Source organism: Rousettus aegyptiacus, unplaced genomic scaffold (genome assembly GCF_014176215.1).
Source record: "Rousettus aegyptiacus isolate mRouAeg1 unplaced genomic scaffold, mRouAeg1.p scaffold_m13_p_9, whole genome shotgun sequence".
NCBI classification, from domain to species: Eukaryota; Metazoa; Chordata; class Mammalia; order Chiroptera; family Pteropodidae; genus Rousettus; species Rousettus aegyptiacus.
Genome location: NW_023416312.1, coordinates 105,652,671 through 105,721,826, shown reverse-complemented (window position 1 = coordinate 105,721,826; position 69,156 = coordinate 105,652,671). Strand labels below are relative to the sequence as shown.

Sequence of the window (69,156 nt, the reverse complement as noted above, 5' to 3'; positions counted from 1 at the left end):
AAATTGCCCAACTGTTTTCCAGAGTGGATATACTATTTTGTATCCCCACCATGTATGATTTTATTTAAATGTCCTTCTCAAAATTGCAAAGCTACATAGATCGAGAACAGATTACTGGATATCAGGGTACAAGAATGGAGTGGGAGGAAGCAGGTAAAAATAGGAAAAAAAAGTATATAGGAGTTCCTTTTTGAACAAGTATGTATCTTGTGTGTGGTGCTGATAGCATGAACCTGTACATGAGATAACATGCCTAGACTGGTGCTTTGATTGTAGGTCCATGTGGAAGCGACATGAAAAATTGAGACTAAAAGGGAGAGTCTGGTGTTAGGAATTACTGGTTCCAATTCTTCATTGCCATATAGTGCCATTATCTATCTTAACTTTGGAACTGGCCATATAACTCACTTCAGCCAAAGCAATGTAGGTAGATGTGACTCGAGCATAAACTCGAAAAGTACTTATGCAGGTTTTGCCTGAATTTTCGTGATTTAGTCACTACCATTATATAACATACTTTGGGTATCTCAGTGGCCTGAGGACAGCACCTTTGATCATAACGGCATTAGAAGCTTAAGGCCTTCTGTCACCGCAGTGGAATGTGGTCTGAAGTTCCCCGGGTCCAGGCCTTCTCTACTCTCCGCTCCAGACCCTCTCTGCGAATCCTGCTCTCCTTATCAGATTTTACTCCTTCACTCCAAACTGCTTCCCTTGACTCTGAAATTGACACTGCCTCTTTTGAGCCCACTGACCATGGACCCCCACCCCTAGGCCCCCATCCCCATTTGCTCCTCTCTCGGCTCTCCTCACAGGAAACTCCCCCACACCTCCTCCCCTCAGCCCTTCGGCTCACAACTCCCACACTCCCTCCTCCTCTAACCCCTCAGCCCCCAACGAGTCCTGCTCAGATGTCTCAGAACTCTCCTTCTCTCCCCGCCCCCACCCAATACACACTCTAGACTCACCCCCAGGAGCCTGATGCTGTTTCCCCTCCAAGGGAAGTTGCGCGAGCCGAAGGTATAGTCCGAGTGCATGTCCCTTTCTCTCTGGCCGATCCTTCTCAAATTGACAGAAGTGGAGATGATCCTTCTCCACTGCCCCCACCACTTATGCCAAGGAATTTAAATACCCTGCTCGATCCTGTGATCTTACCTGGCATGAGCTGTACATGGCCCTTCCTCTACTCTTTTCCCTGCAGTAAGAGGGAGAATCTGGCTAGCTGCTCAGGGTCAGGCTGACATCCTCCACCAGCAAGGTAATCAACAGCCAGTGGGGGCAGTAGCCATCCCCATACTATGGGGGTACGGATTGGGCCCTCCTGGACCTAACAAGACTCTCTCTCCTTAATTACAGGGATAACATTTCTTATAATAACATTTTCCTCTTTATCTGAAATTGCTCTTATTACATATTTTCAGGAGAATCTTCACTGTATTTATATTCAGTTGGATTCCTACAGTGATAGCTATTAAATGACTTTTTCCAGATCTTACATTACTACTCTGACAATGGCCTCTCTCTCTCTGATTCTTTCTCTGCCTCTGTATCTCTCTGTCTCCCTTCCCTCCCTCCTCCCCACTCTATCTTTCTCCCCTTTTTTATCCCTCACAACTTCAGCTTAATTTCCCAGTAGGTGATGAGACATTTTATCTTGGTTAGATGAAGGCTGAGGCTGGATCCCTCCCTGTGCTGAACTTGGACTGCTAATAGCTACCCACCCTTTGCATGGAAGCATATGTAATGGGACACACAAATTTAAATATATATTTTCTGTGACTAAATAACAGCAATCCATATCTTACAAGCATAAATCCTAAAAACAAGTATTTCTTTGTTTTTCAGTCTGCTAAACTATCAAAGTTACTTTCATCTAAATGGGAGATCTATATAATAGCTTTAAATAGCATTCATAAGCTTTTTTCTTCTACCAAGGCAGGGACTTTGTTTCCTTTATAGAGTTTATAAAAATATCTTTATTCTAAACAGTTCCTTAAAAATGGCTTTTTCTTCTTTTAAAACCAATATTCCTGACCCCTGTCTTGATTTTTAAGTTTTAACTCACAGGTTGTACTAGAGGGAACATTTAATGTTTTTCCCTGGGGAGGTGGGGGAGGGGCGGGATTCTGGAACTGCAAAATCATTCCCCAGTTTGGTTAAATGGTAAAAACATAGGAACTACTTCAATATGGCACAGAGAGTGGGAGAGTGAGCTCATGAATATAGGATCTGATGCACCCACCCCACTACCTAGAAGCTGCGGAACAAATGCATTGGACTAGTCAAAAATAAATAAATAACTTACAAGTCCTCTTAAAAAAATGAGAACACTATAATGAATTCCAGTTGTAGACAATGATGGCGAGTTGTAGAAGAAAACCGAAGAGCCAAAGGTGTTTTTAGTTATGTTCACAATATATTGAAAACCAAGTTATGGGATAAAATATATTTGGCATGATTATATTATTGTCTTAAACACTTATGGGTGAATAGTGAAAGCTTACGAAGGTATAGAAAACAATAAACAAATAGTTTTTAATCAATATTTTAATGTGATTGATTTCATTTCAAATGCAATTGTAAAGTGAATAAAAGAAAAATGTTCAAATCATTTTAATTTCACAAGAGTTAAAAAATATTTTGAGCAATTTAAAACGCTGGGAAGAGATACATGCACTCTTCTAAACTAATGGTTCATATAAAGTAAAAGGGAAAAACATTTGGCAACAAACCAAGAAAAGATATTTGACAAGCCCATATCTATCATCCTACAATTAACAATAGTAAGGAAAAGAAAATAATGAAATATAACAAGACATTCAGGTACAAGAATGTTCATCATAGAATTCATGTTACATGTAAAAAGACAGAAGCATTTTAAACATAGCCCAAGGAAGCTTGGTTGTAGAAATTATATCGATCATCCCTGTGATGGAATATGAGAACATAATGTAAAAAATATATTTGACTTAGAAGTATAGTCCCAGGGAAGTGTTATAAGTAAAAATACCCCCAATGAAACAATGCATAGTTTGTTATATATATAAAAGTATGTAGATTTCTATTTGTTAAAAATGTATTTTGTCAAGTAGTGGTATCAGGACTTTGACCTTCTTTGTTACACGAACAATTTCTTAAAAATATCTTTATAATCATGTACAATTGTATAAAAGTTGTATAATAATTAACACAAAAAAGATTCTGCTTCTCAGGTATATTGGCAATGTTCGGTCTTTTAGCAATGTTCATTCGGGATATACTCTTGAATGTAAGCAAGGTCTGCCCACTACGATATTCTTCACAGTTCGGCTTTGGACAAGAAAAAGAAAAGGCTCAAAACCTCGGAAACCACGCGGATGTTTAACCGCGAGGAAGCAGCAAGAACAAACGCCGTGCTATGTGTCCCTAAGTACGGGCAGGGATGCGCATCCGGCCCGTCTGTCCACCGTCCATCCACCGGAACGCTCGGCAGCCACAGAAACGAACGTAGAAGAAAATTCAATGGCATGAAGGGAGGTTCGAGAACACCTAACTAACTGCACCTCGATGTCTACGTGGAGCACGTACTTATATGTGAAAAAAGCAGGTATCGAAACCGGAGATGCATGAAAATCCACGCACATATCACATGAAAAAACACCGGCGGGCGCGGATGAAAACCGTTTCCTTCCGTGAACTCGTCTCGCTCTGGGAGTGCTGTTTTCCCTGCAACGAAGCGCGCTTGCTCTTCTGGCCACGGGGAGAAGGGCAGGGAGCAGGCCCAGGGGAAGACGGTGGTGACCGGTGCGGGAACCCAGCAGAACGACCGGGGGCGGCGAGATGCCCCTCGCGGCCCGTCGAGCTGGCCGGCACGCGCGCGCGCCCGGTGCGGCGACGCGGAGACCGCGCGGGGAAACGCGTGGCCTCTCCCCGCGAGCCGCGCTGGCGGGCGGGGCGCGGCTTGGCACGGCACTCGGGCAGGGGCCAGGTGGCAGCAGGCAGGAAAGTCCTCAGGAGGTCCGCGGGCCGGTCCTGCAGGGAGGGCCACGGTCACGGCGAGCGTCCGGACGCCGGCGACGGCTGGGCTGGCCCGGGGCGGACGGAGTCGCCAGAGCGCGCAGCAGCCCGGCCGGGCGGCGACGTGGGGGACGCCGCCGGCCCCCCGCCCCGAGAGTCCGGCCGCGCGGGGCGCGCTTGCGGAGCCCGACGGGCGACGCGGAAAGCAGCTCGGCGGCCGACTCCCGCCCGGCGTTGGCGTCCGCAGGGGCCGTGGCGCAGCAGCGCGCGGGGACGGCGCGGGGGCGGGGGGCGGGCCGGGAGACGCGGCGCGGCAGGAGGGCGACGTGGAGGTCCCCGCGCGGCGGGGTCGCGCGCGGCACGTGCTCTGCGGTGTCCCCTCAGCGGACGTCCTTCTGCTCCGTGCGGCGTGTGCCGTGAGAGCGCGTCGCCCGCGCGCTGCTGGGAGCGCGCCCCCGGGGCACGGGCGGCCTCCGCGCGGCCCAGCAGGTGGCAGCGGTCGGCGCGGCTCTCCGGGACCGTCCGCGGCGGGTGTGCGGGGGGCCGCGGCGCGGGGCCCGGAGCAGGGAGCCGGGGCGGCCGAGGGGGCCGGGGGCGCGGACGGACAGGGACCGGGGCGCCGCGCTCCGCGCCCAGCCCGCCGCCGCTGCGCGAGGGGCGCAGAGCCAGGGCGCCGTGCGTCCGGTGCGAGCCGCGCTGCCGTGGCCCTGCCGGCCGGCCGGCTCGCGCCGGGGCCCGGCTCATCGCAAGGTGGCCCCGTCGTCGCCGTTGTCCTGCAAGCCCTTGCCGTCGGCGCCCGAGGACTGCCTGGCCCAGGCGCCCCTCTCGGCCTCGCGCTCCTTGTGCGACTTGAACCTGCCCACGAAGATCTTGCGGTAGTTGAGGAACATGCCGTTCATCGCGTCGATGGCGCGCTCGGCCGACTCCTGCTTCTGGAAGTGCACGAAGCCGTAGCCCTTGGGCCCCTTCTCGTCGCAGGCCACCTTGCACGACAGGATGTTGCCGAACGCCGAGAAGATGTTGTACAGCGCCTTGTTGTCGATGCTCTTGCCCAGGTTCTTGATGAAGACGTTGCCCACGCCGCTCCTGCGCAGCGACGGGTCCCTCTGCGACCACATGATGCGCACGGGCCGGCCCTTGATGACGTCGAAGTTCAGGGTCTCCAGGGCGCGCTTGGCGTCCGTCGGGTGCTGGTAGTTGACGTACGCGTAGCCCAAGGAGCGGCGCGTGATCTTGTCTCTGCAGATGCGGATGGACAGGATGGGCCCCGCCGGGCTGAACTTCTCGTACAGCATGGACTCGGTCACCTCCGGGTGCAGGTCGCCCACGTACAGCGAGGCCATGGGGAAGTCGGGGGAGCCCTGGGCGGCCCAGCGCGCGCCCGCCGCCCGCTCCGCCGAGGGGGGCGCCGCAGCCTCTGCGACGGCGGCGGCCGCCTCGGCCCCCGCGGCCTCCTCCGTCCCCGCCGCGGCCGCCGCGTCCGCGTCCGCGTCCGAGTCCGCAGCCGCCGCCGCCTCCGCCAGGCTGGCCTCCGCCACTGCCTCCCGCGCCGAGGCCGCGGCCTCGCGCTCAGCCTCCACCTCGCCCTCCGCCTCCGCCTCCGCCACGGAGGCCTCCGCCACCGCCTCCGCCACGGTGGCCGCCGCAGCCTCCGCCGCCGCAGCCTCCGCCGCTGCCGCCGCCGCCACTGTCGCCGCTGTCGCCGCTGTCGCCACGGTCGCCGCGCCGCCGGGCCGCTGCCGCGACCGCCCTTCCCGCGAGCCGGGGGCGCGAGAGCAGGCGCGGGCCGGGGCCGCGGGCGGCCGCCTGCCGGGGGGCGCGGGGGGCGCGGGGGGCGCGCGGGGCGCGCGGGGCCGGCCGCCGCGGCGAGTCCGAGTCACCTGGGATGGCGCGCGCGGCCCGGAGCGCGCCTGTGCGAGTCGCCGCAGCCTGCAGCTCGCCGCCGCCGCCGCCGCCGCGCTCACTCGTGGGCCGGCGTGCGGGGCGCGGGCGCGGGCGGCCGGGGGCGCGGGTGGCGGGGCGCGGGGCGCTGCTGGCGCCTGCGGTCCGGGCAGCTGGGAAGGCTTCTGGCTCTTTGGTTCCCCCTGTGGCGGCCGCGGGGCGGCGGGCGGGGCGGGGGCGGGGGCGGGGAGGGGGCGGGCGCGGCCGGCTGCGGGCGGGGGGGGCGCGGGGGGGGCCGCGAGTGCGACCGCGGCCTCGGGGTGGCCGGGCGCTCGCCGAGGCGGCGGTGCTGCGGGGGGAGGGGCGCCGCGCACGGAGCCATGTGGCTCGCGCTGGGCAAGTTGCGCTTCCCCCGCGCGCGGCACAGGACACCCGAGTGATGGGGTCGACGCGGTGGCAGGTGACGGCGGGGGCCCTGGCAGTGAGCCTGGGCGCTCGCCGGGCCCAGCGAAGCCGAGCGGCACGTCTGCCTCATGTTCGCGGGTCTCCCCCACACCAATGCGCATTTGCTCTGTCCTCCATCAGGACCACCAAGGAAACAACTCTTGTGAGTGAGAGCTGGAGCGAGGGGTGCACGCTCTTCCTGCAGCCTGGTGACCCATTTTCTCAAAGATTTCCTCCTCCTTTTCCAGCTCTTTCCTTCCTCTGCAACACTTGCAAAGGACCGAGTACAGAACATAAGAACATATACTAGTTTATTCATCGTGCCATGCCACAAGTATTTATGGATCTTCGGACAGTTCCTGCCGATACAGGTGTCTGGTTTTGAGGTTTCGAGGTTTTCCTTGGCAGCAGTCTGAGCTGGAAGCTCAGCCTGTGCTCCAGACTATGTAGAACTAGGGACCTGGGATTCTCCAGCCCTCCATCTCCTCCCACTCGCGGAGCCTCAATACATGCAGCCTGGAAGTGAAGGAGTCAAGGACGGCAGTCATTAATACTGTGCTCAATGATACTGTGAGGAAAGGACAACCAAGGGCTGGGGATGTGGCCTGCACCAGCGCCAGACACTTGTTCTTGACTCTCCTCTCAAGCTGTTGAGGTTCCCAACATGAACCAAGAAATGCACATGCTCAAAGCAAAAAAACAAAAAAACAAACAAAAAAAAACAAACAAAAAAAAACAAAAACAAAAACAAACCAAAAAAACCCTGAAATATCTCTATAATGTGGTGCCTTTTCTCAGTTCACCAACTAATATTTATGGAAGACTTATCAAGTACTTGGCAAGCTAAGTACTGGGAGCTAAGGGACAGGAAATGTGACAAGTGCGCAGTGAGTCTTACTGCGTTGGAGCTGTGGGGAGCGGTAATTAAAGGTGAGCAGTGTGTGTTGTGGGACCAGAGAGGCCACGCAGTACCAAATACTGAGGGAACAGACAAATAAGCAACCACTGGAGTAGACTGTAACAGAGACTACAGTCCCCTTTCCTCCACTAAGGAAGACCCAACAAATAACTGTTTCTGGTAGAAATCAGGCGAGGCTACACAGAAGACGAAACCTCCAAGGTGAGCTCTGAAAGATGACTAAGTTCACAATGGTGAGGCAGAAGGGAAGGCGTTCCAGACGGAGGGATCAGTGTCTGTCCCAGGCCCATGGCATGCCTGCGGAAGCATGATCACTTCTGTGCATGCCTAAGAATCTGAAGCGGACAGACCTCTTGGTCTCCAACAGCATATGGTAGAAGATGGGAATGGAGGATATGGGGCTCTGAAAAACAAGGCAAGGTGCTTGGACTCTATACCCAAGCCAGTGGGCAGCACTCAGCAGTTCAAGAAGGGAATCGGTATGATTAGATCTTTAGAAAAACTAGAAATTGAACATCAATATGGAAAGCAGCTAAGAGAATAGAGCTTAAAAGTTCTCATCACAGGGAGGAAATGTGTAACTATATGAAGCGATGAGTGTTAACTGATTCTGGTAGTCGCTTCACAATATATACATGTATTATATCATTGTGTTGTACACCTTAACATCATACAGTGTTATGTGTGAATTACATCTCCATATAAGTGGGAGAACCCATCAATACACGTATGAATGCACAGGTGCGCCCAACTGACAGAGAGCTGATAAAATAAGAAGTCAGATGTGATCAGTTTCTCGTGAAGAGTCAGAACAGCCCTTTCCCCAGTCCCTCCTGTCCTTCCGTAAATAAGGGTTTTACACTTACCAGGAGCCAGGCAAAGAACTGTGGGCTGTGGGGCCGGACATAAAAAATGATCAAAATGTAGTGCCTTCCCTGAGGACATCTCAGGCCGCTAAAACTCAGGCTACCCGTACAAATAACAGAAATGCCAGTGGAAGACTAGAGATACTTCGTGATTGAACTACAGCGGCTATGGGGTTTCATCTGCCTGGCACATATCCTCCTTCTCCTCACTCTCACCCATGTACCTTCTTTGGGTAAATAAAGCTGTTTTCTGTGATGGCAACACTGGCTGGACCTGGGCAGTTGCGCATGATAGAACAATCCCGAACCTGTGGAACTGACTAAGTCACTGTGGGGTGTGAGGCAGTAAGAGCTTTTCCACTGCTGGCTGGAAAGCATTCTAAGATGGCTGAGAAGCAGACACACAGACAGGTACCGCACAGGCTTACACGCTCCAGCTCTCTGCTCCTAAGCAGGCCTAGTGCCAGCAACAGGAAAGGACACAGACTCAGAAAAAGGCTGCTTGCCGTACAGCTGGAGCCTGAACGAAGCGATCACTGTCACTATTGTTAAGAGTATCTCCTGGGGGTCTAAGTTGCTTGTAGGCAGGGAGCAGATGAGCTGTGCCTCAGGTGGCCCAGGAGGGACCCAAAGAGCCAGAGGCTAGGAAGTAAGCTATGACTGCTGGGGGTTAGGGGATGTGGGGATAAGGATAAGAACTTCTCGGCCAGGTGTTAGGAGACAAATGACAAGGGGACCAATTAAAGGACAAAGACGCACATCTTTCTGTGGCTTTTACTTACAGCCCACAGAGACAACAGAAATCAGTGAAGCAGCAGGAGAAAGAGGTGCGGGGAAGCCATGCTGTGGCCAGCAGATTCCCCAACCTGTCAAACATTAAGACAATTCCCGAAGGCACGCCCCTGCCTCTCCAGCAACAGGAACAAAGCTAGCAAAGTGACAAAGAAAGCAGCTGGCGAGTGCTCTCCAATTCCTCACTGCGGCCTCCATGTTCTCCCTCCCACTTCTTTCGTGACTTCCTGGTCAGTTTCTGACATCTACAATCAAACCTGTTCTGACTATTAGGCACTGTGACAGGGGCAAAATTGAAGAGCCCTGTGGAGTGTCAGAAAAGGGAGGGAGAGAGGTCCCTTTCTTGCGAGAGGAAGTGTTATTCATTTCATTCGAGCAATGATTCTACAAGTAGTTATGGAGGGCCTACTATGTACCTACCAGGCATTCTTCCAGGCAGAGCGTCCCTGCGCTCAGGGAGCTTATTTTCTGGTGGGGAAGACAGACAATAAACGTCAGAAAATATAGAAGCACTTAAAGGTTTCTACAAATGCCCTCAGAGAAATAAACCAGATGATTTGGTACATATTACCTAGGACCCAAGAGAAGGGGCAAACTGCAATGACAGCCTATCTGAGGACAGTGGCCAGTTCTGCTCGGAAGCAGGGAAAGACCTGCCCAGCAGGGAGAACTGCAGTACCCTGGGCCTTCTGGTAGAAAAGAGGGGCAGAAAGCATGCCAGTGCGGCAGGAGCCCCATAAAAGACTGGATGGGAGGAGCAGATGAAGGTGCAGTGGTGGGAAGGAGCCATAATGAAGAGCCTGATTCCTACGATCTAATTATATTCAATAATTTCTCTCTGGCTGCTGTCTGTGGAACATATTGCAAGTGGGCGGGACACAAAGGAAAATAGACCAATTTGGACCCTCTTGCAATAGTCCAGTTGAGAGTTGGCGGTGGCTTTGCCCAGACTGGCAGTATGAATTCGGGGAATAATGCATGGGTTTAAATGATATTTTGGAAAGATACATCACTTGCTGATGGATTGCAGGCAGTCAGTGAACAAACTTGATAAATGAATGATTACTACGAGAGTATTTTCTTGCAAGTCTTGATCATGGAAGTGTTATATATGGTCATAGACAATATGGGGAGTGGATGTGGTAGATGTGGAGAAGGGAGAAAGACAGTTAGGGGGTGAGGGTCAAAAGCTCCTTTTCGTACATGTTAAGTATCCGAAGTCTAGCTGTCATCATGTAGGCTGCAGTAACAGAATTATCAAGCAACAGGACACAATATTTAAAGCCTTAAGAGTAGGCAAGATCCCCCAGAGAGAATATAGTCAGAAGAAGGTGCAGGGCTATTCCCCAAGACCAACAGCATTTAGAAGGTGAGTTGAAAACGACAAGGCAGCAGAGGAGACTGAAGACTGGGCAGTGCATGGAGCGGCCCCAAACCTGACTTCTCTCCAAGGCCTGGCATGGTCCAGCCTCAGTGTCCTCACCCAGCCCTGCGCTCAGCGCCCCTGGCTGCACATGCACGGGAGTCGGCTCAAAATGGGACAACAAAGACTTTGTGCGTGAGCGTTGAGACTTCTCTTTCTGTTCCTTTCTCAGCGGAGCCAGCGCTCCTCCATTTCAATATGTCCCACCTCCTTCCTATTAGGAGGGAAAATAGGACTAGGGATGCCATTCAGAGAGCAGGGGAAAAGAGTAGAAAAGAATGGAAGAAGATGGGGGTGAGGGTACTGATGGGGAGAGGGACAGATCAACTGTATGCGAAAATGAATCAAAACACTGAAAAAGGGGATCTACATAAAGGAGCCTCTTTCCATGAGTTTCTCATTCACATAGTTCTAGGAAGGATACTCAGGGGGATAGAGAATGAACGCATAACAGTATTTTGCAGTAGGGTCATTGTCAATTCACACTGTCCATCTGAATTTCCCTGAAAGAAAATAATTATGGTATATAGGCCAACAAAAAAGCAGCCTTAGGTTTCTATTTAGGAAGAATTGCCAAGCGTTTGGATGTGCCTCTGTTATTTAACAAATTCCAATGGTAATGACATTGTCTTAAATAGATACAACACATTTAGCAAATGGTCCTTTGGAGATACGCGAGGGCGGGAGGCATAGAGAGAATAGAAATTGGGCTTATAGATGTAAGAGCCCAGGACGTCAGGACATATGCACCACCATGTTTATCACAGAAGGATTCATATTGGTCAAACCAGGACACAAAGCAAGCACTCACTGAAGACATTGTGGTGCAGCCGGCCCATGGATTATTATGCAACCGTTAACAAGGATGAGTTATGTCTATATGGACTGACTTAGGCAGATCTCCAAAATATACTATTATTAAGTGAGAACAGCAGATTGCACAAAAGGGAACAGTATATGGCCCCCCTTTTGTGGGGGAGAAAATAGATGAGGTTGTGATCCCATATTTGTCGGTGTGTTTGACATCTCTATCTAGATGTTTCAGGCATTTATCCTTAAATGACAAAATTAGAACCCCCGAGCTTCTTTAGCCTCCCACCTTCTTCTGTCCCTAACTTTGCTCCTCCCAATGAAGTCTTCGTCTTCTCAATGAATAGCATTACCATCTGCCCTGGTATTCAAGTAAAATCGAGAGGTACCCTTATTTCCTCCCTCTCCCACCCCCACATCTTCCTCTGGCCACCATCTCACCTTCAACCTTCAGTAATTCCTAAACCCTCTACCTCCCAAACGCCACTTGAATCTCTCCAACTACCCTGGAGTCCACCATTATCTCTCGTGGGTTCCTTCAGAGCCTCTTAACTGGTTGCCCACTTCCACCAAACTTCTTTCTCCAGCCAGTAGCCAAACTGATCTTTCTGGAAAATGAATGGTGCCTTTTGCTTCTCTTACACAAAACCCCAGAAAGGGTCCCCATTTCAATTCGAATAAAGTGCAAACTCCTCAACATGGCTTAAATTAAATGAGCTGAATGACCTGGCCCTTGCCAATCTTACCATTCTTACTTTTCCATAGCCTGGTCATTGTGGAAATTCTTACAACACTCTGACTACTCAAGGATCCAAGCTCAGTTCTTCCTGAGTTCTTCCATCTACCTGAAACCATCTTACTTCATCCTTTCAAAATCACAAACAGATTTTTAGACATACAGAAAATTACAGCAAGTCACAGACCACGCGGCCAAGTATCCATCACTCAGAATGAACAACAAAAAAAGAACATGGGCCCTGTTTTTATTTCGTCCCACTCCGTACTGCACACACCTAGGTCGCTTCTGGGTATAATTAAAGTCAGTAAAAAGGCAAGTCCTTGATTTCTCTCTCTCTAATTTCTTTTTTTTCCTCTCTGTCTCTTTTCCCTCACCTCTTCCCTGAGGTTGAGAATTTCTTTCATCTTTTGCTCTTCGATTGTCAGAAGCAGACAAGGTCCACAAAAGGGAACATAATTGGTAATATTTGTGCTGAGGGTGTTTGTGAGAAAAGAAGATATATCTATACTCCCAGCAATTCTTGCATATTTTCTAAATTCCTGAGCCTAGATTCCTCAAAGGAGATAGGCCTTTGAGTCATACGGACACGTAGACAGAATTCCAGAGCAGAACACTGAACCACTCTGAGCCTCAATATGTGCTTTGAGTTTGAATTTCAGAAACCCTATTAAGGTTCTTAGGGATTTTCCTCATAACAATACTTTTGCCCCAACCCTGAATTACTACGGTAGCAACCTGACCCTGCCAGCCCATTTCCTGTTCTAAAGAGTTAGTTCCTGACGGCACCGTCCCCTATCCCAGGACTCTCCTTGTTGACTTGGCAGTCCAAAAACCTGCTCAAATGATTAAGTTGGTTTCCTTATAGTTTGGCAGCCAATCAATGTTCTCCTTATGTTCCCCTTCGTTGTATGGAATATCTGTAGCTGTGTAGGAATGCAGACGCACAAGCCTGTATAAAACTGCCTGCCATGTTACATCAGGGCTCAGCCTTTGGGTAAGAATCCTCTGAGCTGGTGCCAGCATCAACAAACTCTGCTTTCTGCTTATGGCCTCGATGTCCCGTCTCTCCGTTTGAGAATCCGCGACACTGCCTCAGCTGATGGTTTTTACACAGCATTTCAGATATGTTTCTTTGTCGGAACAAACTCTCCTCCCAACTTAAATTTTTAACGAACACGCTTCTTCTTTTTCACAATCTTAGGCAAATTATAGATGTGGTCTTGTAAAAATATCCCTCTAAATACACCGCAGGCTGTGACTTATCAGCTACGCTCTCTTTGGTCAAGTTACTTTACCTTTTATTGTTTGTTTCTTTAGCTTCGGAGTCCTCATCTGTACAAGGGATATTTGTAAGGATGAAAATAACTGAGAATATATAGTAAATGTTCTTCACAGTGCCTGACATGCTGTCAATGTGAACACAAGAGACTCCTTATTAATGTCATTTCCCTCTGTCCCAAGGATATTCTTGTCCAGTTGGTTTATGAAGGCCCAGTGTCTTTTCTTTCTGGTGCTGAAGAAAGTCTGGTGTTTTTCTCTCTAACCAGGAGCAAAGTGCCAGTTCACTTTCGGTAGGGTCAAGGAATCTGAGCCTCTGGGTTGCATCCCAGTTTATGCCTGAATTTTACTCTACGTAACTGCCTGATTCTTTAGTCTGAACTCACTTAGCCCCCACCCTCATTCACCTTTCCTTTAGTTCTCCTGACCCTGGAACCTTTTCATGATCCATTTATTTATTTCCCCCGAGGTCCTAGGATCTTGCAGGCCAACACATGAAAACATGCTATTTTCTGTACTCAAGAAAACCACCCAGACTTAATAATAAGTACTATCTCAACAAAACGGGATATTGAGCAGGGAGCGAATTTTCCCTCAACTGATATTCATCCCTTCAAGCATGCTTTTGGGGACCATTTTAGAGATAAAGTTCTGTAAGGCAATACACTCCTTTGATTTCTTTGCTGTGGGATACTGGAACACTACTGCCATCAACATTCACAATTGTTTTGTGACACATTCCTGGGTTATCCAGGTGTGAGTGGCTAGCCTTTGCTACCATGAGCAGTTTAAGTTTTTCACTGTGCATAATAGATGTAAATTGAAATCTCCTTCCATATGCTAAAGCCATGGATTAACCTGGGGGACTCCTCGATCTTTTCTTTTCTCCTTTAAGAAAAAAAATGTATTCTATAACTGTAAAAGATCACTGTCAGAACTTAAAATATGAGACAAAAATAACCTTTTTGAGAATAAAAATATTTTACTGTAATTGAAAAATAAATTATTTTTTTAAAAAGAAGGGAAAGAAAACTAAATTCCTTTCTTGTCTTCGGCCCCCTCAAAGATGGCCCTGCCTTTCTCTGAAAAGAAACATACACATCATATTTTAAAAATCATTCTCTAAAAAATTTTTCTTACTAAAAGGAATTCATGCACATGGTAAATAAAATAGTTCTGACCAGAAAATACCAAGGAGCTTATAATAAAGAGGAAAACTCTGACACCCCATCACTTACAATTCCCCAGTTGTGCTTCGCTGAGTAGATCATTTAAATAATTCCTGTTTGGATTGTTTTGGCAGCTTCCTTATTACATATAAATACAGTGCTTAATCTGCTATTTCCATAAGTCTGCAAATTCAGACATCATCAAGTAAACACCTGCTGCTTAGGAGAATGTAAATCACAGTGTCTTCATTCTGCCCTCTCTTTCTCTTGGTTTTTATACCTTTGTTTATCTTTAGTTGCGCTATTCATGACTGTTGTGACTTTAAATAATATACTTAAATCTCAGTTACTGCATAAACCTTAGTAAGTTTAACTTGACTTTCTGTAGAATGAGGAGATTGCCATGCCTAGCCTTCCCTTCCCTCAACCTCTCTTCTCTCCCTTCTACATCCTCTTCTGAAAGACTCATAATCATTTACGTGCACTTCTGGAAACCTAATCAAATATTTTCTGCTTTGACAAGCAATACGAGTCTTTTACTTGTTGATGAATCTCTAATAATGTTGGCCATAGGGACAATTTCTTCACCAAGTATAGACTGACCCATCAGAAGGAGATTCATCCTGGAATTCAGTTCAAGTCCTCCCTTTTTATTTATCCCACTGAATTCCGAAAGGTCTGTCATATTTGAGTTTTATTTATGCATCAATGTGTTCTCTCTCTCTCTCTCTCTCTCTCTCTCTCTCTCACACACACACACACACACGCACACATTTAAGTGGTTGCCAAGCAATTGATCATTAAACCATTTAATCCTATAACAATTTATGGACTCGGTGTTAAAAATCCCCATTTTATACCTGGGAAAAATTTGGTAGCAAGTATTTAAATAACTTGCCAAGGTCCCACATAATGTAAATGGCAGAGCCTGGAATTTAATTCCAGAAAAGGCAATTTTGTTCTGGAGTCGGTCCTGGCGACTACTATATTATTCTACACTAAACTTCTCTCTTCTGGTTAATCAGAATCTATAAACATTACCCAATCAACCCATGCTGTTAAAACACGCAGAACAGTGTACAGATATATGAATAATAATTAACAATCTATCCTCTTACTATTACAACTCCCACCAATCCCAGACTCTGGAGGTTACGGAGAACAAAACTATCTGGTTGTTTTTATTAACACTTTTCTCAAGCTCATGTAAAGCTGTATAAACAGATTGATGTTTTCCTGAGGACATTTTCTTTGTAATTTTGTCAAAAATGGTACCGTGCACTTTACATTTTTTTCTGTGACTTTCTAAATTTACAGAACGTATTAACATATGCAGGCCAAATTAATTCTGTCTTATAAAAATCTGCATTAGGGACAAACAAATTTATACAATGCCCTGATCGCTTTAAATATTTTATTTTTTATTTTTTCAGGCAAAACCAAGTAATTTTTACCTTTGCTCCATTTTCTGTAATGCATCTTTTTACTTAGACTGCTTTTAAAAAAAACTCGATTTTTGTTTTTCAAGCAATTGGTTCATGGTGGACATTGGTGAGTCTTTCTGTTTCCTGCTTGGAATTCATCGACCTCGGGGATGTGAGTCTATGGTTTGCCTCATATTTGGAACATATTCTACCTTTACATCTTCAAATATTTTTCTGCTCCACTCTCCCTCCTTTCTCTTCAGGTACACCAATTACGTGTGAGTTTGGCGACTTGATATTCTTCCACGGATCAATGAGGCACTTTTCCCTTTTATTTGTTTGATTTTTTTAAAGGTTTATTGAGGTATAACTTACATACAACAAAATGTACATATTTAAAGTACACAGTTTGATAGGTTTTGACATATGAATCATTAAATGATCGCCACAATTGAGATAAAAAGCATTTCTTCATGTGCTTCGCAACTCCTTCCCTTGATTCTCCCTGATACTTCCCTTCCCATCACCAGGAATAAACACTGATCTGCTTTCTTTCACTATTAGATTACTTTGCATTTTCTAGAATTGTGTATAACTGATGATTGTCACACGAACAGATGTATCACGATATGAGCCTTTATTTTAGTCTGGCTTTTCTCAATCAGAATAATTATTTTGAGGTTCATTCATGTTGCATCATGCATCAGTAGTTTATTACTATTTGTTGCAGACTAGTATTTAATTGTATAGATATATAACAGTTTATTTGTCCCTTCATCTGCTGATGGACAATTGGGATGTTTCTAATTTGGGGCTCTTACAAATAAAGCTGCTATGGACTTCCATGTACAAGTTTTGTATGGATGTATGCTTTTATTTGGTTTGGGTAAATACCTCGGAACAGTAATGCTGAGTCATATGGTAGGTGTGTATTTAACTTTGTAATAAACTGAAAAAAACAATTTTCCAAAATGGTTGCACCATTTATATTTGCATATTCTCATCATTGATATTTGACAGTTCCACTTTTTCAATTTTTAGCCCATATTTGCTATGGAGAGACTTTTTAGATTTTAGCCATTCTAATAGATGTGTAGTGGTTTCGAATTGTGGTTTTCACTTGTATGACCAGGGATGTTAAACATGTGTTCATGTCCTTATTCTCCATCCAAGTATCCTTTTTTTGTGAAGCATCTGTTCTAATCTTCTGTCCACTTTGAACTCTGTTGTTTGTATTCTTAATATTGAATTTTGAAAGTTCTCTCTATATATCCAGGATAACAGCCCTTGATCAGATTTGTGTTGTTTCTAAGAAAACTTGGCCTAACGCAAGGAAAGAACAGCTTCCATTTATTTTCTTCTAGAATTTTTTAAGTCGACATGTAGGTCTGTAATCCTTTTTGAGTTAATTTTTGCATATATATAATTTTTGCATATGTACACATATTTTTGCATTTATATGTATATATACATTTATGTATGGCAAGAGACATTAACCAATGCTCATATTAAGGGGACAGGGATATCCAATTGTGCTAACTCTACTTCTTGAAAAGTTGACCGTTTTAACACTGAATCGCCTTTGTATGTATGTTGAAAATCAGTTGTTGTTATGTGGTTTGGATTCTTTCTGCATTATCTGTTCTGTTTCAAAGGTCCATTTGTCTATCTTAATACCAGGATCACAGTGTCTCAATAATTGTAGCTTTGTCGTAAGTCTTGAAATAAGGTGGTATTAACTCTCCAATTTTTACCTTTTTTTTTTTTAGCTAAAACTTTAAGTGGTTTATTCTCTTACAGCACAGTTTTCCACAGAGGACAATTCCAGAGATAGTTAAGATGTTTGATGGTACTTTCAAGGCACTTTCTTCACATCCCTAGAGGGTTGGCATGTCTCCTTCAGTTGACTTCCTCGTAGATGGCCATCACTCTATGGTTTCTTGCCTCAGTCACAACTAGAGGCAAAAAGATGATTTTGTCCTTGCCTTTCTCTTTTTAAGAGTAAGAAAGTACTTCTCCAAAGTACTGCCTGCTACCCAGCCACTAGCAGACTGCAAGTTCCTTTCACGGACTAGAATTGAATCACATGATTCAATTATTACTTATTTTCATTTCCTTATTTATGTTTTCATTTATTTTCCCGTTGTTCATCGATAGCATACAGACATAACATTTACTTTGATATACTGATCTTGTACCCTACAACCTTGCTATATTAATTTGTTAATGAAAACATTTCTTTTTTCAATTTGTATTATAGTTGGCACTCAGTAGTTTCTGGGGTTGAACATAGCGGTCAAATATTAATATAAATTACAAAATGATCCCCCCAATAAGTATTATACCCACTTGGAACCATAAATATTTATTACATTCCCTATGCTGTACTTTACATTTCCATGACTATTTGTAACTACTAATTTGTACTTCTTAATACCTTCCTATTTTTCATCAAGCCACTCAATCCTCCTGCCATGTGGCAACCATCGATATCTATGTATCTATGGGTCTGCTTCGTTTTGTTTGTTCTTTTATTTTGTCTTTAGATTCCATATATAAGGCAGATAATATGGTATTTATTTTTGTCTGACTTATTTCACTGAGGATAATACCCTCTAGGCCTATCTGTGTTATCACAAATGACAAGATTACATTCTTTCTTATGGCCAAGTAATATTCCATCGTATATGTGTACCACATCTTCTTTATCCAGTTGTCTATTGGTAGACATCTATTGGTTGCTTCCACATCTATAGTAAATAATGCTGCAATTAACATGGTGGTGCAGGCATCAAATACAATATTATGTTACTTAGATGTGGAATTAAAAAAATTAAATAAATGAAAGAAGAAAAACAGAGTCATAGATACAGACAACAAATTGATGGTTGCTGGAAGCCAGAGGGTTTTGGGTTCTGGGCGAAAACGTTAAAGGGTTAAGAAGTACAAATTGGGATTTACGAAGTAGTCATGGGGATGTGAAGTACAGAATAGGAAATATAGTCAATAACATTGTAATAACTATGTACGGTGTCAGATGGGTACTTAGACTAATTAGGGGAACACTTTTGTAAAGTCTATAAATGTCTAACCACTACATTGTACATCTGAAACTAACAGAAAATCATATTGAAAGTCACCTATAATTGGAAAAAGATTTGTTAATTTACTTATAGAAATAAGAGGAAAATTGGAAATAATCCAGCTATCCATCAAGTAATGTGAACAAGAGTATGGGGCCGTATACCCGTGATATGTAGTAAGTTCTAATTGCCTGTAATAAGTGTCCATTGACGCGGAGAGACCCGCGAACATGAGGCAGACGTGCCGCTCGGCTTCGCTGGGCCCGGCGAGCGCCCAGGCTCACTGCCAGGGCCCCCGCCGTCACCTGCCACCGCGTCGACCCCATCACTCGGGTGTCCTGTGCCGCGCGCGGGGGAAGCGCAACTTGCCCAGCGCGAGCCACATGGCTCCGTGCGCGGCGCCCCTCCCCCCGCAGCACCGCCGCCTCGGCGAGCGCCCGGCCACCCCGAGGCCGCGGTCGCACTCGCGGCCCCCCCCCGCGCCCCCCCCGCCCGCAGCCGGCCGCGCCCGCCCCCTCCCCGCCCCCGCCCCCGCCCCGCCCGCCGCCCCGCGGCCGCCACAGGGGGAACCAAAGAGCCAGAAGCCTTCCCAGCTGCCCGGACCGCAGGCGCCAGCAGCGCCCGCGCCCCGCCACCCGCGCCCCCCGGCCGCCCGCGCCCGCGCCCCGCACGCCGGCCCACGAGTGAGCGCGGCGGCGGCGGCGGCGGCGAGCTGCAGGCTGCGGCGACTCGCACAGGCGCGCTCCGGGCCGCGCGCGCCATCCCAGGTGACTCGGACTCGCCGCGGCGGCCGGCCCCGCGCGCCCCGCGCGCCCCCCGCGCCCCCCGGCCGGCGGCCGCCCGCGGCCCCGGCCCGCGCCTGCTCGCGCGCCCCCGGCTCGCGGGAAGGGCGGGCGCGGCCGCGGCCCGGCGGCGCGGCGACCGTGGCGACAGCGGCGACAGCGGCGACAGTGGCGGCGGCGGCAGCGGCGGAGGCTGCGGCGGCGGAGGCTGCGGCGGCCACCGTGGCGGAGGCGGGTGGCGGAGGCCTCCGTGGCGGAGGCGGAGGCGGAGGGCGAGGTGGAGGCTGAGCGCGAGGCCGCGGCCTCGGCGCGGGAGGCAGTGGCGGAGGCCAGCCTGGCGGAGGCGGCGGCGGCTGCGGACTCGGACGCGGACGCGGACGCGGCGGCCGCGGCGGGGACGGAGGAGGCCGCGGGGGCCGAGGCGGCCGCCGCCGTCGCAGAGGCTGCGGCGCCCCCCTCGGCGGAGCGGGCGGCGGGCGCGCGCTGGGCCGCCCAGGGCTCCCCCGACTTCCCCATGGCCTCGCTGTACGTGGGCGACCTGCACCCGGAGGTGACCGAGTCCATGCTGTACGAGAAGTTCAGCCCGGCGGGGCCCATCCTGTCCATCCGCATCTGCAGAGACAAGATCACGCGCCGCTCCTTGGGCTACGCGTACGTCAACTACCAGCACCCGACGGACGCCAAGCGCGCCCTGGAGACCCTGAACTTCGACGTCATCAAGGGCCGGCCCGTGCGCATCATGTGGTCGCAGAGGGACCCGTCGCTGCGCAGGAGCGGCGTGGGCAACGTCTTCATCAAGAACCTGGGCAAGAGCATCGACAACAAGGCGCTGTACAACATCTTCTCGGCGTTCGGCAACATCCTGTCGTGCAAGGTGGCCTGCGACGAGAAGGGGCCCAAGGGCTACGGCTTCGTGCACTTCCAGAAGCAGGAGTCGGCCGAGCGCGCCATCGACGCGATGAACGGCATGTTCCTCAACTACCGCAAGATCTTCGTGGGCAGGTTCAAGTCGCACAAGGAGCGCGAGGCCGAGAGGGGCGCCTGGGCCAGGCAGTCCTCGGGCGCCGACGGCAAGGGCTTGCAGGACAACGGCGACGACGGGGCCACCTTGCGATGAGCCGGGCCCCGGCGCGAGCCGGCCGGCCGGCAGGGCCACGGCAGCGCGGCTCGCACCGGACGCACGGCGCCCTGGCTCTGCGCCCCTCGCGCAGCGGCGGCGGGGCTGGGCGCGGAGCGCGGCGCCCCGGTCCCTGTCCCGTCCGCGCCCCCGGCACCCCCTCGGCCGCCCCGGCTCCCTGATCACGGGCCCCGCGCCGCGGCCCCCCCCGCACACCAACCCGCGGACGGTCCCGGAGAGCCGCGCCGACCGCTGCCACCTGCTGGGCCGCGCGGAGGCCGCCCGTGCCCCGGGGGCGCGCTCCCAGCAGCGCGCGGGCGACGCGCTCTCACGGCACACGCCGCACGGAGCAGAAGGACGTCCGCTGAGGGGACACCGCAGAGCACGTGCCGCGCGCGACCCCGCCGCGCGGGGACCTCCACGTCGCCCTCCTGCCGCGCCGCGTCTCCCGGCCCGCCCCCCGCCCCCGCGCCGTCCCCGCGCGCTGCTGCGCCACGGCCCCTGCGGACGCCAACGCCGGGCGGGAGTCGGCCGCCGAGCTGCTTTCCGCGTCGCCCGTCGGGCTCCGCAAGCGCGCCCCGCGCGGCCGGACTCTCGGGGCGGGGGGCCGGCGGCGTCCCCCACGTCGCCGCCCGGCCGGGCTGCTGCGCGCTCTGGCGACTCCGTCCGCCCCGGGCCAGCCCAGCCGTCGCCGGCGTCCGGACGCTCGCCGTGACCGTGGCCCTCCCTGCAGGACCGGCCCGCGGACCCTCCTGAGGACTTTCCTGCCTGCTGCCACCTGGCCCCTGCCCGAGTGCCGTGCCAAGCCGCGCCCCGCCCGCCAGCGCGGCTCGCGGGGAGAGGCCACGCGTTTCCCCGCGCGGTCTCCGCGTCGCCGCACCGGGCGCGCGCGCGTGCCGGCCAGCTCGACGGGCCGCGAGGGGCATCTCGCCGCCCCCGGTCGTTCTGCTGGGTTCCCGCACCGGTCACCACCGTCTTCCCCTGGGCCTGCTCCCTGCCCTTCTCCCCGTGGCCAGAAGAGCAAGCGCGCTTCGTTGCAGGGAAAACAGCACTCCCAGAGCGAGACGAGTTCACGGAAGGAAACGGTTTTCATCCGCGCCCGCCGGTGTTTTTTCATGTGATATGTGCGTGGATTTTCATGCATCTCCGGTTTCGATACCTGCTTTTTTCACATATAAGTACGTGCTCCACGTAGACATCGAGGTGCAGTTAGTTAGGTGTTCTCGAACCTCCCTTCATGCCATTGAATTTTCTTCTACGTTCGTTTCTGTGGCTGCCGAGCGTTCCGGTGGATGGACGGTGGACAGACGGGCCGGATGCGCATCCCTGCCCGTACTTAGGGACACATAGCACGGCGTTTGTTCTTGCTGCTTCCTCGCGGTTAAACATCCGCGTGGTTTCCGAGGTTTTGAGTCTTTTCTTTTTCTTGTCCAAAGCCGAACTGCGAAGAATATCGTAGTGGGCAGACCTTGCTTACCTTCAAGAGTATTTCCTCAACGAACAATGCCAAATTACTTGAAGGCTCAAAGGATATGGTGGGTTTAATTTTTTTTTGATTCGTTATCAAATGACTATCTGCATGATAATATCAATTCGCCCTCATCAAGTATACAATTATTGTGAGAGGACCTCAACACCTGGACAGTTTTCTACACTTGATTTTGAATCATTTCTGCACTCTCCCAGTATTTTATCAGAGGAATTGCACCTTTAAAAAATTTATTTTCAATATTTATTTCTACATGAATAATACAGTATCAGAATAGAAACTTTTTAATTGATAAGGAAAAAGTCAAAATGAGTTCAAAATTTAACACTTGACAAAAAATTTAAAACACATGAAACATACAGAAATAAATATCTTCAAAATGTAATATTTCCTGTTTCATTGTGGGATAATTTCACTATAATTAGTCTTACGTTTCCGAATTGTTACATAGTCTTCTCTAATTTGTTTTACTCTATGTCCCAACTTACGGATGAGCTATAACTTTAAAAACTGTGCCCCTTGATGTATGTTTAAATTGTTCTGTATTTTTCACAGTAAGATTAACTCTATGTGGCTGAATATTTGCTGACATGTGGAAACATTTAATTGCCTAATATATCTTGCCAGTTTCTTGCTGAATGCTTCTTCTGTAAAGGTTATGCCCATCAACAGTGTAAGAGAGTATACTTCCCTGCTCATCTTCTTAAGTCGATATTTTTTAAGTAATGAGAAGTTGGTTAACCTTGTTGATTTTTTTCTTTTACTATTTCATTTATGAGTGCATTGCTTGAAAAAGAGAACATACACATTAAATATGCACAACTCTAAAGAGATTATTTTTTGCTTCTGTAGGCTTGCCCTATTTGTCCACAAAATTTAAAACATATAGTATCATACTGAATGTATTCTGTCAAAATTTTATTTTCAATATATTATAAATACATCTAAAATATATTTAGTTATTCAATATTTTCCCACAACTATCATTGTATAATTGTATCAGAATTTGTTTAAATGTGTTTCCTTACTTTGGACATGAACGTAGTTTCTAAATTTTTCCCATTAGACCCAATCTGTGGTGAATAATATTGCCACAGAATTATTGTACTTACATAAATACATAGAAGCAGAATCGAAAGGTAAAGGTCTTTTAAAAAATTTTAACTATACCATCAAGTGTCCTGGATATGCCAATTTACCTTTCCACCAATACTTTAGAGGAATCCCAATATTCCTACACTACTTTTTCCCTCAGTATTATAAACTTCGTTTTTTGTCAATATAACTAATACTATAAAAACATACCTCAATTTTTGTTTTCCTTTTTCAATTATTAAAAACTATTTTATGGCCAATTTTGAAAACGTGGTGGAGTGAGGGATGACCCCAGATCTCTACTATTGAAAAAAAAACCAATAACCTGAACATCCAAAACTCAACAAAAAACACCCAAACTGCACACCAGCATGTCTGAGCATGGGATCTGTGCATAGAGCTACCACAAGTCAGAACCCTGGGTGTCTGACAGTGGACTGGGAGAAATAAAGAAACTGCCACTCACAGTCATGGTGAAGGAGGAGGTGGGAAAGTGCAGTGAGTTCCCTGAACAGCCCTGCCTGGGAGTGCTGTGAGCTTCCCGTGGCCAACTGGTGGCAGAGCCCAGTCATCAGGGCAGAAAGTAGAGAAGCAGCTGGCAGAGAAACAATAGCCCTCAAACCCCAACCCAGTGGTCCCCTCACCCCATACCCTCTAGGGGGAGCCCCAGGGGAATCTGACCAAACCTACCGAAACTGTTGCTAACACTGACAGGGACTGAAACAGGGTAGGGGGTGTGAGTAAATAGCTACAAGAAAATAAAAAGGCATTTTTAAAGCTTTATATAAAGCAGGGATCCAAAAGGCTTAGTCGCCACCTACTGGAAACCAAAAGAAAAGTGCCTTCTTTGCAAAAGGCTAAAGAGAGACCTTTATATAATAAATCTTTCTGGAAAAACAGCAGAATACATTCTTATTTATGCCCAGGTGGAGAAATAGTCTATTAAACACCATGAACAACCAAGGTGACAAAGTATCTTCGAAAGAAAGAGAAAAATCTCCAGAAAATAAACTTACGGACATAGAAATATGTAACTTAAATGACAGAATTCAGGATAGTACTTCTGAAAAAACTCAGTGAGTTCCAAAATGAGTCATATCAACAATTTCAGGAATTGAATAAACAACTAGATGAGTAGAGCAAGGAGATTGAATCCCTCTAAAAGAACAGAATAGATCTTCTGGAGATTAAAAAAACACACTGCAAGAGCTGAAAGATGAAATAGCAAGCTTGGGAAATAGAGTCGACCAAATGGAGGAAAGGATCAGTGATATAGAAGACAGAAATCTAGAAATAAATCAGAAGGAAGAAGAGAGAAACCAAAGAATGAAAAATAATGAAAGAGAAATACGAGAACTAGCCGATACTATCATGAGAGGAAATATAAGTGTAATGGACATTGTCAAAGGCAAGGAAAAGGAGCAGGGACTAGAAAGCATTTTCAGACAAATAGTTGATGAGAATTTTCCAAATCTAAGGAATGAGCTGGAGCTTGGAATTCAAGAAGTCAACAGAACACCCAATTATCTCAACCCAAAAAGGCCTTCACCAAGACACATTGTTTTAACATTATCAAAAATCAACAACAAAGACAGAATTCTCAGCCGGAAAGAAGAAAACAGTAACTTATAAATGCAAACCCATTAGATTATCCTCAGACTTCTCAGCGTAAAGTTTACAAGGCAGAAATGACTGGAATAAATATTTAAACTATTAAGTGAAAGGAACTACCAGACTAGAATAATGTATCCAGCTAAGCTCTCCTTTAGATATGAAGGAGAAATTAAGACTTTACCAGAGATACAAAAATTAAGGGAATTCTCCACCATGAGGCCTGCACTATAGGAAATACAGAAAGGGGTCAGTTCACCTAAAACAAAATGACAAAAAAATAAATACATAATTAGGATTAAAGTGACTATTGGGCAAATAGAAACAGAGGAGTGCAACCTTTACTGAGAACAGGGCACCATAAGCTTAAATAATAAGAGAATTGTTATAACAAGATAGTAATGAATGTTCAGCATATAAAGGAATAAACTGAGATAACAATGACTGAATAGGGTGGGATTCAAAGATACAAATTCACAAAGGGGAATGGAGATAAGGCATGCACAGAAGAAAATGAATGATTGTGTATATACAACCATCCTTTATATATTTGTTGAGCTGTGGAGCTTTAGGGCGAGGACTGGAGGAGGGGCTGGCTCCCAGACAGAGGTGCAGGTAGAAGTCATTGTTCCTTTGTTGAGCCTTATCCTCTCCCAGCCTGCATACGCAGATGCCATCAACCTGGATAACACAGGTTACTCCACTCAGGGGATTCCCTGAGACTCTGCCTCTCTCAACTTGTGGGCACACCCAAGCTGTTTCCAGTGATTTATTCCATACAAATAGGCTCTCTTGGCTTCTGCTGCGAACTCTCATAAAATCTCTCAAAGTCTCACAAACTCCAAAGAAACAGCTTCTGGCTTCAGCATGCCCTGTACTTCTTGTTGAGGAGCCCCAACCCCTGCACCCGTGGCAGCCAGCCTTGGTTTCTGACTTAGCCCATTGAGGCACCTATAACCCCAGCATGAGTGGCAGCCATATGTGTATTGCTTGGTGACTCTTATCAGGTGGTCCCAGGGGTGCACAGATTGTGGCTCAACTTGGCCTGCAGCTGGACTCCCCCAGGACTGTGCTAAGGGCTCCACAGCACACCCACTACACAAAGCCACTCTACTAAGACCAGGAGACTTAGGAGCCCTACCTAATACATAGAAGTAGACACAGGGAGGCAGCCAAAGTGGACAGACAAAGAAGCATGCCCCACATGAAAGAAAAGAACAAAGCTCCATAAAAAGAATTTAGCAGACTGGAGACAAGCAATCAACCAGATGCAGAGTTCAAAACACTGGTTTTAAGGATACTCAAAGAACTTAGAAGAAGAGTAGATGAACTCAGTGATAACTTTAACAAAGAGATAAAAAACATAAAAATGGAGATGGAAAACATAATAGGGAGCCAGTCAGAAATGAAGAATACAATATCTGATATGAAGAGTACAGTAGAGGAAATTAACAGGGCGATGGATGAAACAGAAGATCAAATCAGTGACATAGAAGATGGGGTAGCAGAGGACACTCAATCAAAGCAGCAACAAGAAAAAAGACCCCCCCCACAAAAAAAAGATAGTTTAAGGTGCCTCTGGGACAACATCAAGCGTAACAACATTCAAATCATAGGGGTACCAGAAGGAGAAGAGAGCAAGCAAGGAATGGAAAACTTATTTCAAGAGATAATGACTGATAAGTTCCCTAGTCTGGTGAAGGAAATAGACATACAAGTCCAGAAGCACAGAGTCCCAAACAAGATGAACCTAAAGAAACCCTCACCAAGACACATCATGATCAAAATGCCAAAGGTTAAATTCAAAGAGAGAATCTTAAAAGCAGCAAGAGAAAAGTAATTAGTTACCCACAAGGGGATGCCCATAAGGCTGTTAGCTGATTATTCAACAGAAACTTTACAGGACAGAAGGGACTGGCACAAAATAGTCAAAGTGATGAAAACGCAGGATCTACAAGGCAAAATTACTTTACCCAGCAAAGCTATCATTTAGAATTGAAGGACAGATAAAGAGCTTCCCAGACAAGGAAAAGCTAAAGGACTTCATCACCACCTAGCCAGTATTACAGGAAATGTTGGAGAGACTTCTTTAAGAAGAAAAAATACATATCAAAAGTCTAAATAAAGAATGGCAATAACTACATAACTATCAACAAGTACCTCAAATGAAAAAGAATTAAATGCTCCAATAAAAAGATAGGGTAGCTGAATTGATAAGAAAACAAGACCCCTACATAGGCTGCCTACACGAGACTCACTTCAGATTAAAAGACCGACACAGATTTTATAAAAGTAATGGAATGGAAAAAGATATTTCATGATGAATCTAGAGGGTAGTGTGCTGAGTGGAGTAAGCCAGATAGAGGAAGTTAAATGCCACATGATTTTACTTACATGTGGAATCTAAAGAACATAAACAACAACAACAACAACAAAAACAACAAACAGAAATAAACTCAGATACAGAGAACATTTTGAGGGTTACCAGATGGGAGGTAGGTTGGGGGGTCAATGAAAAAAGGTGAAAGAATTCAGAAGTACAAATTGGTAGCTACAAAATAATCATGGAAATAGAAAATATAGAACAAAGTATATAGCCAATAATACTGTAATAACTATGTCAGAGGGGCACTAGATCTACTGGGGTGATCACTTTGTGAGTTATATAAATGTATAATCAGTATGTTGTACATCTGAAACTAGTATAGTATTATATGCCAACTATAACTGAAAAATAAAACATTATTATGAATTAAAAAGAAAGAAAAAACCAACCCCCCCCCCAAAAAAAAAACAGAAATACTAGAGCAGAAGAATACAATGACTGGACTGAAGAATTCAATAGAGAACTTCAAAAGCTGATTTGACTAAGTAGAGAAAGAATCAAAGAGAAAGAATAGGGATCCCAGAGATGAGATAGTCAACTAATCTTTGACAAGGGCACCAAAAGCAGGAAAAGCGGAAAGGATAGTTTCTTCAATAAATAGTGTTGGGAATGTAGATTTACACTTGCAAAATAATGAAACTCAGTTCTTAACTTGCACTGCTCAAAAATTAAGTCAAAATTGTTTAAATATTTAAATGTAAGATTGGACATCATAAAACTCATAGAAGAAAACAGGAGAAAATATCCTTGACATTGGTTTTGGCACTTAATTTTTTAGATATAATACCAAAAGCACAGAAAACCAAGGCAAATACAGACAAGTGGGACTATATCAAACTAAACGGCTTCTGCACATATCCACTCCATGGAATATTAATCAGCCAAAAAAAAAAAAAGAACAAAGTACTCATACATGCTACAAAATAGGTGAACCTTCTAAACATTATGTTAGGTGAAATAAGCCATTACAAACACCACATTTTGTCTGATCCCATTTACATGAAATGTCCAGAATGGGCAAATTTATAAGACAAAAAGTAGATTAATTGTTTCCTAGGGCTGAGGAATGAGGGCAATACAGAATGACTGCTAGTAAATGAGATGTTTCTTTTAGGGATGATAAAACTGTTCTAAAATTGATTGGCAATGGATCAAGAGTCTGTAATATACTAAAAACCACTGGATCGTATACCTGGAAAGGGTAACTTTTATTGTATGTGAATTATATCGGAATAAGAAGATATATATTTAGATATTGATAAGCATTGATAGATGACTCCCCAAAAAGATACTACTAATTCACACTCCTAGGTATAGTATAGGATGGCATTCATTTTTGTTCTCCCTGCACATTTGATATTATCACCATGTTTTAATTCTGTCAATTTTACCATTAGAATATGGAGAGGTGTTAGTGAACCCCTCCCTTAATAAACAGTGAAGATACAAGACTGATCTTGGGGACACACAGCTGAATGAAACTCAGGTACTGTTTCAGGTCATGGAAAATATGGGACAAGGAACAGAACAATTATAACAGAGAGGAATAGAAGGAGACTTTGGGGCTCTGAGAGAGCTCAGGCTGGATATTTAGTGTTAGGTGATGAACTGGGAGTCAGTGAAGGTTTCCTGATGAAAGAAAATCCTTAAATGTGTAAGGAAAACTGTTAGCTTCCAAGAGTCCACACTATAAGGTGAATTTGGCAATTGGAGATAACCAGATCCAGCTTTCTCCTTTCTGTGCTGGTAGAAGTCAAGGTCAGTCACAGGAGGCAGAACAGTATTAGAAAATTGTGGCCCAGTATGACTCAAAGTACATTAACTTAGTTATTAAGAATCCTGGCCTTTGAGTCATGTTTCTCTTGCTCAGGCCCGCTTCCATGTCTGGAAGTGTACTTCCCCTATATAAATGTCTTCTTTTCTACTGAAAAATAAAAAGAAGAATCATTTTGATGTTCATTCAGAGGGCAGACTGAATCATGAGTAATCCACCCAAGCTCTAGCCCTCTAGGATGAACTAGAATATACCCAACATATCATCAAGAGCTTCCAAAATATTAGTGTGGCTTAAGGCAATGACATGTGCTTTTACCTCTAGGTACCTGGGCTAGGAGATCTCATTAACCGCACAGCTTTGGGCTGTGGAGTTGAAAGCTTTATGTATGATGAGACATCTGAGGTGTTAATCCTTAAGGGGAAAGAAGCTAATAGAAACACACATGGAACACAGCTCCCAGGGCAACAATGCCCACATGGTCTCTATTTCGTCTTTGTGGCTGGCACAGCAGGCAATTGTGAATATACCAGTCTCCAAAATGCCATATCATCACAGGCCATGAGAGCCAAACTGTCCAAAATTTCATGTTAAACATGGGGAAACTGAGGCGGAAAAGAAGGAAAGGACTTGTCTGAGCTTGAACAGAGTCGATGGATGCTGCAGGCTGAGAGAATGAGAATAGGGATGTTTTTTGTCAGACGGTGAGTGATGACGGTGTGATTGGTAGAGACAGAAGAAACACGTCGCCCCCTGGTGGTAAGAATGTCCAGAAACAAAGGGCCTCAGCAAAGAGGGAGCCGAATGGGTCATCATGGCAAGGAGGGCGAGCGGTGGGCCAGGATGGCCGGGATCCTAACCAAAAGCAGTGGTGGCCTTGTAGGGGCATAACGAGTGATGGCGTGTGCGTGTGTGCGTGTGTGTGTGTGTGTGTGTGGCAGTCGGCCCATGCTGAGCAGTGAACAGGGCGCTGTGGGCTCGGGCCTCCTGTGCGCGTGGAAAGGGGTGGCGAGGGGCACAGGTGAGGGCTCCGTACTGCCGAGTCCCGCTCCATGACGTCCCCCCGTTGCCACTGAAGCGTCTGGTGGAGCTGGCCTGCCTGCCCGCCGCGCAGGCTGCAACGCGGGGCCATCGCAGCCCAGGGACGCACCACCAGCACAGTCCTGGAGCAAGGAGGCCACAGAAGCCTTGTCCCTTGGGCCTGGGAGCGGCCCTCAGTGACGGCGGCTCAGTCCGCCTGTGTTTCGCAGACAGTCTCACCCTTGGCCCTACCTGCCTCTGGCCCGACCGGGTTCAGTTCAGGGCACGGGAGAGCCTCTGGCATGCTCAGGAAGACTGCTCTCAGCCCGGACTGTGGAAACGTCCAGGTCCTGCCGGGTAGGCGGCTCCGGACTCCATGTTGGAGGAAGTGAGACGGATGTCACTCACCGTTGTCCCAGGTCAGAGCGGACGGCACAGGGCAGCCCTGATGAAAACCCGCTCATTGACGCGGTGTTTCCGCGAGCAGCAGCTGGGTCCTTGCTGCCTGTCCCAGGCCCACGTCAGGCGCTGCTCGTTCCGGGACCAGCGGGCACAGCCCCTGCCCTGCCCGGGAGAGGAGAGTCCGGGTGGAGCAGCGGTGCGGAGCGACCCGCCAGAGGTGACAGTGGGTGTGCGAAGTGCCGCATGGGACGCGGTACGCGGTGTGTCTGTGCGCAAGGAGAGAGGGGACAGGTGACCGAGGACGCGGGTGACCTGGGGACAGGGAAGGGCGCCTTGTGCAGGCAGGCACGTTGCAGACCGGGAGGACAGGCGGAAGGCTGAAGACGGAGGTGGCGGGGTCAGAGGACAGCGTGAGCGCGGAGGCCCCGAGGCGGCGCAGAACTGACCTGGGACTGAAGCAGGTTTCGGGCAGCCGTGGACAGGGACGAGGCTGCAGGGGAGGAGCAGAGTCCAGACGTTCAGGCGGGAGGTCTGAGGGAGGAGAGAAAAGTCCTGCGTGGAGAGGGGCCCTTGCCGAACCACCTGATTTTGGACCTGTGTGACCCGGGCTAAGGCGTCCCGTTCCGGGTCTGGACCGGGGCCCGGCCTCCCGCCGCCCCTGTGCGGATTTCGATACCACATACACTGGGTCTTCTAGCGGCAGCCCCTCAAGGGAGCAGTGGGAGGTCAGGCTGATGCCCACCCGAGCGGTGCCCCAGAAGCCAGGGACCAGGGCCTGTGCTCTGTGGCCTGGGAGAGCCAGAGACCAGTGCGTGATGAGAGCAGTGACATGAGCTTGTCCAGACGAGAACAAGGAAGACAGGAGGACGGGCCGAGGACGGAGCGGGCGTGAGAGGCGCGGAGAGACCAGGAGTGTGGGGACAGCATCTGCACACGGGCAACGCAGGGGGGAAGGGAGGGGAGGGGCAAGGGAGACAGGCCCGGTGGGAGGGGCAACTGTGAGAACTCGATCCTTCGCGGACTGCGTGTGGCCCCTGGAGTGTGTCCAGCTGGGACCGCCTCCCTCACACCGGAATGAGTTAGAAAAGTGTCCGCCGCGACGTGCCTCCCTCCCCGGACGAGAAAAGCTTTCGAGCTGCTCCGTAGGAAGAGAGTTGGCCCGGCTCGCTGGCTTGCGTGTGTGCGGAGTGCTGGAACCCTCCGGGATCGATGGGGCGCTCCCGGGAGGCACCTCAGGGTCTCAGACAAACCCCGCAAAAACTCGTGCTGCCATAGGCCGAGGGCCTTGTGTGCATCCGGCGCTCTGCCATGCGAGTGGCAGACAAGTGGACAGTCATCTGTCTCGAGGCCTGCAGGCTGGGCGTCAGTCGCATGTTGCAGGAGGGCAAAGTGAGCCGGGAGCTTCACGGCGATTAGCCTGAGACGGCGGAGGGCGAGCGTCAGAGCGGGGACGGGGCCGCAGGTCAGACCGACAGGCGGGCGCACCCTGTGCCACCGGGCCCCCGAGAAGCCCTGCTAGCCTGAGTGGGGCCTCTGTGTCCTGCCCCCCAGCATCCGGAGATTCGGCCCGTCCTCATTCTCGTTGACCGCCGCACGACAGACGAGCCCGGAACCGGGTGGCTCCAAAGGACCCACCGTTGTCGTCTCAGGGTTCGGGGGTCAGGGACGTGGGCGTGACCTCACTGCATCCTCTGCGTCCAAGTCTCACAAGGCGGCAGCCACGCCTGACAGCTCGGGACTGCGGTGGCGCGAGAAGGCTCGACGGAGGACGGGCCCGCTGCCCAGCTCGCTCACGTGGCGACTGGCAGGATCCAGCTCCTCACGGGTCACTGGGCCGAACGGCTCGGATCCTCCCGGCTGCTGGCCAGGGACGGCCCTCGGCTCCGGGCCGTGCGGCCCCCTCCATCGGAGCAGGAGCGCAAGACGAGCCCGAGGGAAACAGGGAAGGCCAGCGGGGTGGGAGTCAGGGTCCCGCTGTGGCCGGCCGTCGGTCATGACATGGCATCGCTCTTGCCAGATGCTATTGGTTACAAGCAAGGGAGCAGGTGGTCCGCACTCGGGGGGCGGGGTTCACACAGAGGCCTGAGTGCCAGCAGGCAGAGGTCTGCGTCCGGGGTCCGTTTTGGAAGGCCTGCTGTCTGAGCCCACCTCCCGTGGTGAGCCGCTCTGCAGGCGTCAGCTGCCCTGACGGAGCTGACGCTTACTGGGTCGCCTCGGACAGTGCCGTGTGGTCTGGCGATGCCAGCCAGCTTCCAGAAGGCCCGTCCCACGGGCGTGTGCAGGACTCGGGTGTGCCTGGCCCTGACCCCTTCCCCATGCCCGCCAAGCAGGCCCGGACATCAAGCCCGTGGGGTGTGAATGGAACACTCCGATCACTTGAGCGAGGCCGGGGCCCGAGAGAGAGCTCCAGGCGTCCCCTGGAAAAGGGAGGAAGACTTCCGCTGCCCCGCACACACGGGGTCCACCCAAAAAGGACCACGCTGCAGGCGCAAGAAGGCCGCGGCCGGCTTCTCTGTGCAAGCCGCCGAGCTGTTGTGGCTGTGGCCCTAGGGCTTGCGATTCGGGGTTGTCAGGTCCCCCGTGTGCACCAGGAGGCATCAGGGAACCGTTTCCAAGGTGACGTGGGGTCACCCTGCAGGAGGGGTGCCGGCTCTAAGGCACAGTCACTCAGGATCAGTCAGCCGCCTGCCCGGGGCTGTGGGCGCTGGGGGCGGGTGCCGCCGTAGGGAGGACACAGTGAGCGTGTGCCGGGGGTGCTGTATGGATGTCCCCGGCACTTCGCTGGGAGGCCGGAGCGATCCGAAGCGCGTCGGCAGAGTTGCTGGCTGCCGCGCTCCGCGCTCGGCTTTGCCGCGGGGCCGAAGCGCTGCGGGGCTGCAGAAGTGGAGAACGCAGCCAAGGAGGGACTCTCGGAGCTGCGGCTCCCCACCTTTCCTCTGGGTCACGCGCGGCACGGACTGCGGGGGGCTGGACCCCGCCCCCGGCACAGCCTGAGCCAGGCTCCCAGCCGTCCCGGAGAAGCCCAGGCTGGCCCCAGCTCCGGGGAGCCCCCGCCAGACCCAGCACCGTCTCCCCCCGCCGCTGTCCCCGCAGTCCACAGGCAGGGCAGCCCGCGAGGGGACGGGGCGGCACAGCGGGACCGGGGGCAGCTGCCTGAGGTGGTAGGTAGGCCAGGCGCTGGAGGCACCCCTCCGAGGGTGGGGCCGGGTCGCTGTGGTCAGATCGCAAGGCGGTGGCTCTGAGGCCTCTGAAAGCCTCGGGTCCCGCGGCATCGTCTCTCCTCCTGACCTGCTGACCCTGCTCCTGTCCGTCTGCTCACCACGACCCTCATCCCCTGCCCCCCGGTGGGCCGTGGCCCACGCTCTGCCTGACGGCCGCCCCTTTGGGACACGTTCGAAAGCAGTACAAGTCCTCTCCGCCAAACAGTCCCGATCCGGCAGCCGCGGAGAAGAAACCCGCAGTGCCCCAAGGCACGGGAGGACGGACGGACGGCCGGCCGGACGGACTGAGGGCTGCCGGATCACATGGCTCTGTAGCCTGGTCGGTGACACCACGTCCCCCCGCCCCCCACCCCGACACCCCCGCCCAGGACGCCGCTGCAGAGGGGGACAATAAACACCGTGAAGCCGGAAGGCTCGAGCGCGCCACGTTTATTGTAGGTCCCGTGACCGTGGCCGGGAGGCTGGGAAAATAGGGGTGTGGGGCAGCGGGGGGTGCCCGATCACCAGTCACGGCGTGCGTCTGTGGCCCCGTGGACTTGGTCTCCGAGCGTCTGGTAGCCTCCCCTGCAGAGGCAAAGCAGAGTGACAGCTGGAGCCTTGGGACTCCTGGGGCGGGCGGGCCTGGCCTGGGGGCGCCCTGGCCAGAAAGGGAAGGGGAGGCCTGGCTTGGCGTGAGCAGCGACAGAGGCCGAGGCTGGCTCCCGGCTCTCACCTGAAGCACTTGGTGAAAAATGTCAAGGCGCTCTGGAGCCAGCTCCCGCGAGGCCCCTGGGGCCCAGCAGACTCCCTGGGTGAGCCCGTGCCCTTGGAGGAGTTCTCCATGGTGTCGGACAAGACGACACATTTCTCAGCGCCTGGAAGCTGCTGGCCTTTCGTGATCTGCAAAGAGGGGGTGGGGGGCAGAGTCGGTGGCCTCGTCCCTACGGCCCCCTCCCTGCCCGACCTACCTTGTCATTCGAGGAGGGTTAGGTGCGTGCCCGGCCCGGCTTCGAGCTGGGGATGCAGAGGCGACCGCCGCAGGCCCATCCCCAACCCCTGGGGCTGACTCTCCGCAGGACAGAGGGAGAGCAGACTCACCGGGCCAGGAGGGGGAAGGAAAGGAGTGAAGATCATGCTTCCCAGGGAGTGTGGGGTGCCCGTGGCGACCGGCGACCTGCGGGACTTCCTGGAAGAGACCAGCTAAGCCGCTGGCTGCTGGGCGCAAAGCAAAGCGGCTGGGGGCCTGCCCTTCCCCGCCCCTTCGCCCCTCGGCCCCGCCCTGCCTCTCCTCCCTGGAGGCCCGAGGCCGAGCACACTGTGCTCCAGCAGCAGCTACATTTCTGCCATGGGACATCCCTCTGTTCCCTTGTTGCTCACTCCCACCCTCCGGCCCTTGTCTGCCTTTATCTCCTGAGCTCTGAACCTCCCGGCAGGCTCGAGCCAGGTGTCCGTCTGCTGGAGGAAAATAGCAGAGGCGCTCAGGCAGATGGTGAGTTGTCATCTGGTGGGGATGCCACAGGCACGAGCGGGTGCGAAAGGGTTATCGGGGCATGCAGGGTGGCACGCCCCGTGCACACGGCAGCAGAGGTCTGCCCCGAGACGCATAGGTCAGACGCCGCATCCGGGAGACGGGCCGCCAGCTCTCGGTAGCTAGCGGACAGGTGGCGTGGGGCCCGCAGGGCCTGGGAAGTGTGAGGGACAGAGGTGGCCGGCCGTGCGGAGCTAAGTCAAGAGCGGAACGACCGAGGCCAGAGCTCGCCGTGGCCCGGCCCCGCTCTGTGGCATTCCCTCGCGGACACCTGGGTTTCAAGCGAAACTGGCTGGTGGTAGCCGAGAGGGTGCGAGAGCTTCTGTGCCCCCGCCTCCTAGGGGGCTCCCCGCAAAGAGCCCCGGAAGGGAGAGGGGAGGCAGGCGGCCTCGGAGGCGCTTGCTGGGCTTCTGGAAGACGTGAGTTGTTGAGGAGAGAGACTGTTCTGGAACTGTGAACACACAGGGCTGATCTTCCCTGGGAGCCTATCTCGGGCCGTGGCCGGGGTGAGGGAGATGAATGAGACTCTGTTGCTGCTTCAAGCTGTCCTGGGGGAGAGGAGCCAAGAAGAGGATGGTTACAAAAGGACGGGCACCACCGAGAGACTGGAGGGAAGTTCGCATGTGTGGGAGGCCCGGGGAGGCGCAGCCACCCGGCCTTGGCAGTTGGAATGTTCGAGTCTTGGAGCTTTCCCAGGGAGGCTCTCCTGGGTGAGTGAGGGAAGAAGCTGGCCAGGAAACAGACAAAGGGGGGGGGGGCCTTGCAAGCGGAAGCCCAGGACGATAAGGCGAGTGTTTGCCTTTGAAAAGCGGCGGACCCCAGCATTCCCCCACCCCCCAAAAAGAAGCGGACCCAGGTATCTGTTCGCCAGGGGTTAAGTAGCAGTCGAGGGCAGCGGTGAGGGTCCAGTGCAGAGAGAAAATGGTCCGGCGTGCAGACGCCGAACCCTGGTTTCGGAGAAGCCAGCGCTTTTGTCTGTTATTTTTGTTTTAATTTCGACAACGGTCCGTCGATTATTTCTCCTTCGCGATTGATACCTTTCGAGGGGAAACAGTTTTCTCCTACGTTCTCTCGGAGGCTTCCGATTTCACCGCTTAGACTTGGATGTGCGATTGATTTTCAGCTACTTTTTGCATGTAGCGGGAGGTATGGAAGTGTCTCTTGGCTTCTTTTTCCCCGTGGGATCCCCATTTCCCCCGGCAGCATTCGGTTCAAGTCAGTGAATTTAATGGCCTTCGCACCTTTGCCACAGGTGACTTACCATCTGCGCGTGTAGCCGTGCCTCGGGCCCCCTACTTCGCCGGTGCGGCCGTGGGTCTGCTGCTGCGGTAACGGCGCGCCGCAGGGGCCGCAGCTCTGCGCCGAGTCAGGGCCTGTGCTGCCTCCTCTGCTCCTCTGCAAATGGCTCTGGCCGTTCTCTGTCCGTGCCGTTCCCATGCGGCTGTCGAGTCGTCGTTTATCATGGGAATCACGGGCATGGCGGGTCTGTAGACGCGTCGCGAGCCTTGACATCGGAAAGCCGTTTGGCGGCTCCGATCCATGAGCGGGATGTGCACACCGCCACGCGTTCCGGTCCTCCGTTCACAGGCGAGAATGCACCGCCGTCTCCCGCTCCTGCTCCGCGTCCTTTACCTTCTGGCTTCTGTCCTTCATCGTGACTCCGCCGCTCAGCTGCCCCTGGTCCCTCTCGCTGGCGTCCTGTCCGCTGCTTCCTTCTCGAGTCGGCCTGTCAGCGCGGTCCTCCCGGGAGCCGCCTGGAACTTCCCGCACCTTTTCCCTTCCGTCCGCCTTCTCGACCACCTCCTTCCTCTCCGGAGCCAGAGGGCGACGGAAGTCCTGTTCTAGCGAGGTTTTTCCCTTTTCGATCCAACGGCTGCCTTCCCCTCTTTTTCGTCTGGCTCTTTCCTTGGCTTGTCTTCTTCCCTTCCCTTGCGTTCTTAAGTTAACAGGTGATTTTGTCATGAATGGATGTTTTATATCGTCCCGTGACTTTTCGGTCAAATGCCGTGACGACCATTGTTTGTCTCTCCTTTCCTTAATGTGGCTTTTTTTAAAAAATGTCAAAGCGACCTTGCATTCCTAGGAAAAACCCTACTTGGTAGCAGATTGTACTCTTCGCATGACGTTGGATTCAGATGTCTATGATTTTTTTGCGCGGTTTTACATCTCTGTTCTTCGGGGGCGTTGGCCTGCGGTGCTCCGCCCCCCACATTGTAGTGTCTGCTTCTATATTTTTTGTGGAACAGGAATGCCGGTCCCACAAGAGGCGTTGGCAAGAGGTCCTCGCGTGTTTTCTGGAAAAGTTTTAGGAGTGCTACTATTTTCTCTTTTAAATGTGTGATACTGTTCATCAGTGAAGCCATCTAGCACTAGAGTTTTCTTAACGGGAAAATCTTGAATTAAAAAAGGGATTTTAAGCATCTTATAATAACCCCTGTTTAAACAAGATCTTTAGAGATGGCCAGCAATTAACCGTGTAGTTACTAGAAGATGAGACAATTCTAAGCACGCGCTATCACTGGTAAAGCCCTAACGGTACTCCTAATGAAAAGTCTGTGTTTGATACATGAGAAATTTCTTGGCATGGTGAGGCAACGTTGCGTGGAACTGGGTCAGTCGGCCTTCCTGCCTTCCTTCCTCTTCTCTTTGTTACCTGCTTCCCTCCCTCCGTCCGTCCCTCCCTTGCTCCCTCCTTTCCTTCCTTGCATCTTTCCTTCCTTCCGTCCGTCCGTCCGTCCATCCATCCGTCCATCCATCCATCCATTCTTCCATTGTGGTAACATATACATAACATAACATTCACCGTTTTAGCCCTGATAACTATAAAATGCAATGACGTTACGTACGCTCACATGGCGCGCAATCACCCCCGCTATCCGTATCCAGAACATTGTCATCATCCCAACCCCATACCCAGTAAACACTCACTCTTCACGCCGCTCTCCCCTTAGACCCTGACTTTCTATCTCTAAGAATCTGATTCCTCTTAAGTACCTCCAATAAGTGGAGTCACACAAACATTGGCTTTTTGTATCTGGCTTATTTCGTTTAGCACGATCTGTTGTGGCACACGTCAGAATTTCTTTCCTTCTCACGCCTGAATAATATGGTGTTGTATGTAAATACCACATCTCGTTTATCCTTTGGTCCACGCGTGGGTACCTGGATTGTTTCCGCCTCATCAGTTTGAGCTTCTGTTTTCAATTTTTTGTTGTTGTTCCATTCCCAGAAGTAGAATTCCTGGATCATATGGTAATTCTATACCTTAACGGGGGGGGGGGGGGGGGGTGGGGGACCTCTATACAGTCTTCCGCAGCGGCGGCACCGTGTTACATTCCTGCCGGTGATGCGCAACGGTTCCCATTTTCTACATCTTTGCAAATACTTGTTATTTTGTTTTCCTTTTTTAGAAATAGCCATCCAGATGGGTGCAAAGTGGCATCTCATCGGGGTTTTCATCTGCATTTGCCTAAAGACTAGTGAGGCTGAGCACATTTCCCTGTGCCTATTGGCCACTTGCGCACCTTCTCTGGAGAAATGGCGACTGAAGCCCTTTGACGATTTTTGAATTAGGTGGTTTCTTTTTTAAAATTACTCTTGAGTTGTGGGCGTTCTTTATGCATCCTGAACATTAATCATGTAAAAGACGCAGTATTTGCAGATAATTTCTCCCATTCTGTGCGTTGCCTTTCCACTCTCTTGATAGCAGCATCTCATGCCCCAAAGTTTTTAATTTTGGTGAAGTCCAATTACCTCATTTTTTCTCGGAAGCCTACGGTTTTGTTGTCCCGTCTGCGACGTCATCACCAAATCCAATGTTATGAAGCTTTACTCATCTGTTCTTGTCTTCCCCTTTTGTGAATGTTCGAGAACTTTAATACAAATTCTCTCTCTTTTAAAGCAAAATACAAGAAGGAGTTTTAAGCTTGGAGATCAGCCTATTCTTACTTGGTAATGATCAAAGCTACTTCAGTGCAGAATGTAAATCCCCACACAGTTTCACATACCCTACCTGTTTGTCCAGATTTCAGTAAAGGAATAAATAAATAAAATACTGATGTTGACGTGTGTTCGTATAATGTAAGCCCCCTGTTCACAGAGGGGCTTTTGCTTCCTCCTTTGAAATTTGGATGCCTTTTGTGTTTTTCTTACCTAATTGCTCTGTCGAAGAGTACCAGTACTATGTTGAACAGAAATGGTAAAAGCAGTCATCTTTATCTTATTCCCGATCCATGAGGAAATTTTTCAGCATTTCACCATTGAGTGTGATGTTCGGGGTATGTTTTTCGTGTACGGCTTTTACAATGTTGGGGAAGGTTCTTTCCAGTCCCACGTTTTGACGCTTTATATCATGAGTGGGCGTGAATTTTGTCCATTTTTCCCGTTGCGTCAATGGAGCTGGTGCGCCCCTCCCCCATCCCCCGTTCTTCATCCGTTGCTGTAGTGTGCTATGTTGATTGGTTACTTATGCGGAACGACCCTCGCACTCCAAGAGTAAATTAGTCATACTGTATAACACTTTTTAAATGATGTTGAATTTGGTTTGACAGTATTTTATCGATTGAAGATTTTTGCACCAGTATTCACAAAGGGTATTGGCGGTAGTTTTCTTTTGTCTTTTTCTAGTGTGTTTGGCTTCGATATGAGGACAGCGAAGGCCTCATAGATGAGTCGGGACGCCATTTTTTGGAGGCGTCTGAAAAGAACTGGCATCCGTTCCTCTTTAAATTTTTGTTAGAATTCACCAGTAAAGCCATCCGGCCCTGGACTTTTTTGGGGGGCGGTTTTCGATGACTCGGTCTGCTCACTAGTTATGGCTATGGTTCTAGTTATAGTGTACAGTTACGGTTTTATTTAGATCTTCTCGTCGTTCATCGATCGTTCCTTATAGGTCGTGTATTTCTAGGAATTTGTCTATTTCGTGTTTGTTACCCAACGAGTTGGCCAAGAAGTGTGTGTATATCATTCGTAACCCTTTTCATTTTCGTAAATGGGTACTAATATCCATCCCCCTTATTCTTTCTGATTTAAGTCTACCCCCACTTTTAGCCCCAGGAAAACCTAGCTAAAAGTTTTGTCGATTCTGTAACTCTTTCGAGAGGACGGATGCTTCGTTTCGTTGATTTTTCTCTACCGTTTTCCTGTTCTCTATTTTATTTATGTCTGCATGGTCATTAGTTTTCATTCCTTATGGTGGCTTTAGTTTTTGGTTTATTAGTCTCTCCTAGTTCCTTGTGGTGTAAAGTTAGTTTGCTGAATTCAGACCCGTCTTCGTTTTCGACGTGAGCTTTTACAGGTATAAAGTTCCCTCTCAGGACTGCCTTCACGGCATCCCTTAAGTTTTCGGAGGTTGTGTTTTAATTTCCATGTTCTCGAGGAACTTTCTCATTTCCCATGTGATTTCTTCTTGGCTCCATTGCCTGTTCAAGTGTATGCTGTTTCATGTCCACACATCTGCGTATTGCCCAGCTTTCCTTTTGCTATTGATTTTGAGTTTCACTCGATTGTGATTGCAGAAGATACTTTGCACGATCTCTATCTCTTCAAATGTATTCAGACTCGTTTTATGGGCTAATTCGTGGTTTATCCCGGAGAACGTTCCAGGTGCGCTGGAGAAAATGTGCCTTGTTCTGTTGAGGGGTGGAGTGCTCTGTATGTGTTTGTTGGGTTGTTCGAGTCCCGTATTTCCCTATTGAGCTTCAGTCTGGCTGTTCTATCCGTTACTGCAAGTGGAGTGTTGAAGCCTCCTACTGTAGTAGAGCTCACTGTGTCTTCCTCTAAGCCTGTCGACATTTTCTTCCAATACTTTGGAGCGCCGACATTTGGGGCAAATATGTTCATGATTGCCACGTCTTTCTGGCTCGTCGACTCCTTTGTCTTTACACGATGTCCGTCTCTGTCTTTTTTAATGGTTTTTACTTAATTTCCATTTTCTCCACTACTGGCATAGACATTCCGCCTCTGTTTCGGTTACTCTTTGCATGGAAAATCTTCTTTTTGCTCTTTCACTTTCACTCTGTGTATACCCTTACATCTTCAGTGAGTCTCTAGGAGATAGCATGTAGTAGGATCATTTGTTTTCAAAATCCATTCTGGCAATCTCTGTCTGCGCCTGGGGAGTTTAATGCATTTATGTTTAGTGTAATTACCGGTAGGAAAAGAATTGCGTTTTATTATTCATTTTTAGTATTTCTTATACTTTTTCCCTCATTTCCTCCATTACTGCCTTCCTCGTGTTCAGTGTTTTTCTTTTGTATGTTTACCTTCCTTTTCTTTTTTGGGGGGAGGGGGCGGTGTGGGGTAGTTACGCGTTTAGATTCCCTTGTTGTTTTTCGGTGTGTCTGCTGGATAGACATGTTCTTTGTACTCATCCTGGGGATATCAAATGACATCGTAAAGTATGACTATCTTAAATCGATGACAACTTAACTTTGACTGCATGAAAAAAAGCTCCCACTAGTCCTTGACACTTTTGCCTCCCTTTTTGTGTTATTGATTTCACAAAATATGTATCCATATGTCGTGTACCCATTAACTTAGATTTGCGATCATGTTTCATGCATGTGTCCGTTGTATTCTGCAGAAAAGAAAACTAAAGTTATGAACAACAATTGCGATAATATCAGTTTTTATTTGTCCATAGATTTACCTTTACTGGAGAGCTTTATCTTATCATGTGGCTTTGAATCACTGTCTAGAGCCCTTTAGTTTCACTTTGATGGACTCTGCCCTCGCCTTGGACGGCCGGACTCGTGGTCGCGAACTCCATCAGCTCCTGTCCGTCTCAGAATGTCTTAATTTCTCTGTCATTTCGAAGGACAGTATTGCTGGATCGAGCATCCTCGGTTGACAGAATTTGCCTTTCAGCTCTTAAATATACCATCTCGCTACCTTCTGGACTGCAAGGTTTCTGCCGAGATTTTTGCCAACACTCTTCTTAGGAATCCCTTATAAGTGATGAATCCCTTTTCTCTTGCCTCGCGTGGGTTGAGCAGCTTTGGTCTCCCCGCATTCAGCACTCTCTCACCATCTCTGATTTTCGGCAGTTTCACTAAGCCGCCGCTACGTGTGGGTCTCCTTGAGTTCGTCCTCCATGGAGTTGCAGAGCTTTCTATTTGACTAGGTTCGTGACTTGAATGAAATTTGGGGCGTTCGGGGCCATTACATCGCTCCAATATTCTCTCTTCCTTCGCCTTTCTCTCCTCTCTTTCCCTCAGACACCCCCATTACGCATAAGCTGGCGTACTTAGTCACGCTCTGCAAGGCCTCCGAGACTCTGTTCATTTCACTTTGTTCGTCCTTCTTTTCTTCAGACGGTACATTCTCCATTGGCTTTAACTTCCCAGTTTCTCGCGTCACTTTCAGCTTCTCTCTCTTTGAATCTGAGCCTCCCTGGCAAAATGTCCCTTGCGGTCGTTATACTTCTCGACTGCAGAATTGCTACTTGCTATGTTCCCAATGAGTTCTGCCTCTTCGATGGCAAGTCTGCATTTCAGGAGTCATTGTTCTCCCCCGTCCCTTTCGCTCAGAAGACGTGGCGTCCGTGAGCTGCTTGACCACGTTTACGACAGCTGATTTAAAGCCTCTGTCTAGTAAGTCCGAAGTCTGGACATCCTGTGAATGTCCTATGCCTCCTTCTTTCTTTGCAGGGCTGATCCATTTTGGTTGAAGGCTGGACGCTTTAAATGGTGGAATGTGGTAACGCTGGGATTCAGGTTCAGGCCCGTGTCCAGGCATCGTCGTTGCCGTGTGTTGTCGGTATTCTTGCTGCCATGTGTTTGCTTAGTGACTTTTCTGAGCCTCTTCCGTAAAGTCGCTCTCCTGCGTTGTGTGTGGCCACTGAAATCCCTGCTTGCTTAGCTCAGTGGTTGAACTAATGATGGAGCCCATGGAATGGCTAGCTCACACACGGAAGCCTAAAAAGGTTATATCGTGAAGGGCTTACATCAAGGAAAAGGAAAAGTGTCGAATGGATCATCTAAGTTCTCACCTCGGGAAACTAGGAGGAGAAGGGCAGCAAAAGACGTGCCAAGCGGGCAGAAGGAAGGGCCTACTGAAGGGAAGCCCAGAAATCGGTGAATGGAAAAACAGGAAAACAAGGGAAAATCGGTGAGACAAAAATCTGGTTCTCTGAAAAGAGCTACAACACTCACGAGCCTCTAGCGAGACGGACAAAATAACCCTACGGTGATTCGCTGCATCTGCACGTCTTAACCGAATGACTTTGATAACAATATTCATGACACTTTTCACAAACTCGACTTCAGAACCCCAAGTACCTGAGTTCTTAACGCGTATCATACAGCGGAGAGAAGCGTGAGAGCAACGTAGGACTCTCGATTTGAAACAGGCATGACGTTTGATTTCCGACATAACGGCCAGGTCGCTCTCCTTCGCTGTTTGTTTGTTTGTTTGTTTGGTCATATTTCCATAATTAGCTCGAATCCTTTTCTAAAGCGATAGAATTAATTGCACGGTATCTGTGCCGCAGTTCAAGTTCTTAGGCTACAAGCACGTCTTCTCAAGCTGGAACGTCCATAGAGGCAGAGTGTACCGAAACTATTCATCGCCCAGGGTCTCATGTCTCGTGACGCATGTCATGGCAGGAATCAGGCATTGGAAATTTCGTTCAGATTTTGAATCAATCGCTTTCACATCGTCGGAAAGGCCTTGTATAAACTGAGCCGAAGTCCTACATTTTGTAAAATGTTAGAGATGGTCTCACAATTCTCTGACACACATTCTATAACCGAAATAATGATCTTTTTATTGTTTATATTTACCACGTCTCCATCTACATCGTGTGTGTGTGTGTGTGTGTGTGTGTGTGTAACTGTTCAAAACCGGTCTTTTTCCCGTTGTCGTTGCACAGGTCACTGTAATTTCAGGCAACGGATTTTGTCATTCTGTTTAGACTGTTAGAAGAAATTCTCGTCAAAGTCCTCTTATATTGGCGTACATTTCTCTTACCGTTTTCCACGTGGCTCTGTTTATATGTCGTTGAACACAGTGAATGAAGAGCTGTGCGCCTTTCTGTGCTATGGCAAACACAACAGCACCGGCAGCGACAAGAAGGTGGCGGTGGCGGTGCTGGGGCCGGGAAGCGCTGCTTTACCTGCAAAACGGCCACCAGTGGACGCGGAGAGGAATGAGAGCAACAGAAAACTGCCACTGCTCAACCGCCAAAGTGACGATGGGTTCAGAGAAGAACACCCAACAAAAGCTAAGGCCGGCGCGAAGAGGCGAAAACCTTTTCGGAGACTAGAATATCCGCATGGTGTCAAAATGTCACACCGCAGCCCGCGTATAAATCACGGAGGGACAAAGCTCCCTTACAACGCAGTGATCTGTCCAAGGATGCCTTAATAAGCGATCGAACGGAGTACGGCCAATGGCCGCACCGACGGCTAGACAAACTGGTCTTAGGCGCCTGCGGAGGCGACTTGGTGTGAACGGCTCGTCGCCTATTTGGTATCCTTGCCACACGTGTTAAACGTAAATCTAGACGGGAAGAAGCTACCAGGTAAACCCGGACTGCAGACGCCTTACAAGCAAACAGGCCCGGGCTCTTGGGAAACGCCATTACGTCGTGGAAGATTTCCGTCGAGGGACTGTTTTGGACTACAGGATGCTAAGGAGACATGACAGCTGAAGGCGAGGCATGAGACCTGATTGAATTGTTGACCCTCGAGAGGATGTTATTGGGCCAGTTGGGGAAATTCGAATACTGGCTGCACGTGGACTTGGATGGTATCGTCGCGTCGTCGTCAAACCTCCTCCGGGCGATAACGGTCCCGTGGTGCGCGCGACAGGAGAATATCCTGGTTCTGAGGAGATACACAAATGAAGGGTTTGGAAGTAGCTTCGGTGAAACGAAAAGAAGAAAATGGAGGGAGAGAGCAACGGGACGGTATGAATCTAGGGAAAGGAGTGATCGCTCTTCAACCTTGTGCATTTTCAAGGAAAAGAAGGTGGAGGGGGATGGGTTGCTCTATTTTCGAGTTACGCATTGAGTTATTCTCCATGATACAATAAGATGCTTTCCGGTATGTTCTTGAAGACAATCTGGAAGCGGGGGAGGGGAGAAGGTATCTATGAAATGAGATTCGCTGTGAGGCGTTAATGGTCGCAGTCGGGCGATGGATCCTTGCGGGTCCCTTGACCCTTCTCTCTTGCGCAGTGGTTTTCCGAATGTGGTCTCCCGTCGGCGGCATCTGCATCCCCGGGGGACTTGTCGGAAAAGCCAACTCTGGGTCCCTCCCCGGGTTCTGAAGCCGAGGCCATAGGTGCGGAGCTTTAAAGGCCCCCCTTGGGCGATGCCGAGGCGAGCCGATGATCCGGGACCACCGCGCTGCTGAGATGAACCTGGAGATTGTCTGGAAGTTCGGACGCCGACGCCATTTGCGTGTCTTTGACAACGCCCACGGTGCAATCGAAAGAAAAGGAAAGACCAGAGAAGAGAGGCACGTCAGCTGTCAAGGGGTCAAGTTTTAATAAAGTCTAGGGACGGGCGATCCCAACGTCACGCAAACACTTCCAGAGGATAGAAGAGAGGGACGATTTCCCAGTTCAGTCTATGCGACTAGGAGACCTTGGCCCGGAACCAGCAGAGATGTTACGGGAAAGAGAAGCATCGGGTCCTTCTCGCTCGTGAACGGCGGAGGAAAGTTCCGAAGCGAAACTTTAGCAACGTGAACCTGCCAGCACACACAGAAGACGATGCACCCAAACTAAGTTACAGTCATCGTAGGGGAGGAAAGCTGGTCCGAGTTTAGGAAAACGATGGGTGGAAGGGGGCCCGAGAGGGGTCCGTGTTGCCAAAGTATTCTTTTGCTTGCCGTCGATGCGAACCGAATGTGTATGTTTAACTTTTGAAAAACGTCGAGGTAGTCGGTTGCAATTTTCGTTCTCTTCCGATGAGAAGATAAGTCGCGCTTTCCTCTTTATGCTTATTTATTTATTTTATTTTTTTACGGCGACGTTGGTTAAGGAAGTCCGGTCGGTCGCGGCCGTACATTTTAAGAGTGAGGCACGTACACATCCACGTTGTGTGTTCACCTCCCGTAGTTAGATTTCTTCCCGTCACCACGTGATCGACCCCTTTTACGCCGGCTGCCTCCTTGCACTGAGGGTTTTGAGGGGAAAATGTGTAAATAACACTCACCGAATTGACGGGTTTCGTGAAGGGAGGCTCGGTCCTTTCGATAGAGGCAAAAGCATTAACAGTGAATACCTGCTCAGGGTTGTCAAGACAAATTTATTCGAGTCGGAATATACGGGACGTTTTTAACCCGATAAAGGGAAAGTGGGAAAGAAAAAAGAGAGGGATGGATGGAAGGAAGGGAGGGAGGAAGGGAGGGAGGAAGGGAGGGAGGAAGTAAAATGAAGGAAGGGAGGGAGGGACGGGAAGGAAAGGAAGAAAGAAAGAAGACGATGAGGTACGGCAAAGTCCTTTCACTGTGGAAACAGAGGCGGCGGTCCATTTTCTGTTAGGAATGACTGAGAGGTGCCCACCGTTTCCGCTCCCGTCCGGCCGGGGCCTGGGCGTCCTGGCTAGCACGGTCAGAACCCCGTGAGTGGATCGCTGTGCTTCGCTCACTCACACATTCGCAGGAAACGGCAGAAAACCTGTAGGCGCATCGTCGGATATCACCGAGTTGAGCATGGTGGCCGACTTTAAGAGCAATGTGCTCTGTAAAGAGCCGGATGGTTTTCTGTAAGTGAGATGCCCATAGGGGGAAAAGGTGTCGTTCTGAGGGGACGTCATGGACGTTAGCAGCAGCGGTGTTGAGTAGAGTATCTTGGGAGAAGTTCGGTGAAGGATGTACGAGATCTGCGTGTTCCAGAAATAAAAGCAGACACTACAGGGTGAGATTGAAACGGTAAGAAGAGCCGCATCGGTGGAGAGGCATCCCACGGTGGCGACCGGGAGGCCGGATGTCCTAGAGACAGGCAGTTCTCCCCCTCGCTGGCCCGCAGGTTCAAGGAAAGTGCAATCACGTCTGTTGCAAACGGGTCTTCGGGGAGCACGGCACGGTCATGCCGGCGTTTGCGCGGACGGGCTAAGGGCGCAGAGCGGCGGAGGTCCGCCCGGGGGTGACGGCTGCGGGGCGGCGGGGCGGCTCGGCTCCGGCGGCGCCGAGGAAAGACGTGCCACGGACGGGCGAGACAGTGTGGGGTCGGCACGGCAGTAGGGCACGCGACGGGGCGGGGAGCTCAGGAGCGCAGACACGCGGGTGCGGGCCCGCGGTGCGGGCAGCTGCCCAGGGCTCCGCGGGGGCGCGGGATCGCCTCCGACCGAGGAGCCCCGGCTCGGGAACGCGGGCTGCCCTGCTGTCCAGGAGTTCGCCGAGCGCCGTAGAAGTCGGAGAGGGAGCACGGAGGGCACGAGTTCGAGACGCCTGTGCATACAATGTTGCATAATGCGGCAGAGGAGGGTCCGGGGGACCAGGCCGGGGCGCGCCGAGGTCCGCTCGACCTCACGCGTTGCTGGCGGGCCGGGCACGGCGAGCCTGAGGGGGCGGGGCCGCGGGCGAGGGGGGCGGGACCTCGGCGGGCGAGGGCCGGCGGCTCTCGCAGCTCATTGGTCCCCGGCCGCCGCGGTGAGAGGCGGAAGGCGGCGCTGGAAGCTCATTGGCCTGAGCGGGAAGGGCGGGAAGCGAGCAGGAGCCGAGTCTGCCCTCAGGCCCGCTGTGCCAGTCCCTGCGGTTTCGCGACCTGCCGCGGGCTGAGGCGGCCGGAGGCTGGCATCAGGTACCCACCCCTCGTCCGCCGGCGTCCCCCGTGGCCCCCGCCGCTGCCTGGATCCCCAGCCCCCGCTCCCGTCTTCCGCCTCAGCGGGGTGCCCCCACAGGCTCCCGATGCCCTTGCCCCTTGCTGCGCGCCCCCACCCTCCCGCGGGGCGAGCCCCGTGGGGGGACCGCTGGCCCCGAGCCCCGGCCCCCGCCCTTGATCCTGCGGCGGGGGCGGCAGCGAGCGATCGGGCTGCCTGAGAGGACGTGGGGCGCTCCGGGGTGCGGGGGGGCGCGGGGGGAGGGGAGGCGAGCGCGAGCACACCTGGGGGGCGGAGGGGAGCACGGCAGATTGCGGGGCGCTGCGGCTGAACGCGAGGGTCTGCAGGAGAGCAGACGGGGTGCGTCGGTGCGAGAGAACAGTCAGTGCCGCGAAAGTTGTCCGCCGCCGAGATCCGGCTCCGGCGTTTGCGACGCGGCTCCGCCGAAATCCATCCCGTGAATGATCGAGAGGGCGAGGGAAAGTAATCGCGGAAAGGGGTGCTTGGGATCCAGGACAAGAACGCGGTTTCGTGGGGCGCGTCGCTGTGAAAGCCGTGTCGGCTTAAGAGGGCGGCCAGGAAATGATTACGGCTATGGCGCGCTGCAACAAAACGCAACGAGGCACTGTGACAGAAAAATTGAATTCAGGACGTACATTATCAGGCCGGCGATGGAACTGAGCGCCGCGGTGTAGATTCCCGAGTGGGCAGTGAAGGCGTGCGGGAGATTAGGAGCGCAGGCGAGCAAGCGGACGCCAGGGGCAGTCGCTGGGAACAGCGGGGTGCAGGGGGGACGTGAAAAGCACAAGCGGTAGTTGCCGAAGGGGGCCCGAGAGGACTCGCGTGGGCCTGGAAACGGGGTCTCTGCGGAGGGCAGGTGAGCAAGGAGAACGGCAATTAGATTGAAAGTATGCAGGACCCAAGCCAAAGATTCCTTGGAACCAGGCTATGCAGGAGCGGGGCTTCCTGGGAAGGAGGCCACACCGGCGAGAAGGGAAGGGGCCACCTGCCTTCAGCACTGAGCTGATGGACAAGCACACAGCGCCCTCGGATGGGCTTTACCAAGGTCAGAGGAAGTAGGTTTGCGGGCGGGGGGTCCCGCGGCCGTCCTGACCCCCATTCCCGGCCCTAGAACTATGGACCCCAGTGAACTGTCTGCCGTGCCCTGCTGCCCCACGGACTCCAGCACTGGGCTGGACACCACAGCCCCATGGGGGATTAAGCTTCGGCCCAGACGAGCCGTAAATCGCTGCGCCCGCTGCCACAACCACGGCGCCACGGACCAGATCAAGGACCACAAGCACCTCTGCCTCTTCCAGACCTGCAAGTGTCGCAAGTGTGCCCGCTTCTCGTGAGTGCGCCGTCCGACCAGGGGGAGGCAGGGAGGGGCCCCCTCTAAGTGCGACGGGCTTTACACCTGCAACCCCCCACTTCAGGGAGCACTGCAAGGTCGCGCCTGCTGAGAGCGCCTTCAAGAGGCAGCGCGGGGCACACGGGAAGAGGCGCCTGACCCGAGGACTCAGGAGGACTGGGGCCGCGCCTCCCAGAGAGCACAACTCTGTCGACACCTTGGCCATTCAAGGAGGAGTCCTCAGTGAGTGTCTCTGGCCAGTAAGGGAACCCGGGTCGGGGGTAGGGAGCGTGCGTAGTTCTGTCAACCAGTGCTACCGACCCGACTTCGACGTGGCCGGCCGCGGGCAAGTTACTCCCTGGGCCTTAGCTTCCCCAACTGTAAGACGCCATCAACATTATCCGTGGCGTGTTGCTGGGGAGGAAACGTCTGGGGGTAGGGGCGGGGACCGAAAAGGTCCACAGTGACCCGAGACCTCAGATTGGGGCTGAGGAGGCGGGGGCGGGGGGCAGGGTCAGGGGGAGAGCTCGCGGAAGCCGTCCCCAGTGTCCCGCCGCTGGGAAGGAGAGAGCACCACACCCCAGCTTAGGGCCCACCCCTGTGCAAGCCCCAGGGAAGTGAGGAGAGCCTCTCCGGCGGAGGACGCTCCCGCCCTGGCCGCTGCCCAGACCCTTCCCTCTGTGTCCTCCAGACCCGGGTCCCGCCGCTAACCCGCCTGCACCTGGCCATGCGACCTTGGGGGACGGGGAGTGGGGCGGAATACTTCTGCTCTCTGGGCCTCAATTTCCCCAGTAGCAAAACGAAGACTAGGAGTGGCCGGCCTTCGAGGTCCGCTCAGCTCTGACATCCTGGGTTCCTGTCCTCATCCCAGAGCACACTCACAACTCCCGCGCACGGCCCGCCTGGACCCCGACTCCAACCTGTGCCCTCTGCTCCCACAGACACCCTCCCAAGTGGCTCTACTGGTTGGTCGGGCCCCAGATTCTTTGTCTCCGTCCTGGACTCCAGCAGCCTCGAAGAAGCAACTGACAATTTCTCTTTGCGGGAGTTTACGCAGGCCCCCTGGCCTGCCCAGCACGTGAGTAGAGTGATGGGACCATGGAGCTAGCCGTGTGCTGCGTTATTGGGCGCGCGTCCTTGTGCTCGATGCCGTGGGCGATGGGAGGAGGGAGTGGGCACGGCGGCGGTGTGGCGGGGGTGGGGGGCACAGGAGGGGGGGGAAGGGGAGAAGACAGCATCTCAGACGGCCCGGCAAGGACAGGCCCCCCCACCCCGCTCTGCCGTTCCCTGTCGGTGAGAGACTTCGGTCAAGCGCGTGTACGGCCCCGAGCCTCCGTGTCTTTGTCAGTGTACCGAGAGGGGACAGTGTCGTACACCCATAGCACTGGCAAGAGGACTAGCGTAGGACCTGCCACAGAGCAGTCCTTCCAGAAACGGAGCCTGTCCTTGCACGTGACACGGACCGATGGGATAGAAGCCGGTGCCCGAGAGGGGGGCCGTGATGGGGAGGGCCACGGAGGCCCGGGCCAGAGTCCAGAGGCCGCGAGAGGAAACTTCCTGCAGGAGACGAGCCAAGCCAGGCCTTCGAGTCCCGTGGGGATTGCGGACTTTTGGGGCGAGCACCAGTCCCCGGACGGGGACGGTAGTCACATCTCTCCAGGTGCTCCGCAGATGAAAACACAGACACCTGCGACTGCCCGCAGTCTTCGCCGTCGCCCTGGCGGTTTTGAAAAAGCTGGCAGGAATTAGTGTCTCGGGAACGACACGGAGGAAAGAGCTAGCAAAGAAAGCAGGCCAGGCAGGGGAAGGGACTTGCCCGAGCCACAGCCACTGATGGTCAGCAGGCATTCAGACTCCCCCATGCAGAGACTGCAAATTCCCAGCCGCCTCTGTCCGCTGGTCGTCCGCGTCTTCCAGAGGGTTTGATCCCCCAGCCTCTGCTTTCCCGGTTTCTGGATGCTCAGCTCTGATCCTCCGGCCCCGTGCTACTCCCGACCATCTTCTGCTGCAGCCCCAGATCCCGGGAAAATAGTGGGGTCCAGAACCCTGGCAGGGGCCGAGCTTAGTGAATGGGACAAGCGGAACGCCTCGGGGTGGGTGGAGCCTTCCGCGGAACTGGGGACCGAAGGGGCACTTGTCCCGGGCGGCGGGGAGGTGTGGGTTTCCAGCTCCCAGTCTCCCCCACCTTTCCCTTCGCAGGCTCCCGTGGATTCCGACCAGGCCTCGGGTTCTGCCTCCTCAGAGTGGCAGCGGAAGCTGGAGGCAGCCGAGGCTCTGCTGATTCTGAGAGACTCTCCCCGGGCCCCTCCGGACTACATCTCCCCACTCTAGCTCCGCGTCACACCAGGTAGCCTGGGCCTTGAAGGGAGAGCACGAGGTGGGGATCGTAACTGGGAAAGGGGAGGGCCTCGTGGTGAGTGGGGCCTCACTGGAAAGTCAGGGTCGGCGGGCCCAGCCTCCTTGGGTCCAGGCACCTAGGTCTGATGCCTCAGTCTGGCGCCTGAGACAGCAGTCGGTGGTCGTTCGGTGTGACTCATCAGCGCCGTGAGCTTTGTACTCAATAACAAATGTCCAGTGGCCTGATAGCAAGAAACAAAGACACTGGAGCCCCGACAGGAGCGGGGGCTTGCCCCAGGGCACGCGGCGTGTCAGGCAGAAGCACCAGGTCTCCGGACTCTGAGCCCAGAGCTTTCTCCCCAGGCCCTCGCCGTCCCGCTGTGGGCTAGGGGGCGGGACGTACACAGCTGACATGAGCCTGGTCCGGAAGGCGATCCGGTCCCCGCCTCCGGGGAGCTTCCGGTCTCGATGGGGAGCCCGGGCGCCTTCGCCGGTTGTGTTTTGCCGCCGCGCCTCAACGACGAGCCCGGGGAGGAAGGACCGGAGGACTTCTGTGGAGAGATAGACACCTGGGGACACCGAGAGGGAAGGCTGGGCACGCCCACACCGAAATGGTGGACGGGGCGTGGCATGGGAATGGAGCAGCGACCCCGGAGGGACTGCGGGGACAGAAGGGGATGAGGCTGGAGAGGTTACCGATCACAGATGGCTGGCGGGCCAGGCTTAGGAGGCTAGACCAGCAGCTGTGGGTGGCGAGACCTGGGCTTGGCAAAAATGAAAGCGGTGGCTGTGATGGAGGGACCGGAGGAGGCCAGACTCGAGATGCGCCACTCGGCCAGGAAGAGTTCTGCGTGAGAGTCCAGGTGGCAGAGCTGGGTGGAACGAGAAGAGAGGGGGGAGCCGGGCGGGGAAACGGTTGCGAGCCGACCCTCACCCCTTCCTTTCCGTCTGCAGCTCCCGCTGGACACGCAGAGCTCCAGCCTCCCAGGCCTTCCGTCCGACCCAGGCCTGCCGCCACCTCTGTTGCTCTGCCTCCTGGACATGCGGCAGGCACCTCCCTCTTGAGCTGGAAGCCCAGAGGAGGAAGGCTCACGACAGCATCGCCCATCGATGCCGCGGCAAAATGTTTAATGTTCGAAACGCTTAAAATGTCTGTTGTAAAAAGCCTTCGGCTGCTCCTACAAACTCTCGGACCCTTTTTATTGTTCGGGGCGATTCCTTGGCTGGGGGCAGATGTCCTCGCATCTCCGCCTCCGTCCCTCACCCCCTTGGAGCCCGGGGCCTTTCTATGTCTCTTGTGAAAAGAGGGTTGTGCAGTCTAAGCGGACCAGTCTCTAAATAGGGTTCTGTGTGAGTTCGTATGTTCATATGCCAGAGGTTTTGTTTGGCCCGCGATTGTAGACATACTGATACACTCATGTTCATGTCCACACATGTGAAAATGCGACACTTGTTTTTTTTCCTTTTCGGTCTAGGTTTGTGGTGTGCGAACAAATAATAAACTCTTGTTGTTGTAAGTCACCGAGAGACAGGAGCTGTTTGTCGCCACAGTCTGGCCTAGACTCTCCTGACTCTAACGGACTTGTTCAATTGACCTTTCACAGTTAAAATTGCGTTACTCGATAACCGGGACGTCTCGGCATGGCTAGATAAGAGAATGGTAGAGAAAAACGGGGAGCGGGCTTATTCGTTCCTCGAGTAAGCGCCTGCCTTCTGCCTGGCATAGACTGTTTCCAGTTGTCCAGAGGGCCACTGTCGAAATGTCTGCAGGATCGGACAGATCATGTAACTGAGGAGAGCGGGCCAGGTGGGCTCTGCCCAGCTGACAGTGCGTGCTCTACCCAAGGGGGCAGCCGCCGCTTGGCTCTAGCCAGTTGTCGCCACGCAGGAGTGTGGTGGACTCATTGTTGCCACACCTCCCGATTTTTCAAGAGAAGACGGATTTCTAGATTTCCATGTAAAATATCTCAATTTCAAAGCGTTGCCTCTGTTTCCTCTTCAAGCCCCGTACGGGGGCCAAACAAAACATCCACGCGGGCCAACTTTGGCCAACGGAATGCCACTTCGATTCTAGTCCAGCGCGTATTTTACAGTGGGGGAAACTGAAGCCACCCAAGACAAGAAGAATCGAAAGCAGGGAGAGGAATTAGAACCAGAGCCCGCTTTCGAAGGATCTATAAGACGTGAGGAAGAATCATTATCATTTATCCGTTCCGTGCCCGGTGTATGCTAAGTACGTATAGCCTCCCGGCAGCTCTGTGAAGTAAGCATTATCATCACCCTTTTACCTACGGGGAAATGGGCTCAAGGAGTGAAAGTGACTTGCACAAGTGTTTTACGGGAAATTTTTAGCCAGAGGCGGGAGAAGACTCCCTTTTCTTTACCAGTCCCTAAGTTAGCTAATAACCTACTAAAAAAAGTGGGGGGGAGGGCATTGAGTAAACGGTTCAGAACTTGAAGCGGCAGACATCCGGTCAGGAAGGACAGTCCCTTTTTTTCATACTCAAGGTAAAAATATGCAGTACCTGGTCAGCTCTTACCTGTTCACTTGTTTCTCAGTCCTCTGCTGATGTTGCAAACAAACGAAGAGCCGGAGACCCCGCCAGGAGGACTGAAAACTCGGTCGGTCACGCCTGGTCACTGTCTCTTTCCCATCCCGCTTCCTGCTTCCTACCTTCCCTCCCTCTTTTACAGTCACAATGATGGATGGTCATGACATCGGTTACAGCTCATCCTTTCTTGCTTGAAGCCTTTAGAAGGCAGGTTTCTTATATTCCTTATCTCATGCCAGATAAACAAACAGGTACAATCACTCAGCCTATAGAGCAAGACCGATGTCGCGCTCCTGCCTTTCTTATTTCCCTGGTTTGTTGCTGAAATCGGTGATCCCTAACCGCCCCCCCCACACACACACCCCCACGCTCCCAGTATCGGACGAACAGGTCCACATAATCACAGAGGGAGGAAGCGGTATTATCTGGAAAAGGACGAAAACCCTGCTACGCCATTGTGTCCTAGGCATGCCAGGGTTCCGCAGCTGAGTCGGCAAAAGAGGAAGTATATTTGGGGTTAAAGGACATGACACGAACAGAGGGAGGGAGAGAGAAACGAAACGATGGCGACCGGGAGAGGAAACGAGCCTCTTTTCACTTCCCCTGCATCCCGCCTGCTCTTCCGCGAAGGGCTTTCTAGACCTGATATCGGCGCCCACTCCCCACACGCACTGTACCTTCCTTAAAAGTCTCGTGAGGGCATGTCACGGGCATCGGACGACATCGTCATAAACGTTAAATCTCAAGCCTCTTTTGTGAAGTGTCCTTTGTCGCGTACCGCTCCGGTTCACAGGTTCAAAACATCACTTCATAGAGCAGTGCGAGCGAGTGTCTCGACTCTCGTATGTTATGTAACAGCACCTGAGGACATCCACCAGATCAGAGCATCTGCAGAGTGGGTCATTTTCCACCAGCGGTGTGCAGGTGAACGTTCAGCAGCAGGCTCTCCGGGAGTGGCGCGGGGGTAGGGGAAACGCCCTATGTTGTAGCATCTGCCGATTTCAAGCTACCAACGTGATGTCAATTAACGCAGAGCAGGGCAGAGATGCATTTTCATCATTCAGATACAATAAATGTGTATAACCTCAAGAGCATAGTTAGTAGTAAAATGTAGGAAAACAATTAGGGATTGATGAGGTCTGAGATCGTGTTGTGTCTGTCTTCACTATTATCTATGTAATGTAATTGTTACTTTATATCGTTTAGTCTTCAATAACAGCTCTTTTTAAACGGCTGGCTCACAGAATTCCTGGAAACTTAGGGTCCTCTCCAGCACTCCACTACTTTCAACCCTTGACCAGAAAGGCACCTCTTCTAAAGTAGGTCACACTGTGGGGCCATAAAGGGCTGCTACCACTTGTGTCTGATCAAAAAAATTAGCCTAAAGTGTGGGGAAAGCACTAATTATTAAGTGTAAAAATGGAATGATCTGGAACAAATATTGAGCAGAATGAATTGTCAAAAACGGTTACGGGCGAACGCGAGTTCTAAGAGGCAGCCAAAATTGGGCAAAGGGAAGGGGGGACGCCAGAATAACCAAATACGCCTCAGGCAGAGGTGTATTCAACAGATCTCTAAAAGGCTGCAGGAATGAGACAACTGGTCTTACCTGGCCACTGGATCTGTATCTGTCATCGGAGAGACAGACATTCATTACATTCCCTTCTCCTTCTTAGGTAAATGCTGCACAGTGCATATAAACTTCTCCACCTTGCCTTTTCTCACTTAAAAATATGTCCTTCATTGTTAAGTCTAGGCACTATGTCATACAGCAGATCTCTTGAACATCCTCATCTTGTATAAGTATAACTTTAGACCCACTAAACAACGACTCTCCATATCCCCCTTCCCCTACCCACTGGCAATCACCGTTCTATTGTCTGCTTCTGCAAGTTTGACTACTTTGGATGCTTAATGTAAGGGGAATTGTACACTCAAGGTTTTGTTAAGAGGATAAACCTCATGTTAAGTTTCCTCATCATAAGAAAGCAAAAGCAAAACGAAACAACGAAATAACAAAGGTGCACGAGGAAACGTTTGGAGGTGATGGATACGTGTATTACCTTGATTGTGGAGATGGTAACACAGATGTATGCATACGTCTGAACTCATCAAATTGTATACATTAATACATGAAGTTTTCTCTTTTGCATACAAATTATACCTCAATAAAAGTGGGGGAGGGGACCCAATAGCCTTGAGATCACTCCATTGTGCTCTACAGAGACATCTCTCACTCCCTTCAACAGGTATATTGTGTGGATGCGCCATAATTTAGTCAACTCATCTTCTGCTGATGGACACTAAAGTTGTTTCTGTTCTTGCTACTACAAATACGACTGCAATGAGTAGACCTGTTACATAATCTTTAGCAATTTTTATAACTATATCTTTGAGTCTGATCTCTAGATCTACTTTTGCTGAATAAAAGGTTTTAAAAAAGCATGTGATCTTGCTCATTATTCTGGCATTGCCCTTCATAAATGTTGTACCTATTGCTTTTTCTCCATCAATGTGTGAGAGCATACGTTTTCCCAGAGTTTCACCAGTAGTGTTGACGGACTTGAATTTTGCCAAGCTGATGGGTGTTAAGTGTATTTTTTTAACTTGCATTTCATTTAATGTGAGCAAGATTCCATATCTTTCTTCAAACTATTAACAGCCATTCCTGTTTTCATTTTCATTCTGTACTGTTAGTAGATATTTCTGGCCCAATTTTTATAGGATATTTTCTTATGTTCAAAAAAACTCTGTATATCTTAGGGATATATAGGATATTTGCCCTTTTTTTCTCTGATGGAAGTTGCACATATTTTTCCCCTAGTTGTCATATATTTTGGGTGTGTGTGTGTGTGTGTGTGTGTGTGTGTGTGTAATTATGGTATAATTAGTTTTTTTTTCCATGCAAATGGATTTTATGTTCACACAGCCAACTTTATCAATATTGTGCCTTATTTCTTCTGGATTTTCATTTTTGTCAGGAGAGTGTTCCTCGCTCTTAAGGTATAGAGGATTTTTTTTGGAGTACTTATACAATTTTGTATTTTACATTCTGAACTCTGATTCATTTGAAATTTATCCTCATTAACAGTATAGGGAAGAGATCCAGTTATTTTAATATCATTGATGCAATAAAGTGCATCATGGGAGTTACTTTAGGAAGATGGCAGAATAGGAAGCTGCATGCCCTCCTTCCCCCACAGAGACATTACATTAACAACAATATATGAATCTTAATAACTCTGCGAGAACTCTATACACTAGTTGAGGAGCTACAGCACCCAGGCCATTATAAAACCAAAAAAGGATTCCAGTAAAAGGGGTTGGAAAATCTGCAGTGTTTGGAGGCGCTTTTGGGCCCCTCCCCTAATGCCGCATGGCATGGAGCAATCATTAGGAAACTCCCATTTGTGGGCCCCAGCATGGAGAGAGAAACAAAAGAGTGAACTGTGCATGCAACCTCTGGCTTGTCAGACAGCTTACAGATCTAAGTTTCCTTGGATTGGCTTCTGGTGTTCTATTTTGTTCCTTTTATTGGACCATGTTTCTTGGTTTCTCTGTATGTCTTATAATCTTTTGCTGGAATTTGGGCACTTTGAGAGGAAAAAAAAACACTTTCCCAGTCTTTGCATACTGGCTTTGCATGGGGGAAGACCTTCACCAATCAGTCCACCTGGAGGTTCCAGAACCTCGTAAATTTTCCTGATGTCTTCCTCCTCCCTGGAGCATTCCTGTAAAACTGCAGATCTAAAGTAGTCCTTTCTTCTACTGTCAGCAACATCCAGATTCTAGCACCAGTATCCTCAGTGCTTTGAGATGGTCAAGAGAGTAACCACTGCCTCATGCAGCCTGTGGAAGACAGAGGTTGCAGTTGTATTTGTAGTAGCAAGAACAGAAACGACTTTAGTGTCCATCAGCAGAAGATGAGTTGACTAAATTATGGCGCATCCACACAATATACCTGTTGAAGGGAGTGAGAGATGTCTCTGTAGAGCACAATGGAGTGATCTCAAGGCTATTGGGTCCCCTCCCCCACTTTTATTGAGGTATAATTTGTATGCAAAAGAGAAAACTTCATGTATTAATGTATACAATTTGATGAGTTCAGACGTATGCATACATCTGTGTTACCATCTCCACAATCAAGGTAATACACGTATCCATCACCTCCAAACGTTTCCTCGTGCACCTTTGTTATTTCGTTGTTTCGTTTTGCTTTTGCTTTCTTATGATGAGGAAACTTAACATGAGGTTTATCCTCTTAACAAAACCTTGAGTGTACAATTCCCCTTACATTAAGCATCCAAAGTAGTCAAACTTGCAGAAGCAGACAATAGAACGGTGATTGCCAGTGGGTAGGGGAAGGGGGATATGGAGAGTCGTTGTTTAGTGGGTCTAAAGTTATACTTATACAAGATGAGGATGTTCAAGAGATCTGCTGTATGACATAGTGCCTAGACTTAACAATGAAGGACATATTTTTAAGTGAGAAAAGGCAAGGTGGAGAAGTTTATATGCACTGTGCAGCATTTACCTAAGAAGGAGAAGGGAATGTAATGAATGTCTGTCTCTCCGATGACAGATACAGATCCAGTGGCCAGGTAAGACCAGTTGTCTCATTCCTGCAGCCTTTTAGAGATCTGTTGAATACACCTCTGCCTGAGGCGTATTTGGTTATTCTGGCGTCCCCCCTTCCCTTTGCCCAATTTTGGCTGCCTCTTAGAACTCGCGTTCGCCCGTAACCGTTTTTGACAATTCATTCTGCTCAATATTTGTTCCAGATCATTCCATTTTTACACTTAATAATTAGTGCTTTCCCCACACTTTAGGCTAATTTTTTTGATCAGACACAAGTGGTAGCAGCCCTTTATGGCCCCACAGTGTGACCTACTTTAGAAGAGGTGCCTTTCTGGTCAAGGGTTGAAAGTAGTGGAGTGCTGGAGAGGACCCTAAGTTTCCAGGAATTCTGTGAGCCAGCCGTTTAAAAAGAGCTGTTATTGAAGACTAAACGATATAAAGTAACAATTACATTACATAGATAATAGTGAAGACAGACACAACACGATCTCAGACCTCATCAATCCCTAATTGTTTTCCTACATTTTACTACTAACTATGCTCTTGAGGTTATACACATTTATTGTATCTGAATGATGAAAATGCATCTCTGCCCTGCTCTGCGTTAATTGACATCACGTTGGTAGCTTGAAATCGGCAGATGCTACAACATAGGGCGTTTCCCCTACCCCCGCGCCACTCCCGGAGAGCCTGCTGCTGAACGTTCACCTGCACACCGCTGGTGGAAAATGACCCACTCTGCAGATGCTCTGATCTGGTGGATGTCCTCAGGTGCTGTTACATAACATACGAGAGTCGAGACACTCGCTCGCACTGCTCTATGAAGTGATGTTTTGAACCTGTGAACCGGAGCGGTACGCGACAAAGGACACTTCACAAAAGAGGCTTGAGATTTAACGTTTATGACGATGTCGTCCGATGCCCGTGACATGCCCTCACGAGACTTTTAAGGAAGGTACAGTGCGTGTGGGGAGTGGGCGCCGATATCAGGTCTAGAAAGCCCTTCGCGGAAGAGCAGGCGGGATGCAGGGGAAGTGAAAAGAGGCTCGTTTCCTCTCCCGGTCGCCATCGTTTCGTTTCTCTCTCCCTCCCTCTGTTCGTGTCATGTCCTTTAACCCCAAATATACTTCCTCTTTTGCCGACTCAGCTGCGGAACCCTGGCATGCCTAGGACACAATGGCGTAGCAGGGTTTTCGTCCTTTTCCAGATAATACCGCTTCCTCCCTCTGTGATTATGTGGACCTGTTCGTCCGATACTGGGAGCGTGGGGGTGTGTGTGTGGGGGGGGCGGTTAGGGATCACCGATTTCAGCAACAAACCAGGGAAATAAGAAAGGCAGGAGCGCGACATCGGTCTTGCTCTATAGGCTGAGTGATTGTACCTGTTTGTTTATCTGGCATGAGATAAGGAATATAAGAAACCTGCCTTCTAAAGGCTTCAAGCAAGAAAGGATGAGCTGTAACCGATGTCATGACCATCCATCATTGTGACTGTAAAAGAGGGAGGGAAGGTAGGAAGCAGGAAGCGGGATGGGAAAGAGACAGTGACCAGGCGTGACCGACCGAGTTTTCAGTCCTCCTGGCGGGGTCTCCGGCTCTTCGTTTGTTTGCAACATCAGCAGAGGACTGAGAAACAAGTGAACAGGTAAGAGCTGACCAGGTACTGCATATTTTTACCTTGAGTATGAAAAAAAGGGACTGTCCTTCCTGACCGGATGTCTGCCGCTTCAAGTTCTGAACCGTTTACTCAATGCCCTCCCCCCCACTTTTTTTAGTAGGTTATTAGCTAACTTAGGGACTGGTAAAGAAAAGGGAGTCTTCTCCCGCCTCTGGCTAAAAATTTCCCGTAAAACACTTGTGCAAGTCACTTTCACTCCTTGAGCCCATTTCCCCGTAGGTAAAAGGGTGATGATAATGCTTACTTCACAGAGCTGCCGGGAGGCTATACGTACTTAGCATACACCGGGCACGGAACGGATAAATGATAATGATTCTTCCTCACGTCTTATAGATCCTTCGAAAGCGGGCTCTGGTTCTAATTCCTCTCCCTGCTTTCGATTCTTCTTGTCTTGGGTGGCTTCAGTTTCCCCCACTGTAAAATACGCGCTGGACTAGAATCGAAGTGGCATTCCGTTGGCCAAAGTTGGCCCGCGTGGATGTTTTGTTTGGCCCCCGTACGGGGCTTGAAGAGGAAACAGAGGCAACGCTTTGAAATTGAGATATTTTACATGGAAATCTAGAAATCCGTCTTCTCTTGAAAAATCGGGAGGTGTGGCAACAATGAGTCCACCACACTCCTGCGTGGCGACAACTGGCTAGAGCCAAGCGGCGGCTGCCCCCTTGGGTAGAGCACGCACTGTCAGCTGGGCAGAGCCCACCTGGCCCGCTCTCCTCAGTTACATGATCTGTCCGATCCTGCAGACATTTCGACAGTGGCCCTCTGGACAACTGGAAACAGTCTATGCCAGGCAGAAGGCAGGCGCTTACTCGAGGAACGAATAAGCCCGCTCCCCGTTTTTCTCTACCATTCTCTTATCTAGCCATGCCGAGACGTCCCGGTTATCGAGTAACGCAATTTTAACTGTGAAAGGTCAATTGAACAAGTCCGTTAGAGTCAGGAGAGTCTAGGCCAGACTGTGGCGACAAACAGCTCCTGTCTCTCGGTGACTTACAACAACAAGAGTTTATTATTTGTTCGCACACCACAAACCTAGACCGAAAAGGAAAAAAAACAAGTGTCGCATTTTCACATGTGTGGACATGAACATGAGTGTATCAGTATGTCTACAATCGCGGGCCAAACAAAACCTCTGGCATATGAACATACGAACTCACACAGAACCCTATTTAGAGACTGGTCCGCTTAGACTGCACAACCCTCTTTTCACAAGAGACATAGAAAGGCCCCGGGCTCCAAGGGGGTGAGGGACGGAGGCGGAGATGCGAGGACATCTGCCCCCAGCCAAGGAATCGCCCCGAACAATAAAAAGGGTCCGAGAGTTTGTAGGAGCAGCCGAAGGCTTTTTACAACAGACATTTTAAGCGTTTCGAACATTAAACATTTTGCCGCGGCATCGATGGGCGATGCTGTCGTGAGCCTTCCTCCTCTGGGCTTCCAGCTCAAGAGGGAGGTGCCTGCCGCATGTCCAGGAGGCAGAGCAACAGAGGTGGCGGCAGGCCTGGGTCGGACGGAAGGCCTGGGAGGCTGGAGCTCTGCGTGTCCAGCGGGAGCTGCAGACGGAAAGGAAGGGGTGAGGGTCGGCTCGCAACCGTTTCCCCGCCCGGCTCCCCCCTCTCTTCTCGTTCCACCCAGCTCTGCCACCTGGACTCTCACGCAGAACTCTTCCTGGCCGAGTGGCGCATCTCGAGTCTGGCCTCCTCCGGTCCCTCCATCACAGCCACCGCTTTCATTTTTGCCAAGCCCAGGTCTCGCCACCCACAGCTGCTGGTCTAGCCTCCTAAGCCTGGCCCGCCAGCCATCTGTGATCGGTAACCTCTCCAGCCTCATCCCCTTCTGTCCCCGCAGTCCCTCCGGGGTCGCTGCTCCATTCCCATGCCACGCCCCGTCCACCATTTCGGTTGTGGGCGTGCCCAGCCTTCCCTCTCGGTGTCCCCAGGTGTCTATCTCTCCACAGAAGTCCTCCGGTCCTTCCTCCCCGGGCTCGTCGTTGAGGCGCGGCGGCAAAACACAACCGGCGAAGGCGCCCGGGCTCCCCATCGAGACCGGAAGCTCCCCGGAGGCGGGGACCGGATCGCCTTCCGGACCAGGCTCATGTCAGCTGTGTACGTCCCGCCCCCTAGCCCACAGCGGGACGGCGAGGGCCTGGGGAGAAAGCTCTGGGCTCAGAGTCCGGAGACCTGGTGCTTCTGCCTGACACGCCGCGTGCCCTGGGGCAAGCCCCCGCTCCTGTCGGGGCTCCAGTGTCTTTGTTTCTTGCTATCAGGCCACTGGACATTTGTTATTGAGTACAAAGCTCACGGCGCTGATGAGTCACACCGAACGACCACCGACTGCTGTCTCAGGCGCCAGACTGAGGCATCAGACCTAGGTGCCTGGACCCAAGGAGGCTGGGCCCGCCGACCCTGACTTTCCAGTGAGGCCCCACTCACCACGAGGCCCTCCCCTTTCCCAGTTACGATCCCCACCTCGTGCTCTCCCTTCAAGGCCCCAGGCTACCTGGTGTGACGCGGAGCTAGAGTGGGGAGATGTAGTCCGGAGGGGCCCGGGGAGAGTCTCTCAGAATCAGCAGAGCCTCGGCTGCCTCCAGCTTCCGCTGCCACTCTGAGGAGGCAGAACCCGAGGCCTGGTCGGAATCCACGGGAGCCTGCGAAGGGAAAGGTGGGGGAGACTGGGAGCTGGAAACCCACACCTCCCCGCCGCCCGGGACAAGTGCCCCTTCGGTCCCCAGTTCCGCGGAAGGCTCCACCCACCCCGAGGCGTTCCGCTTGTCCCATTCACTAAGCTCGGCCCCTGCCAGGGTTCTGGACCCCACTATTTTCCCGGGATCTGGGGCTGCAGCAGAAGATGGTCGGGAGTAGCACGGGGCCGGAGGATCAGAGCTGAGCATCCAGAAACCGGGAAAGCAGAGGCTGGGGGATCAAACCCTCTGGAAGACGCGGACGACCAGCGGACAGAGGCGGCTGGGAATTTGCAGTCTCTGCATGGGGGAGTCTGAATGCCTGCTGACCATCAGTGGCTGTGGCTCGGGCAAGTCCCTTCCCCTGCCTGGCCTGCTTTCTTTGCTAGCTCTTTCCTCCGTGTCGTTCCCGAGACACTAATTCCTGCCAGCTTTTTCAAAACCGCCAGGGCGACGGCGAAGACTGCGGGCAGTCGCAGGTGTCTGTGTTTTCATCTGCGGAGCACCTGGAGAGATGTGACTACCGTCCCCGTCCGGGGACTGGTGCTCGCCCCAAAAGTCCGCAATCCCCACGGGACTCGAAGGCCTGGCTTGGCTCGTCTCCTGCAGGAAGTTTCCTCTCGCGGCCTCTGGACTCTGGCCCGGGCCTCCGTGGCCCTCCCCATCACGGCCCCCCTCTCGGGCACCGGCTTCTATCCCATCGGTCCGTGTCACGTGCAAGGACAGGCTCCGTTTCTGGAAGGACTGCTCTGTGGCAGGTCCTACGCTAGTCCTCTTGCCAGTGCTATGGGTGTACGACACTGTCCCCTCTCGGTACACTGACAAAGACACGGAGGCTCGGGGCCGTACACGCGCTTGACCGAAGTCTCTCACCGACAGGGAACGGCAGAGCGGGGTGGGGGGGCCTGTCCTTGCCGGGCCGTCTGAGATGCTGTCTTCTCCCCTTCCCCCCCCCTCCTGTGCCCCCCACCCCCGCCACACCGCCGCCGTGCCCACTCCCTCCTCCCATCGCCCACGGCATCGAGCACAAGGACGCGCGCCCAATAACGCAGCACACGGCTAGCTCCATGGTCCCATCACTCTACTCACGTGCTGGGCAGGCCAGGGGGCCTGCGTAAACTCCCGCAAAGAGAAATTGTCAGTTGCTTCTTCGAGGCTGCTGGAGTCCAGGACGGAGACAAAGAATCTGGGGCCCGACCAACCAGTAGAGCCACTTGGGAGGGTGTCTGTGGGAGCAGAGGGCACAGGTTGGAGTCGGGGGTCCAGGCGGGGCCGTGCGCGGGAGTTGTGAGTGTGCTCTGGGATGAGGACAGGAACCCAGGATGTCAGAGCTGAGCGGACCTCGAAGGCCGGCCACTCCTAGTCTTCGTTTTGCTACTGGGGAAATTGAGGCCCAGAGAGCAGAAGTATTCCGCCCCACTCCCCGTCCCCCAAGGTCGCATGGCCAGGTGCAGGCGGGTTAGCGGCGGGACCCGGGTCTGGAGGACACAGAGGGAAGGGTCTGGGCAGCGGCCAGGGCGGGAGCGTCCTCCGCCGGAGAGGCTCTCCTCACTTCCCTGGGGCTTGCACAGGGGTGGGCCCTAAGCTGGGGTGTGGTGCTCTCTCCTTCCCAGCGGCGGGACACTGGGGACGGCTTCCGCGAGCTCTCCCCCTGACCCTGCCCCCCGCCCCCGCCTCCTCAGCCCCAATCTGAGGTCTCGGGTCACTGTGGACCTTTTCGGTCCCCCGCCCCTACCCCCCAGACGTTTCCTCCCCAGCAACACGCCACGGATAATGTTGATGGCGTCTTACAGTTGGGGAAGCTAAGGCCCAGGGAGTAACTTGCCCGCGGCCGGCCACGTCGAAGTCGGGTCGGTAGCACTGGTTGACAGAACTACGCACGCTCCCTACCCCCGACCCGGGTTCCCTTACTGGCCAGAGACACTCACTGAGGACTCCTCCTTGAATGGCCAAGGTGTCGACAGAGTTGTGCTCTCTGGGAGGCGCGGCCCCAGTCCTCCTGAGTCCTCGGGTCAGGCGCCTCTTCCCGTGTGCCCCCGCGCTGCCTCTTGAAGGCGCTCTCAGCAGGCGCGACCTTGCAGTGCTCCCTGAAGTGGGGGGTTGCAGGTGTAAAGCCCGTCGCACTTAGAGGGGGCCCCTCCCTGCCTCCCCCTGGTCGGACGGCGCACTCACGAGAAGCGGGCACACTTGCGACACTTGCAGGTCTGGAAGAGGCAGAGGTGCTTGTGGTCCTTGATCTGGTCCGTGGCGCCGTGGTTGTGGCAGCGGGCGCAGCGATTTACGGCTCGTCTGGGCCGAAGCTTAATCCCCCATGGGGCTGTGGTGTCCAGCCCAGTGCTGGAGTCCGTGGGGCAGCAGGGCACGGCAGACAGTTCACTGGGGTCCATAGTTCTAGGGCCGGGAATGGGGGTCAGGACGGCCGCGGGACCCCCCGCCCGCAAACCTACTTCCTCTGACCTTGGTAAAGCCCATCCGAGGGCGCTGTGTGCTTGTCCATCAGCTCAGTGCTGAAGGCAGGTGGCCCCTTCCCTTCTCGCCGGTGTGGCCTCCTTCCCAGGAAGCCCCGCTCCTGCATAGCCTGGTTCCAAGGAATCTTTGGCTTGGGTCCTGCATACTTTCAATCTAATTGCCGTTCTCCTTGCTCACCTGCCCTCCGCAGAGACCCCGTTTCCAGGCCCACGCGAGTCCTCTCGGGCCCCCTTCGGCAACTACCGCTTGTGCTTTTCACGTCCCCCCTGCACCCCGCTGTTCCCAGCGACTGCCCCTGGCGTCCGCTTGCTCGCCTGCGCTCCTAATCTCCCGCACGCCTTCACTGCCCACTCGGGAATCTACACCGCGGCGCTCAGTTCCATCGCCGGCCTGATAATGTACGTCCTGAATTCAATTTTTCTGTCACAGTGCCTCGTTGCGTTTTTGTTGCAGCGCGCCATAGCCGTAATCATTTCCTGGCCGCCCTCTTAAGCCGACACGGCTTTCACAGCGACGCGCCCCACGAAACCGCGTTCTTGTCCTGGATCCCAAGCACCCCTTTCCGCGATTACTTTCCCTCGCCCTCTCGATCATTCACGGGATGGATTTCGGCGGAGCCGCGTCGCAAACGCCGGAGCCGGATCTCGGCGGCGGACAACTTTCGCGGCACTGACTGTTCTCTCGCACCGACGCACCCCGTCTGCTCTCCTGCAGACCCTCGCGTTCAGCCGCAGCGCCCCGCAATCTGCCGTGCTCCCCTCCGCCCCCCAGGTGTGCTCGCGCTCGCCTCCCCTCCCCCCGCGCCCCCCCGCACCCCGGAGCGCCCCACGTCCTCTCAGGCAGCCCGATCGCTCGCTGCCGCCCCCGCCGCAGGATCAAGGGCGGGGGCCGGGGCTCGGGGCCAGCGGTCCCCCCACGGGGCGCGCCCCGCGGGAGGGTGGGGGCGCGCAGCAAGGGGCAAGGGCATCGGTGAGCCTGTGGGGGCACCCCGCTGAGGCGGAAGACGGGAGCGGGGGCTGGGGATCCAGGCAGCGGCGGGGGGCCACGGGGACGCCGGCGGACGAGGGGTGGGTACCTGATGCCAGCCTCCGGCCGCCTCAGCCCGCGGCAGGTCGCGAAACCGCAGGGACTGGCACAGCGGGCCTGAGGGCAGACTCGGCTCCTGCTCGCTTCCCGCCCTTCCCGCTCAGGCCAATGAGCTTCCAGCGCCGCCTTCCGCCTCTCACCGCGGCGGCCGGGGACCAATGAGCTGCGAGAGCCGCCGGCCCTCGCCCGCCGAGGTCCCGCCCCCCTCGCCCGCGGCCCCGCCCCCTCAGGCTCGCCGTGCCCGGCCCGCCAGCAACGCGTGAGGTCGAGCGGACCTCGGCGCGCCCCGGCCTGGTCCCCCGGACCCTCCTCTGCCGCATTATGCAAACATTGTATGCACAGGCGTCTCGAACTCGTGCCCTCCGTGCTCCCTCTCCGACTTCTACGGCGCTCGGCGAACTCCTGGACAGCAGGGCAGCCCGCGTTCCCGAGCCGGGGCTCCTCGGTCGGAGGCGATCCCGCGCCCCCGCGGAGCCCTGGGCAGCTGCCCGCACCGCGGGCCCGCACCCGCGTGTCTGCGCTCCTGAGCTCCCCGCCCCGTCGCGTGCCCTACTGCCGTGCCGACCCCACACTGTCTCGCCCGTCCGTGGCACGTCTTTCCTCGGCGCCGCCGGAGCCGAGCCGCCCCGCCGCCCCGCAGCCGTCACCCCCGGGCGGACCTCCGCCGCTCTGCGCCCTTAGCCCGTCCGCGCAAACGCCGGCATGACCGTGCCGTGCTCCCCGAAGACCCGTTTGCAACAGACGTGATTGCACTTTCCTTGAACCTGCGGGCCAGCGAGGGGGAGAACTGCCTGTCTCTAGGACATCCGGCCTCCCGGTCGCCACCGTGGGATGCCTCTCCACCGATGCGGCTCTTCTTACCGTTTCAATCTCACCCTGTAGTGTCTGCTTTTATTTCTGGAACACGCAGATCTCGTACATCCTTCACCGAACTTCTCCCAAGATACTCTACTCAACACCGCTGCTGCTAACGTCCATGACGTCCCCTCAGAACGACACCTTTTCCCCCTATGGGCATCTCACTTACAGAAAACCATCCGGCTCTTTACAGAGCACATTGCTCTTAAAGTCGGCCACCATGCTCAACTCGGTGATATCCGACGATGCGCCTACAGGTTTTCTGCCGTTTCCTGCGAATGTGTGAGTGAGCGAAGCACAGCGATCCACTCACGGGGTTCTGACCGTGCTAGCCAGGACGCCCAGGCCCCGGCCGGACGGGAGCGGAAACGGTGGGCACCTCTCAGTCATTCCTAACAGAAAATGGACCGCCGCCTCTGTTTCCACAGTGAAAGGACTTTGCCGTACCTCATCGTCTTCTTTCTTTCTTCCTTTCCTTCCCGTCCCTCCCTCCCTTCCTTCATTTTACTTCCTCCCTCCCTTCCTCCCTCCCTTCCTCCCTCCCTTCCTTCCATCCATCCCTCTCTTTTTCTTTCCCACTTTCCCTTTATCGGGTTAAAAACGTCCCGTATATTCCGACTCGAATAAATTTGTCTTGACAACCCTGAGCAGGTATTCACTGTTAATGCTTTTTGCCTCTATCGAAAGGACCGAGCCTCCCTTCACGAAACCCGTCAATTCGGTGAGTGTTATTTACACATTTTCCCCTCAAAACCCTCAGTGCAAGGAGGCAGCCGGCGTAAAAGGGGTCGATCACGTGGTGACGGGAAGAAATCTAACTACGGGAGGTGAACACACAACGTGGATGTGTACGTGCCTCACTCTTAAAATGTACGGCCGCGACCGACCGGACTTCCTTAACCAACGTCGCCGTAAAAAAATAAAATAAATAAATAAGCATAAAGAGGAAAGCGCGACTTATCTTCTCATCGGAAGAGAACGAAAATTGCAACCGACTACCTCGACGTTTTTCAAAAGTTAAACATACACATTCGGTTCGCATCGACGGCAAGCAAAAGAATACTTTGGCAACACGGACCCCTCTCGGGCCCCCTTCCACCCATCGTTTTCCTAAACTCGGACCAGCTTTCCTCCCCTACGATGACTGTAACTTAGTTTGGGTGCATCGTCTTCTGTGTGTGCTGGCAGGTTCACGTTGCTAAAGTTTCGCTTCGGAACTTTCCTCCGCCGTTCACGAGCGAGAAGGACCCGATGCTTCTCTTTCCCGTAACATCTCTGCTGGTTCCGGGCCAAGGTCTCCTAGTCGCATAGACTGAACTGGGAAATCGTCCCTCTCTTCTATCCTCTGGAAGTGTTTGCGTGACGTTGGGATCGCCCGTCCCTAGACTTTATTAAAACTTGACCCCTTGACAGCTGACGTGCCTCTCTTCTCTGGTCTTTCCTTTTCTTTCGATTGCACCGTGGGCGTTGTCAAAGACACGCAAATGGCGTCGGCGTCCGAACTTCCAGACAATCTCCAGGTTCATCTCAGCAGCGCGGTGGTCCCGGATCATCGGCTCGCCTCGGCATCG

The 69,156-nt window shown here is 52.0% G+C and overlaps 5 protein-coding genes across 6 annotated transcripts; 2 read left to right on the top strand and 3 right to left on the bottom strand.

The window, feature by feature from the left end:
• Positions 1-4,733: 4,733 nt before the first annotated feature.
• On the bottom strand, positions 4,734-5,439 carry LOC107508063 (polyadenylate-binding protein 1-like 2). Its single transcript, XM_016139583.2, has one exon. The coding sequence runs from the start codon at positions 5,334-5,336 to the stop codon at positions 4,734-4,736; it is 603 nt and encodes a 200-aa protein (XP_015995069.1). The 5' UTR covers positions 5,337-5,439.
• Positions 5,440-20,014: 14,575 nt separating this feature from the next.
• LOC107508379 (polyadenylate-binding protein 1-like 2) lies at positions 20,015-20,720 on the top strand. The gene has a single exon (XM_016140167.2). The coding sequence runs from the start codon at positions 20,118-20,120 to the stop codon at positions 20,718-20,720; it is 603 nt and encodes a 200-aa protein (XP_015995653.1). The 5' UTR covers positions 20,015-20,117.
• Positions 20,721-34,130: 13,410 nt separating this feature from the next.
• Positions 34,131-34,908, bottom strand: LOC118607882 (protein FAM236D-like). Its single transcript, XM_036227314.1, has 3 exons — positions 34,796-34,908; positions 34,431-34,597; positions 34,131-34,282 (listed from the first exon to the last, which is right to left on the bottom strand). Exons 1-3 carry the CDS (start codon positions 34,829-34,831, stop codon positions 34,219-34,221), a joined length of 267 nt encoding a protein of 88 aa, XP_036083207.1. The 5' UTR covers positions 34,832-34,908; the 3' UTR covers positions 34,131-34,218.
• Positions 34,909-35,030: 122 nt separating this feature from the next.
• Positions 35,031-54,123, top strand: LOC107508380 (doublesex- and mab-3-related transcription factor C2). 2 transcript variants are annotated; one of them, XM_016140168.2, is made up of 6 exons: positions 35,031-35,186; positions 49,130-49,348; positions 49,434-49,591; positions 50,290-50,426; positions 51,548-51,695; positions 52,640-54,123. In XM_016140168.2, the coding sequence occupies exons 2-5, from the start codon at positions 49,134-49,136 to the stop codon at positions 51,677-51,679; spliced, it is 642 nt and encodes a 213-aa protein (XP_015995654.2). In that variant the 5' UTR covers positions 35,031-35,186; positions 49,130-49,133; the 3' UTR covers positions 51,680-51,695; positions 52,640-54,123. The 2 variants fall into 2 exon arrangements, with proteins under 2 accessions (XP_015995654.2, XP_015995655.2); XM_016140169.2 differs by lacking the exon at positions 35,031-35,186 and having other exon boundaries at positions 48,698-49,348.
• A 6,438-nt stretch (positions 54,124-60,561) lies between these two features.
• LOC118600311 (doublesex- and mab-3-related transcription factor C2-like) lies at positions 60,562-66,267 on the bottom strand. The gene is given in 6 exon segments (XM_036227203.1): positions 60,562-62,045; positions 62,992-63,139; positions 64,262-64,398; positions 65,101-65,209; positions 65,211-65,259; positions 65,345-66,267. Coding segments are annotated over 5 exon segments (642 nt in total). The 5' UTR covers positions 65,560-66,267; the 3' UTR covers positions 60,562-62,045; positions 62,992-63,007.
• Between the last annotated feature and the right edge of the window lie 2,889 nt (positions 66,268-69,156).

Excerpts from the sequence above, each read along its gene's own strand:
- LOC107508063 (XM_016139583.2), bottom strand. The coding sequence starts at position 5,336 with ATGGCCTCGCTGTACGTGGGCGACCTGCACCCGGAGGTGACCGAGTCC.
- LOC107508379 (XM_016140167.2), top strand. The coding sequence starts at position 20,118 with ATGGCCTCGCTGTACGTGGGCGACCTGCACCCGGAGGTGACCGAGTCC.
- LOC118607882 (XM_036227314.1), bottom strand. The coding sequence starts at position 34,831 with ATGATCTTCACTCCTTTCCTTCCCCCTCCTGGCCCG. Across the intron at positions 34,598-34,795 it reads TCCTTCCCCCTCCTGGCCCG|ATCACGAAAGGCCAGCAGCT; the intron begins GTGAGTCTGCTC and ends CCCTCTTTGCAG. Across the intron at positions 34,283-34,430 it reads TTTTTCACCAAGTGCTTCAG|GGGAGGCTACCAGACGCTCG; the intron begins GTGAGAGCCGGG and ends TTGCCTCTGCAG.
- LOC107508380 (XM_016140168.2), top strand. The coding sequence starts at position 49,134 with ATGGACCCCAGTGAACTGTCTGCCGTGCCCTGCTGCCCCACGGACTCC. Across the intron at positions 49,349-49,433 it reads CGCAAGTGTGCCCGCTTCTC|GGAGCACTGCAAGGTCGCGC; the intron begins GTGAGTGCGCCG and ends CCCCCACTTCAG. Across the intron at positions 49,592-50,289 it reads CATTCAAGGAGGAGTCCTCA|ACACCCTCCCAAGTGGCTCT; the intron begins GTGAGTGTCTCT and ends CTGCTCCCACAG.